The sequence below is a fragment of the Prosopis cineraria genome, unplaced genomic scaffold (assembly GCF_029017545.1).
Source record: "Prosopis cineraria cultivar Desert tree isolate PC_DT_omini unplaced genomic scaffold, ASM2901754v1 PC13, whole genome shotgun sequence".
In the NCBI taxonomy this organism is placed as follows: domain Eukaryota; kingdom Viridiplantae; phylum Streptophyta; class Magnoliopsida; order Fabales; family Fabaceae; genus Prosopis; species Prosopis cineraria.
This window is the reverse complement of record NW_026555344.1, coordinates 34,076,715-34,148,803: the sequence shown is the minus strand read 5'-3', so window position 1 is coordinate 34,148,803 and position 72,089 is coordinate 34,076,715. Positions and strand designations below refer to the sequence as shown.

Genomic DNA, 72,089 nt, shown 5'->3' with positions numbered 1-72,089 from the left:
TCACTTGTGAATTTTTATATTTGTCCATATATAAGTATACTACTTAGAAAATAAAGAAAAAATACTACTAAAATTACTGTCATAGGTAAGGACTATTGTTAATCTTATTTATAAAAACCAAGATCTCAATTGTTATGAGTTGGGATTACTATTAATCTCATTCCTAAGTGTGAATCCTAGTTTTCTCAATTGAGATTAACAATTATGTCAACCCATAATAGTAATTTTAATAGTGTTGTTTCTTAATTTTAAACTCATCTTTTAATTCCAAGTAAGGATCATAGTTCATTATTGAAATTTCAATAATTCAAAGCCTTAATTATAATTAATGATCATATGGGGTCCTTAATTATCATTTTTCCATTTGAATTTCCTTGCTTTTGCGATTTTGTCAAATCATTAGCCGTATATATGATCACATAATATAATTTGGGATTATTTGAATGGAGCACAAGTTACCTCTTTTAATTTTATAGGATTATTCACGAGTTTTAACATTTGAACATGAAATTAATGCATTATATATTAATTAAGTTTTGTATGTTTGTATTTACTAGTATATATATTTAAGATCCTCCACATTTAGTTCTAAATTGGTTTTCTTTGTTGATGCATTCGAAGTGACATGTATGAAATTAAATGCATGCAAAAAAAAAAAAGAAATTAATTGCATATGGTGCCACGTGTTATTTTTATGTCTATTATCTTTTTCCCTCTCTCTCTCTATAATTCTCAATCACTACTTTGTAGTTAAAGCCCAACACTATTTTGAAATGCCTCGTGTTGTCATTGTGTAATTCTTTAACTTTTTATTATTTAGTTTACTATATCTTTCTATTTTATTTTTTTATTATTTGTGATTGATTTTGACAATTTTCTCTTTCTGTATTTCGTTTCTTTTTTATATAATTTTTTTAAGTTCACATATCCTCAATGCCTTCAAGTCCTTGATGATGATGCCCTTTACTTTAGTAATTAGGCGATGTCCAATGAAATTTCAAAACAATGTGTGGGACTTAATATATTCCCTGATATGATGATATATATGGTCTTGTATTAGCCTTTCTGTTAAACAACTTTTACTAGCTAGCTTCATTCATGCCTTGATTCATACACGTTCTTTCTTTTGCCTGAATATGGAACCCAACACAATTATTTAACTCAATATAGCAATAGGCCAATACGCTATCTTAATATATATAGAAGCTTCATGGAGCTTGTGTTATACAAAGTCTATGAAAAACCATGAAATTATAAAAAGAATAAAAGATATTATAAACTAATTCCCTTGTCCAAATTGATCAACCTAGCTACACTATAAAGGAGAATTGGTAAAAAGAATAAAAGAAATGCGGATCTTATCTATGAGTTACTCATTCCAAACAGCTAATTTAAAAAATATAAAGAAATTTAAAGTTTTTCGACAACTTAGTTTAATTAAGGAGGGACAATAGTGGAAATAAAAAGTAACTGCTACACTTTTTTCTATATTTAGGACCAAATTGTATTTTAACACTTTACCTTATAATTAAGATCGAGGAGAGTAATTCTTGGCCCTATTTCTTCTAGGTGCATTTTTTTCTTATATCTATGTGTGTATTTTCAAATATTTTCTTTGCACATTATTCTCTTGCAAATACTTAAATAAAAAAAAAGTAATCTTTTTATCTTCTTTGGAATTACATTTTGATATTTTAAAACTTAAAACAACTAACCCCGACCAATTACAATTAACTGTACCATTGCTTTAAACATCAGCTTTTATTATCAAGTTTGGCAGCCATCAAAGATTATTGAAGTGTTTATATAAAACAGCTTATCTTACATTGTAGGCGATGTGGGACCAACTGGTTCTACATTCATCTCTATCTCATTATCTTTGATGCATAAAACAATGCATATATAAGAAGCTACACTTTATACAAGTCAAGAATAATATGATTCATCTTATATTCTATGTCAACATGATCTACAACCTAATTATATATACATGTTTTGCCCAAAAATATATATATATATATATATACATACAAGTTCAAGAATAATAAGTTGATCTAAGTTTCTAATGACGTTGTATTTATTTATATGTATGCTGTAATTTAATTATTGTGTGGTTTGAGGCCCTGCTGGAAAATTCTCGAAGTCGATAGCATTCTCTTCGCTTCGCTTCTCTTCTCTTCTCCCTAGTTACAAGGACAAACAAAGTCGAACTTCATTGGTTGAAATGTACATTTAATTTTTTAACCTTACATATTATTTTATTTTAATCTCTTAATTTTATAAAGTACCTTTTTAGTCTGTTAACCCTAATACTATTAGTTTAATCCTAATAAATTTTTACATTAAACTTTTAAATATTAACAAATTATTTTTAAATGTTTACATATTAAGTTTAATTTTTTTAACATAATAATAATTGACACAAAAAATAATCATTTAAAATTAATGATATTAGGATTAAAGAATTATAAGTATACTTTAACTAACTTTGTTTTGTTGATCGACTTGATTGATGACTTCAAAAGTGGCGGATGAGGAGCTGACCGACGGTAGAGCCGAACTTGATGGAAGAGAAGCTGAGCAAACGGGGAGAACCTCGTGGGGAGAAGGTAAGCAATGATGCCGGCAAAGATGGGGGAAGGGAGAGAGAGAGGGGAAGTCCAAAGAAGACATCGGACTAAGGGTACTTACATGCATATATAAAAATCTTAATTAATTTTAACATTTGAACATGAAATTAATGCCTTAATTAAGATTTGTATGTATATTTATTAGTAATTTAGTACTACACCTTCATTTTAAATTACAAGATGTTTTTGGAAAAGACTTGACGTCCTAAAATATAAGATACTTTAATAAAAATAAGGTTTCATTAATGATAATTTTTTATTACTCTTTTCATATATTTTCTCTCTTTAATATTCCTTTACCAATGAAATATTAAATGGAGGGCATATTTTTATAAGTTTATATTTTTATCTTAAAAAATTAAGGCTGTAAAATATATTTAATAAGTTTTATTAATATGTGTGATTTTATCTAAAAATATGTTATAATTTAAAATAAAGTAAGAACTTGTTTGGATTTCAGTTGGATATGAATGATTATAAAAATAATTGATTAATATGATTGATTTTAATTATAATTGATTTTGTTATAACGCAACGTGTGGATACTATTTTTCTGAAATTGATTTTAACAAAATTGAATATGTTTGAATAATTTAGTCATAATTAATTTTAACTATGCATTGCTTTTCAAAATTAAATTATTGATAAATTTGTATATAATACTATTAAATTTGTTAAATTTTATTTAATACAAAAATGAATTATTGACAAATTATTTATTATTAATATTGTAAAATGAGAATCAGAAGCAAGTATGGATGGCTTAACAAAAAATTGATTTTCACCTATTTAATCGATTATCTCATATATATGCTGTTTGGCTAGTTTCTTTTAAAAATCGATTACCTCACAAAAAATTGATTCTGGAGACAAACCAAACGGGCAGTAAGTACATAGGTATACAATCTTCCACATTTACTTGCAAATTGGCACTCGAAGAGAAAATGACAAGTACGAAATTAAGTTTACAATTTGGAAAAAACAAAAAAAAAAGAAATTAAGTGCATGTGGTGCCACATGTTATTTTTATTTATTTCTCCATAATTACCTTGTAGTTCAAACCTAGCACTATTTTTCTGATTTTAAATAAAAAGAAAGAGGTATTTTGAAATACCTCGCATAGTCTTTTAATTTGTGTTTGGCAATTGATTTGTTTTGTATTCTTTAATTTTTTATTTTTAATTTCCATTGTTATTGTCATTCTTTTAATTTGTGTTTTGGACAAATTTCTCTTAGTTTTCTTCTATTATTTTAATTCTGAATTTTTTTTATTCCACATGTCCTTAACATCTTTAAGTCCTTGATGATGATGCCCTTTAATAATGGGGCAATTTGTTGCGAAACTTCAAAACTTTATATACATTAATTTAGATTAGTTCCTAAACGATGTGGAACTTAGTATCCCATCATACATATCTCCTTATAACTTTTCTCTTTGAGATCTTCTGCCAGCTTCTTTCATATATTAATTCATATACATATTCTCTTTTCTTTTGCCAGAATTTCGAACCCATCAATAAATTATTTAACCCTATTCCAATGGGGATACACAATCTTAACATATGGAAGTATAAATTCATAGAGTGTTAAACAAAGTCTATGAAAAACCATAAAATTGGAAAACAAAAAAAAAAGATGTTAATTATACACTGACTATTCGCTTGTCCAAATCGATCAACCTACACTATATAGGAGAATCGGCAAAAAGAATAAAAGAAATGCGGAGCCTTTCCATGAGCACTTCTATTCTAAGCAACTAATTTAAGCAATATAAAGAAATTTAGAGTTTTTCAACAACTTGATTTAATTAAGGAGGGACAATATTGAAAATAAAAATTAACTACAACATTTTTTTCTATATTTAGAATATATCAAATTGAGTTTTAAAACTTTATCCTATAATTAGGATCAGACAGTGTAGTTTAAATGAAAAGAAAAAGGTATTTTGAAATACCTCATGCTATTTCTTATTATGATATTTTTAAACTCAAAGTAAATAACCCCAACTAACTAATTAACGGTGCCTTTACTTGAAACGCACACTTTTATTATCAAGTTTGGCAAGCTTCTAATCTAATTGAACTGTTTATATAAAGCAGCTTGTATTATATTATAGGCGATGTGGGACTTGCTGGTTCTTTTTTTTTTTTTTTAAATAAAAGACTTGCTAGTTCTATTTTCATTGAATTTCCCTCTATCTCATTACTCATTTTCTTTATAGCACAGAACAATACATGATATAAGAAGCTACATTTTATACAAGTCAAGAATAATATGATCCATCTTATATTCTATGTGTAAAACATCAAGGCATGTGAAAAAGTTCTAGGGCCTAAGATAAAATTATTTTGAGAGGCCTAGTGCATTCAAATTTTTTATTTCACATTTTTACCATTCTAAATATCATAACAAATTTTAGAAAAAAATCATAATTTCATATAAAAAGTAATATAAACAGTAAAAGTGTAACACATACACCTGAAATGGCTGCGCCTTAAATCTATGATTAGTGTTTTTTGTTTTAATTTCAATTAGATAGCAAGCTGAAAATTCCAATGAGCAGAAATTATTTGACAAATGAGTGACAATGCAACAAGTTTGAACAGTAGAGTAATATTTGCTTTTAAAAAGAAAATAATGATAGCATTAATTATTTTGAAAGGGAGGGAGACATGATAATTGTTAGATGCCAACAAAGTGGTCCCATCCATCCTATATATTGTGGCAGTATGCTAATGTTACCTCTCTAAATGACTAATTGATTTTGGGAAATGTGAATGATAGATACAGTGAAATGCAGAATAATGAATGAATTCTTAATGAAAAGATGTAATTAATAATAATACTTAACAGGTAAAAATAATGATCAAAATTATATAGAATATGAGCAAATTTTTTGAGGCCTAAGGCAATTGCCTCATTTGCCTAACAATAGACACGGCTTTGTAAACCATGATCCACAATCTAATTATGTATACAAGTCAAGAATAATATGATCTACACTTTATAATAACGTTTATGTATGTTGTGGTTTTAGGACCCTCCCGTGATTTGGTTCATACGCGAATAATAAGTGAGATTAACAACAGATGCTCAACAATATGGGATTGAATCTTAAACACATCATATAGAAATTAATTAAGACAATGAATAAGTAAACATATTCCTTAAATGCATCTACTCCTATAAATTCAGGTATTTATGGCTTAATTGTTTTTTTTAGAAAGCCAACTGAGAATCCATAGATCATTCAATCACATAATGTAGCATAAGATCTCTATTACCAGCATAGCATTGTAGGTCATTTATGCTAAAGAGTCTACAATTGCTATGGCATCCCCATGAACAAATTTTGCAGGCTTTAAAGAATCCTTGAACAATATGTAAGTATATATATATATATGCATATATGCAGAAAATCAGCACAAGAACACAGATAGTGGATTAAAATCCCGTTATATAACACTTATAAGTTATAAGGCATGACACTAATCATTAATGATAATTAATCAGCCCCTTACTAATAATGCCATGTTGGATATTTTATAAAATTTAATGGTATTTCAAAAGGAATTATTATTTGATTAATAACATTAATCACCATTTAAATCTATTTATTTGTTATTATTTTCCAAAGTTGTTTTTTTAATGGTATTAAGGTGTCATTAAGCAGTGTTTTAATTGTCCAATGTTCATGAGTTCTTTGCCTATAAAAGGCAATGTAGACCACATAGTTGGATATACCGTCATGATGAGCTTTCAGGTTCCCTCCTCCCCTTCTTGTTTTCTTCTAAGTTATTCTGTGATTTCCTCTATTCTATGGCCTTACTTTTTACAGGAAGGATTCGTTCAATCTTGAAAAGCTGCTATATTTAACCGTATATGGTGGAATAGCTTTCAAAGATGACAATATCATCAGGCACGACTCAAATCATATGCTTCCATTGATTATCCAACATGCCAACCTTCAAAAGCCCATTCCCAGTAAAGATGAAGAAGTTCATTCTTCAGATTTTGTGAGATAATTAAAAAATTATAAATTTAAGAATGGACCTACAGGAAATACAAATACGAAGCTAATTAATAAGAAATTTATCACGTGAAGCGCTTTGAAATTGCAGAATTGGCATTAAAAATGAGTTCAGGTGAGTTTGGGAATTTCTTTTATTCTGATTTTGAATTCCCTTTTAAGACAGTGGAAGTAAAGAACAAATCTTAATGTGAATTTCTCAAGTAGTATCATCGTGAATATTGTGAGGTAAGAACCCGATTGATGTCCTCAATATATATGGTGGGGATGTGCTGTTATTCTAAAATTAACAGAATGACAAAAAAAAATTCTAACTGGAGAAATAAAAGAGTGGAAGGTGTAGGAGGAAATGGAATGGGAGTTCTATGGTATCAAGAATAGCTTAGGGAAGTACTAAAAATGAATGGGAAATGACTGAGAGAAAGGAATTTCCCACTTTATCCTATTTCTTCTTCTATTTTTCATACAATCACCTACACATAAAATAATAAAATAAATAGAAAATATCTTTTAGGGAATTAAAAATAATAATAAATATTCACCCAAGAAATAATATTCAATAAAATATGAAAAAATATGCAATAAATTCCAAAAAATCTCTAAAAATATTTCTCTTTAAAAAATATTTAGAAATTGCATAATATTTATGTTTAATAAATTAGAATATCAGTATCTCTAAAATTTGAGTTAAATTTAGAATTTAGAATTCGAATTTGAATGATTAACTCTATAAATAGAGTTAGGGTTCTCCGGTTAGCATTCCCTCCTCCTTTTTCCCTCTTTCCTTTTTCTCTCCCCTCTTTCTCCTTTCTATTTTCTCTCTTCTAGATATACATATGTCAGAAGAAGGAAAAAGGTGATTGTCTGAGAAGGCAGGGACAGGAGGAGGATGCATTCATGGTATTACAATTACTGTTACATTCGCGCTGCTCTGGAAAGCCAGCATTGATATTATTTTTGTATTTTTTTTAATTTAAATAAGAAGTCATCCCTTATATAAGTTTGTAATGGGGTTACGAAATTATTATTATTTTATTATTAAGAAACCTGCTTATCCATTCACCACCCTAACGCCCCTACTTGGGTCATAAGCTAGCGTCTCCTAGCTCGGCGATCTCTCTCAATCTCTTGTGCTTTATAAACCCTAACTTGCCTCTCATTCCTTGACGTGTGGAAATTTCAGAATTACCCATGTCTTTAATACAGTGACAACATGATGATCTTCCTGTATTGATGATATTCATCTATGCTCATGCTTCGAGGAAGCAGGCATTAAATTTGAGAAAGCACGTCATGAAGTTGAATCTGCGACTCAGTTTTCGTGCTACAAATGATGATGAAAACCAAAGCCAAGCACATTATAGAGTGTATAGATAAAGATCATCGAGTTCAATTTGTTTAGTTGTTTTTGCTCTGTATTGTGGTTTTGTACTGCTTTGGGAATAAAGTTTACGTACTTGCGAAGTTCTGAGATTTCGGGTTCATGATCAAATCATATCTAATATAATTATTAGGAAATATCGTTTGTCAAATTCAATAATTTGTAATTGATATAACAGCATAGTATTTTGCAATCTTAATGGTTCCAATGCCAGAGATAACGCCCTAGTTCTTCCTAGTTTCTTGTCATTAACTTAATTTATAAAATAATTTGTTCGATTATTTTTTTTTTTTAAACATCCGCTTGAGGTGGCTCCCATGATAATTTGACACCATGAGATAATTGAAATGATAATATGGTCTGTCATGGATATTGGTTGGAAAAGGAGGATATTATACCTTAATCAAATATACGCGTAGTTGGAGGATGATTAATGGGGAATATCACTAAGATTTTTTTTTTTGGCTAGAAATCACCTCACTAGTACAAAATATGAAATTTACGGGATACTTTTTACATCGATCGGAAGGCAAACGGTGTGAAAAATATAAGCGATAACATTTTTGTAATTATGTTGAAGTTTTGGACATTTTTTACACCGGGTGGGTACTTTTTACATCGGTTGGAAGGCAAACGGTGTAAAAAATATAGGTGGTGACATTTTTATAATTATATTAAAGTTTTGGACACTTTTTACATCAAGTGGACCACGACCCAGTGTAAAAAGATAACTTTTTACACCAGGTGCATGGCCACCTGGTGTAAAAAGCTACTCGGTGTAAAAAGTCTTATTTTTACACCGGGTATTTACACCGGGTGCATGGCCACCCGATGTAAAAAAATATTTTTAAATTCCCCTCCTTCTTCTTCCTCCATTCATTTTCTCCTTCTTCAGGTGCTTCCTCCCTCTCGTCGCCCTCCCCCTCTTCCCTTTCCCTGTCGCCGCCCCACTCCCCCTCCCTTTTCGACCCAGTCGTTGCCCCCTCCCCGTCGTCTCCCCCTCCCTGTCACCCACCCCTTTCCCCTCGTCTCCCCCTTCCTCACCGCCTCCCCTCGTCTAATCATCAACTTTAGTAAACTAATATAATTGCATTGTTGTAAGTACCTTCATCATTTGTGCATTACATCGGGCAAAAGTGATAAGTTTGGATTCCTTTGCCCTCATCACATGACAGAGAAAGGTAATATTTCAGAGTTAAGGGCGGCGTACCTCCAACAGAGAATATGTGAAGTCAAAAAAGACGTTTTTATGGCTTCATATGTGCACTCATAAGGATCAATTTATAATTAATAGTTTTTTTCAATATGGTTTTACTTTAACTTGTATCATATTTAGCAGGGACCATTGGCAGTTATTTATTCTTTTAATGAAGAGCAACACTGTCGTCTTTTTATGCTCCCTCCATTACAAACTTGGGAAAGAAATGAAAAGGATGATAGACTTGTAAGAATATTTTTACTAAATTATTTAATTTAATTTTTTTGAATATTTTTACTAACTTAGTGATCTTGATCATAGGGCAATGAGAACATATCAAAATGTAGTCTTACAAAAGCATGGACATGAGCTCAAGGATCCACATGGATTGAGCCAAAGGTGATACTATACTTTATTAATATGGTCAATTATTAAGATTTCTTACTAATTTTTTATGATTTGTTCTTATACAAAGTCATAGACAATCGGTGAGGACGAACTTGTGCGGTCTATATGTCATGAGACACATGCTCAATATTATCACATTAGGCATGACCGAATTTACAAAAGAGGTAAATGTATTTTTAAAATTTTTATTTTATTATGTTATTTGAGATGGATTAATACACCTATTTTATAAATTAAATTTTAGATGTTCAACAATTTGGATGCATTTCTTGAAGCTAAAATTGAAGACATCCGCATACGTTGGGCAACCTATTTTGTGGAGAACTTGTGAGGTTTTTTGTTACTTTTAGACATGTTTTAATTTTGATAGTTGACAAAATTTAGACAATTATTAATTTTTTTAATAGTTAAATAGTTTTGTATAATTGATAAATACTTGATAAACAATTGTAAATAAAATGAGATATCTGATTTGGCAGTTTTTATGCACAGGAATGGCAATTTTGACAATTTAGACAAATTGCTATTTTTTTAATAGTTAAATAGCTTTGTATAGTTGATAAATACTTGATAAACAATTGTAAATAAATTGAGCTGTCTGATTTGGCAATTTTTATGCATAGGAATGGGTAAAATTGATAAAATAAATATAGTATAAAAAAATTAAATACTTTTTACACGAATTATTACCATAACCGCTATAGAATATAACATTTTTTACATCGGTTATGGTAACAACCAGTGTTAAAAGTCTATTTTTAACACCGATTGGCATCCCAATTGATGTTAAAAGTTAAAGTAAATTTTTTTTATTTTCTTATATATAATTTTCAACATCGGCTTTATAACTGATGTAAAAATATTAGTTTTTACATCGGGTTTATAACCAATGTAAAAAGAGGGACCTTCTATACCTCCTGGAACAACATCGCCTGTTTAGCTGCTGTAAAAAATCATTTTTAACCACTGTAAAAAGTCATTATTGTACTAGTGCCTAGATTATCTAAACAATTAAATAATTAAAAGATATTAAAATGTAATGTAAACGTATAGGATATAGTGTCCACTCAAATCAGATTTGAATGAATATAAGTGATATTAGAGATTAAAGGTTATTTGAGTTTAAACTTATTCATAATAAAATAAATAAATCTTAATAAGTTAATTAATATGCCATTAAATATTAACGATTAAATGATCGCATGACGCATGAAACACTAATTAATTAATGACTCTTCGTAAAAAAATACATATTAAATAGTAATGTCATAGAGGTTCACATTGTTTTCGTCTCTTAAAAAAGAGTCATCCATCTCCAACTCTTGTAAATCTTTGTACTTTTTTATTTTTAGACATAATTATCATACAGTTTAAAATGTTAGGTAACTGTAATAATTATGTCTGAAAATAAAAAAGTGGATTAAAATGTCCTGTGTTAATCAATATAAGCATACATTAATTATTTTTTGTTAATGAAAAATTATGAAGAATGATTTAGAAAACGCGTAATTATTTTATCCAAGCCCAGGCTAAGAGGAATTTTACCGTGATTACAGGTGGTTTTTATATTCATATAACCATTCTGTTATTCTCCCCAGGCCAGCAAAAGCCCTCGCAAAAGAAAAATACACCAAATTACAACCAACATAAACAGTGTGGGGAAAAATTCCAAATTCAAACAGAAATGTTAAAAGTTTTAGACTCTCATTTCTGTAGCAACTCTCAATCCAGGCATGTTTCTATAAAGATCTCAAACCGTATGAAAAGTTAAATGCTCGAAAAGGTGGGGTAGTTCTAGGTGAAGAACAAAAAGGGACGCGAAGAACTGACCTTGCCATGAAAGTTCGTCACTTTATCATCGGAAAGGAGTAGTGAGATGTTGCACTATGCAAATGTTTGAGTCATAGCAAGTAATATAGAGTGACTAAAGTATCATTCCCATAAAAATTTGTATTAAAAATATGATCAAGTAAAAATTATGCAAATTCAATTAATAAGTTGAACAAAATACAATTAGTTGGACAAGTTGATTTTACAAATTATATTAAAAAAATGACACCAAAATCCCCCAAATTATATAAATGATAATCTGATCCCTCGAAATGCTATAATTCTACTAAAGTTTTTAAGGACTTCTATGTCAATAAATTTTAAATTAAAAATATCATTTTACCGTTATTAACAAGTTATGATTTTTTGTTCAATTCTTTCAATTCTTTAAATGAAAGTTATTATTTCTTAAACAAAAGTTGTGATTTGGGTTTGTTATTTTGAAAACTTGTGTTTTAATAACAAAAGTTACACTTGACAAGTTGCATTATGATTTCTTGTTTAACTCTTACAATTTATAAAATAAAAGTTATTATTCCTTAAGCAAAAGTTGTGATCGAGGCTTATTTTTTAATAATAAAAATTACACTTTACAAGTTGTAATATTAATATCTTATAATTTAACTCTTGCAATTTATAAAATAAAAGTTGTTCTTCCTTAAGAAAAAGTTGTTATTGGTGTTTGTTATTTTCAATAAAGATAAATTAGTATTTTCACTTTAAAATTTATTGACATAAAAGTTCTTAAAAACTTTAATTGAATTATGGCATTTTGAGGGATCGGATTGTCATTTATATAATTCAGAACGATTTTACTATCATTTTCCCTACATTAAAACTAGAAAATAAAGAAAAACAAAATGATTCTTAGACTTCAAGCTTTCATCTCATAATACTAAAATTATATCCTCTCATATATGTTTTTAATAAAAATAAGTGCTAACCTAGGGTTCTAAAAATAAGGGAGAATGGTATTAAGAGACCTAAAAATAGACTTTATTGCAATTTAGGCCTAAATAAATCTAATATTGCTGTGATTCCCAATTACCCAAAAAATATTACTTGGGAATGCTTCCATATACATAATTATAGTTGCTTATGTACACTAAAGAAGTATAATGTAACTACTTCTAATGTTGGGTTAGGATTCTTGCATGTTTTGGGACTGTGTCCGGCCTTCCCATATCTTGAACAATGATAAATCTTCTTATCTTGGAAGACTCTATCCTCCTTATTCATACCCTATCGGGAAGACGGCTAGTTAAAGACGGTTGCAAGAAAAGAAAGTTTGTGATATATTCTCACCTAAAAGTTCATGTGATTTCAATTTATCATTATGCTAGATTCAACAAAATATTGAAATTAGGCAAATAATATATAACACAATATTCACTATGCACAAAATAAGGTTCATTTATTCTCAATTAAAAGTCCATATGATTCTACTTTATCAGTAGGCTAGGCTTAACAAAATGTACAAGTAAGCAAATAATGCACAACACAATATCTACTATGCACAACATAAGGTTCATATATTCTCAACTAAAAGTCCATATGATTCCACTTTATCAGTAGGCTAGGCTTAACAAAATGCACAAATAAAAAAATAATGCATAACATAATATCCACTATGCACAATACGAGGCACATTTATTCTCAACTAAAAGTCTATAAGATTCTACTTTATCAGTAGGTTAGACTTGACAAAATGCACAAGTAAGCAAACAATGCACAACACAATCTTCATATATTATAAACTAAAAGTCCATGCATGTTCCATTTATCAGTTAGTTAGGCTTAACAAAAAGTTTCTTAAGTTTATGAAGAACAAAAGGTCTGTATATAACATGAAAATATCCATTTGCTAACAACACAATATTCATATATTTATAACACAAGATTCTTCGATATGATACACATAAATATCCGCACAAGTTAATTGCAAAGTTTGCACAATGTAAACTCCATAAATAACAACATAAATTTCATAAATAACATTTACACCAGAACATGTATATCAGTTGCAGAAAAATATGTATTAGAAACAACAAAAAGTCTATAAATAACAACTTATTTTCATTAAATGAACGTGAACATGTACATTATAATTAGATAAAATTGATATGGCTCAAACTCTCTCTATATCCTTTTTGACAAAATAAAACTGATAATGGCAGATGCAGTAGCTTGATCCATTCTTTTCACATTATGGTGAATCATTCTAAGAAGCTGGTTGGTGTGAGAGGAATATAATCAAACAAGTGCCTGATTGTCTTCTCCATACCCATCTAGATAAAAGTGGATCACCCACTCATACGTGTTGAACGAAAAACTTCAAATGAGAGAAAGAAGGAAGGAGGAAGAAGAAGAGAGGGAATAGAGAAGTATGATGGGGAGGAAAATGAATTTTGTTATTGCATTAGCGTTAAAAGAGGAAGAGAGAGAAGGAAGAAGGAGGAAGAAGAAGAAATTATCATTTAGCAGCTAGTTATGGGAGAGACAAATTGATCATTTCACTAGAAAACATAATTGCAAATGAGGCTTTTAGACCCTTAGAATAATTTCAGATTCTGTTAGACCTTATCTGCAAAATTCTTGCTTTTTAGAGCCCTAAGTGCTATTCTCCCTAAAAATAATTAGACAAGCTTTCTTAAGTCATGAAAAAGTATTCAATTAAGCTAATGCCCAATCTCTTGTTATAATTAATAAAACTCAATTTTAAACCCCAATCCTAATATGGTTATGCAAGGTTCTTAAGTGTATCTCTACTTTACTTAAAAAACCATCCATTCAACATGTAAATTTCAAGTTCATGCATTATTTTATCCAACTCTTACTTTCAAGCTAGCCCCTTCAAGCATCACTCAAATGAACAAAGTAACTAGATAGTGACCAATCACTTAGAAGCATTAAGAAAAGAGTAAAATAAATGCTTATATATCATCAATAAAAAAAACAGAGAGGAGGAAATTAGTATTAATCCATACAAGAATTCAAAATAATCCTAGATCAAAGAGTTTAGCCACTCATAATTATCAAGAAGCTACAAATACACAAAATATTCATAGCCATATCATATTACAAGAAGAAAAATGGAGAATAAATGAAGGAACCAAAGAAATGGAATTTCAAATGTCTTCGAAGCTTAAACTCTTAGACCCAACACATTCAAAACCAAAAGCCTAGCATAACCAAGCTCCAAATGTGTCTCAAAGTTTAAAAAATGCATTTTGGGTTGAGCAAATACCATATATACATTAAACCCTAATTTTTTTAGCTAATCAAAATTTTTCATTTTGCTGTCAATGTTGAAAGTCACAAATAAGTTCGTGACTTTCTTTTGTTTTGTACACTTCTCCTAATTAGCATAACTAATCATCTTTTCACTTAATTTTTTTCATTTAAAAACCTTCTAAAAGCATCATCAAGAGTCTAAATATGCATCCAATGAAACCTTAAACCAAAATATCAATAAACTAGTTTGAAAATATCAATATAGAGCCATAATTTGAATTTCTGAAACAATATGAACAATTTACTTACTTGAATATTCAAAATATATAAAATGGCACCAAAATATATTGAAATCTAAGGAAAATATGCTCAAATAACATGAAATTTTAGAGGTTAACATCGCCGGGAGATGTTGTTCCTTCGTCGTCTTCCCTCTTTCTCACATTAGTCCCGATCTAGATTGTGTTCGCTAGAAACTTGATGGTTTTTGTGACTTATTTTCAACAACAAAATGAACTTGAAAGCTTAAGTCAACAAGAATTAGCAAAATCGCCAAACTTTTAAAGGCATAGATTTGAGAGCCAATAAACCCTAATCTCTCTATTCTCTCCAACTTTTTAGGAAGGGAGATTTTATTAGGGGTAATTAAGTCTTTTTATGTTTAAACAGATTGCTAGTGAAGGACCTCATTTTACAAAATTTTTTAGTAGGGGTAATAATTTGGATTAAGCTTGACGGGCCAACTTAAAAAAATTTAGTGTCAAGCTTGGAAGTTTAAAAAATTTTCTTTATTTTAGGCTTATTCAAGTTGTCTGAATAAATCTGGACTAAGCCCGAATGCAAATGGGCTTAGCTTGAATACCCCAATTCTTTGTCTATTATTAATAAAATAATATAAAAATTAAAATTACATAAAAAAATAAAAAATAAAAAATATTTAACAGTTTCAATTTTTAAGCCAGCTCAAATAAACCCAAAAACCTAAGAGATCAGGACAAGGCTTGGCTATACAAGCATTTTCTATATGGTGAGATACTTTAAACCCAAGTCAAATGAGACAGGCCTACCTAAATTATTGGCTCTATTTTTAGGGACTTTAGGGCAATTAAATTTGTGGTCAAGTATTGTATAACAATTTTCCCTTAATTTTATAGAACTATTCACAAGTTAGTTTAACTTAACTCAAATAAGGAATACTTATTATTGTAACAACTATTATGATATTCATATACAAAGATTTTAATTAGTTTTAACGTTTGAAGATGAAATTATTGCCTCAATTAAGATGTCTGTTTGTATTTACTAGTATATAGGTTAACAATCCTCCACATTTTGTTGCAAATTGGTTTTCTTTGTTCATGCACTACTCAAACAGAAAATGACATGTATGAAATCAAGTGCATGTGTTGGGGGAAAAAACAAAAACAAAAGAAATGCACATAGTTCGTGTTATTTTTGTCTAATACCTTTTTTATGTTTATTTGCTCATAATTACTTTGTAGTTAAAACCTAACACTATTTTAGTATATTAAATAAAAAAGAGAGGCATTTTGAAATACCTCATAGTCTTTCGCGTTTTTTATTTACAATTTTTATTTATTTGTCCTTCTTAATTTTTTTGTATTAGCAATTAGCAATTTTAATTTGTTTCGTAATTCTTTAATTTTAACTGCTATTATTCTTTGTACAATTTTCATGGTTTCTACTTGGTTTTAGGTTCAACATTCTGTTTCAGAATTTCGTTTTGCTTCTTCTTTTCCTTCTTTCTACCTTTTTTCAATTCCACATGTCCTCAATGCCATCGAGTTCTTATTGGTGATGCCCCTTTTTCATGTGGGCGGAGATGGAGAAAATTTAAAACTTTATATACATTAATTTGCATTAGGTCTAGACGAGGTGGGACTTCTTATAGCTTTTCTCTTTTAAGATCTTTTATTAGCTAGCTTCATTCATGGATTAATCCATACACGTAATTTCTTTTGCCTGAATTACGAACCCATCACAAAAATTATTTAACTCGATATCCCAATGGGCCAATACACTAGCTATCTTAATATACAGAAGTTTTATAGAAAGTCTATGAAAAACCATAAAATTAGAAGAAGAAAATATATTAGACATTAATTCCCTTATCCAAATCGATCAAACTACACTATATATAAAGGAGAGATCAGTAAAAAGAATATAGGGACTTTTGTATATGTTACCCATGTTATATGAACAAATCAAGCAAATAGCCTAGCTATGAGTACTTCTCTTCTAAGCAGCTACGACATGATTATAAGATCAGAGACATTAAACTTTGAGAAAGACGTGCGTCATGAAGTTGAATATATCTGTGACTTTTTTCAATATATGCATACTCGCCATGCAAGTTCTTTGTTTAGTTGTCTTTGCACTCTGTACTGTAGGTTTGTGCTAGGAATAAAAGTGTGCGTACCTGCCAACTTCTTTAATTTATTAATTATTGTTTGGTTTGCCCTCCCCTTTTCATATACGAAAGTTTGGAGAAGAGAAACATCAAATTAAAATTGTAAGAATTTATAGGTCAAAGTATTTTTTTTTTTTTTTAATCCTATAATGTTGTACAAGGTTTCAATTTGCTCCTTTAATTTTATAAAATATTTTTTAGTCTCCCTAACCCTAACATCGTTCATTTTAAATAATTATTTTTATACCAATTATTATCATTTTAAAAAATAAACTTGATATGCTAATATTTAAGAATATTTTATTATGATAAGACTAACAATGTTAGAATTAAATCACTTTATAAAATTAAATAATTAAAATAAAATATTGTGTAAAATTAAAAATTAAAGATATATTTTAGCTGAATTTATTAGAGTAGAAGAATATATTTTTGTTGTATTACGACAAAAATACCCATATGTTATTTTCTTAATCCAAAAATGCCCTTCCCATTTAAAAAAAAAAAATCCTATGCATTGTTCTTTACTTCCCCCCTCCCCACTCTATTATGTCTCACATCTGTCATGCTGGTTCCAAGCTTGTTCTCTTTCTTGCTCTCCAACCATGTTTTTAAAAAAAAAAAAAAATTGGTTCCATTGTGCAATTATTTTATACTTGTATATTAGTGACTGTACGTGTAATGGTTTGTCTTTCTATTTTGCAAGGTTATATATATACATATATATATATATATGATGACTTCTTACTTAGAAAATTAAACATGATCTGGTTGGAACTATCCCATGAGTTTTTCTAAGCAACTAATTCACATATTAATTTGCTTCCCTATACTACATTAATTAGAGATGATGTGGGACTTATACTAACTATATACTCCATATGATCCAAACATATTCCAAGTGATTTTTTTAGAAGAAACTCGTTGGAAACAATCTGCATCTTAGAGAAGGGGAACAAGTTATTCTTCCACTAAGGAGTTCTTTAATTATTTTAGTCCCTCTTTTTTAATTGCACACTAGCACTCTCTTATATATGAAAAGCAATCATGTTCAAGACATTGTTGGAACTAAAGTTGGCACCTCTCTCAATGAGGATTCAAACATTAGTTCACCATGTTGTGAGAAACTAGCTCCTTCTGCTAAATTCAACTTTTGTTGCTCTTTAAATTCCTCTCTTTTTCACTCTCATGAGCTAACCTTAACTTTGCAAGATTAGCAAGATGCTCAACAGGGGATTGGATCTTAAAAACATTTGATAGAAATTAAAACGATGGATAGGTAAACATATTCCTTTGAGACTAAATAAAAAGATGCTAATTAATCCTCGAAAACAAAATGTCATCGGAACTTTTTTAATGCATCTACTCCTAATTAAATTCAGATATTATCTATGGCTTCTTTTTTATTAGGAAAATATAATCATTGATCCCTATAGTTCTATCAAATTCTGCTTTTAGTTCTTATAATTTTTTTTTAGTGTTCTTAGTTTTTATAGGGACTGAAACAATTGAAAATACTAAAAATATAGGGACTTAATTAAGTAACAAACGTCACTCAATTTTACTGAAACTATAAAGACTAAAAACACTTGAAAAAAACTATAGGGATTGAAAGCAAAACTCAATAAAACTATAAGAACCAATAATTATGTTTTCTCTTTTTTATTATGGTTTACAGTCTCATTATCGCATCTCATGAAGCCAGTGAGCATAGTCCCTAATCTATTGCAAGATTAATTAATAAGCACGACTTCTGAGGAGTTAAAGGAAGTATACTTCCCCTTCCTGTTATCTTGTAAAGAGTTTATACAACTTTCAATAATACTAGCAACCGGTTTTTAAATGTTTGGTATAAATGTCGTCCATGAAATCTGGTATTTGTATTTATAATATGGAAGGCAAGATATTCTTTTCAAAATGAAAAAGAGAAACCCTAGATCTAGGTATAATTTGGAAGATGTTGCAGTAGAGAAGAACAAAAATGAGAAGCCTATATGGTGTAAGTTGAAGGGAGGTGACGATATCTTTGTATATAATATTTTGTCAAATTTATTTTGGTTAAAAAGTGTTAATATGAAATATACAGTCAAATTATAAATACAAGGCAAGCCCAAGAACAAAAGCAAATGACGATCGTGATTGATCATTAATATCAGAGCTTCCATTACTTCAAGGGATTAAGCCCCACTTCTCCAAAGAACAAAAGCACGATATAAACATTCAAGAGCAGCGTGCTACATTGTAACCTTGGCGAGGGATAACTAACATTTGTTAATTGTTTTAATTATCTACGCTGCCTTTCCAGAGCAGCGTGTTTGTCTTGCAGGTATGAGGTATTTAAAAGTGCCTCTTTTTACTGACTTTTTCTCATTTAAAAAAGGAAGTGTTTTTTATTATTTAATGTGTGTGTGTGTGTGTCTGTATATGTACATTCATTTTTTAAGAGGGTTTTTTATATTCAATCCTGTTGGTCCAAAAATTACTAAATTAAATTATCACAACAAATATAGTCACATACGCATAAGTCTGATAGCACATGTAAAATAATTTACATCTGTAGATGGTAAAATAACTGGTCTAAAAAGATTATGTTAACCTGTTAAAATAGAAGCTAGTCTCGAAAGTGAATTATTTTACACTTCTACCTCGTAGGGCTAAGCAATTGGCAAGACATGCTAGCCAAGAGGTTGCTTGTATCCCGTCCATTTTGGGCATGTCCCAGCCTGTGTAAAAAATGGGTTGGGCTCACCTGTTTAAGCTTTCACTTTTGCATATCTTTTCCTTTATGTTTTAGTTGTTCATCATTAGGGTCCCGGGGATTTGAATTTCCTTTCTTTTGGAATTTTGTTTCAGAATTGCATGTAGCTTTTCCAGAATTCAAATAGCTTTATAAGGTTGAAGCAAACAAAGAAAAGAACAATTAGACCAGACCATTTAGGGCATGTTCTTTTTTCTGTTTTTAAAAAACTATTTTTTATTTTTAAAAAAATTAAAATTCATTTGAATAGATGTTTTTTATTTAGTTATTTCAAAAATATTTTCATTTTTATTTTTAAAAACAAAAAAATAGAAATAACTTTAAATTGTTTTCATTTTATTTTTCCTGTTTTTAAAAATGCACTATATTTTATTATTAAAAATTAATAATTACTTTGATCAATTTCTATTATTGATTACCATCATTAATTGTCTATAACCATCACAATCTCTATTTTCTTAATTTTAAAACTGTTTTTTTAATTGCATAACCTAACATATTTTGATTTTATTTTGTCTTAAAAAGCAATTTTGAAAACTGTATTTCAAAATAATTTTTAAAAACAAAAAATAAGAACAGAAACCAAACAAAGCTGTTATATTCTTGGAGAAGATCAATAGAGGAGGAGGAAGGATATATCATACATACACAAAGGGGGGGGGGGCAGTGTGGCGGCATCTTCTTCTTTATCATTGCCTTCCGAATCTGAATTCGTAGTGACATTCTTCAACTTCAACTCAGTCAACAACCGCAGCTGCATCACCCCTGAAGAAGAAGAGAAACCAACTATATAGGAACACCAAGCAAGGAGTGAAGGACTCAGTCGACGAGGAGTGAAGTAGAAGAAGAGCAGCGTCAGAACCTTCAATTCAATCTTCATATCAGATTGCTGGTGAGGGAGGCATAACTGTAAAATTTGCTGTGAAAAGATAAAATTATTCCTAATATATATATTCTTATGTTCCAATTCATAAAACTCTTTCTAACGTATTTCATCGGAATAAAAAAAATTTTTAGAACTCATTAACTCTGTTTAGAAATTTAATAATTTCTTAACTTTAACTTATTAAATATATACTTTAATAACTTATTTTCTCTTTCAAATATTCAATGGATGTCAAATTAGGAAATTTGTTATGAAAATTTAATGAAATAATTTATAAATAAGACAAAAAAAAATTCTCTTTCTATCTTATAAGTAGGATTAGAAGGAGTGCTCTTTAATAACAAATCCCCATTTAGAGAAAATAGATCTCATTTATATTTTAACAACAATCAATTTTTTCTTTAACAATTCTAGAAAATTAATTTAGTGGTAGAAAAAATAAATGTTATGATTTGTTAAATAAAACCTCATTCAAGAAAAACAATCAATTCCCATATCACAACAAATACAAACACATATGAGAGACGGTTTTGTCTTTTTAAAATAAATTTTACTCAAGTTAAGTTTTCTTGGTCCAGCACATCAAAATCAGAATTATTTGTTCTTGTAGAGTAATAAAGATTCTTCAGTAGCTCTTGATTGTGATTTTCTCTTACTTCTTTACTTTCAGTTTCATGTCACGTGGTCATGCTCTACCGTGTTTAATAATGCATATGATTGATCATCAATATGTGTGTGCTTGTATTACTAAGAGAAGCTCTCCATCGACAAGAACAAAGGAAAATTAGGGTTTTTCCAAAATTACCAAACTATTAGGGGATGCTATCGTAACCTAAGCGAGCATTACTAACATTTGATTAACTAATAATAATAATGCATGCGTTGCCTTCCCAGAGTAGCGATCATGCTCTCAGATCAGTATCACATAAAATATTTGTTTGTCTTGCATGTATGAGGTAATTTAAAATACCTCTTTCTACTGACGTTTTTCTTTAACTGATGAGAGATTACTCCTTTTTGACCAACAAAATTCCCATAAAACGAAGCGAGAGAGTTTACAAGCAGAATAAAGCAACAGCAACAGAAAGTCAAAAGCCAAAAAGGCAAAGACTTGAAAAGACAAAACGAACAAAATGAAAAAAGACAGCAAATCAACCAATTCCTTCTCTGTCTCGATTCATCACAGGTTACTGAAATGAAGTCTAGGAATGATCAGAATCCTTGAGTATAAGACTGATGAGAAGGGGTGGTGGATAGAAAACCTATCCATTTGCATCCACTTCCTTTAAAGAGGAGGCTGCCAACCAGTCGGTAGCAAAATTGCTATCTCGTTTAATAAACGAGAAGGAGAGAAAAGACAAGGACTCTGAGATAGCCAATAAATCTTCCAGCAATCCATGACAAGGCCAAGGACAATATGATGTGTCTCTATGAACCAGGGCTCGAAAGAGATCAAGACAATCCATCTCAATGACAACTTTACCTTCATTGAAGTCCAAGGCTAATTGTACTACTTTTTTACAAGCCAAAAGTTCAGTTAAAAAGCTAGAATCAGCCTCAACAACCTCACACCAACCTTTAAGAAACATTCCAGAATAGTTACGAACAATAATACCAATGGTTGCCTTGTTAGTAGCTTGAGAGAAGGCTCCATCGCAGTTAATTTTGATTGTACCATGCGTTGGGGATTTCCAAACAGAATGCAAAACTTCAGAAGATGAAGCAATAAAAGGCACTGAGTGATTTATTCTCCAAAATTCATCCACAGCTGCAGCTGTTGAACAAGAACTTGGGTGGGATTTAGAGCTGCTATAGTAAAGACTGATGCGAGCGTAGTCTTCCATATATTCCAACATAAGCAAGCTATATAAGCTTTATCATAATCATCAAGTGGGTTGCCATCCGCAATGAAAATTTGCACCAGTTTACAAAGGAAGATATGCGCAAGGGGTCAATTATTATAGTAAGAGGAGATTCATACCAAATTTTCCCGGACCAATCACACAGCAATAACATGTGTTCTATGGATTCTGGATCAGATTTACAAAGCGAGCAGAGAGGGTCAGCAACACATTTTGTGAGAAAAGAGCCTCCCTTGTTGCCAATGCACTATTCAACGTTCTCCAGATAAAGTGTTTAACTTTTGTGTGGATTTTCATATTCCACACATATTTCCAAATGATCTTCGGGAATTCAGTTAAGGAGCTAGGATTTCTCAGAGCCACAAGATGTTGACGGTCATATTCCAATCTGTACCCAATTTTAGAAGTGTATTTTCCATTTTTCGCTCCAGTTTAAAAACCCTATCAGAAGAGGGATACATAGGCAGTCGAAATTTCTTAATCTGATTAATGGATTCAGTTGTAGTAGTAGACAAATGGGTTGTAGATTCCAAGTCCCATTAGAAATCAAATCCTGCACTTTTAGACCATATATTATCAATGACAGCATTTTCACAAAGAACAGCCTTAAAATTAGGTAGTCCTGGTATCCAGGGATCAATCCAAACCCCAATGCTCAGCCCATGTCCTACTTTATAACAAGCATCCTTTAACATTAAGTCTCAACCTTGCAAAATGCTGCTTCAGGCCCATAAAGCACGTGGCCCCTGTTTATCTAGAAGAAAGGGACTAGTGGGAACATACACAGCTTTAAGGACTTGCACCCCATAGTTGATTAGGATTCTGCAATACTCTCCAAGCTGTTTGGGCTAAAAGCGCATAATTGAAATTCATAAAATCGCGAAAGTCAAGACCCCTTCCTTTTTCGGGGTGTATAGCTTACTCCAAGCTTTTTGATGAATAGAGTTCGTAGAATCAGATTATCCCCAAAAAAAGTTAGCTACAAGGCTATTTACTTAGTACAAGTCCTTTGAGGAAATTTGAAGCAGGTCATGGGATAAATAGGGATGGCATTAATTACATACTTAATCATTATTTCTCGTCTAGCAAAGGAAAGGAACTTGCTCTTCCAATTGTGAACTTTATGGCCCACTTATCCTGGACATAGACTAATGCAGCAACTTTTGAACGCCCTTACAAAACAGGTAGACCCAAATAAGAACCTGAATTATCCACAGCACTCACATGAAGAAATGCGTAAACCTCATCCTTAACTACTTGCGGTGTATTAAAGGAGAAAAATAGAGATGACTTGTCATAGTTAATATGCTGACCTGAAGCGTTGCAATAGGATTGAAGGAGCTCTTTTATGATGCTGCAGTTCTTCCTATCAGCATGTAGGAATGAGATTGTATCATCAGCAAACAGGCAATGAATCAACATTGGACAATCAATAGTGATTTTGATTCTTGTAATGTCTCCGTTTGCAACATGGTTAATTAGGATAAGAGATAGCACTTAGTAGCAATAATGAAAAGATATGGGGATAGTGGTCTCCTTGTCTCACCCCTCTTTCAGGCTGTATACGAGCAATATTTTACCCAAAACCTGGATATTAAAGCAGGGACACATAACAATTTCACGATCCATTAATCCAAATTTCACAAAAGCCCAACTTTGTTAGGACAACCTTAATGAAGCCCCATTCCAATCTGTCAAAAGCTTTATTATATCCATTTTAAAGTCAAAAAACAATCATTCCCAGTTCTGTGTAATTTCAAAAAATGGAAAACCTCATGAATTAAGATTATATTATCATGTATAAGACGTCCTGGGATAAAGGCTCTTTCACTTGGAGACACATAATCACCCAACATATTCTTAAATCAATTAGCTAAGACTTTTGAGAGGGGCTTTGAAGGCAAAATTACATAAGACTTATTGGCCTAAATTGGCTAATCATTTCAGGCCTTTCAATCTTATGTATAAGAATTAGATTCGTTTCATTCAAGGAACCGGGATCTTCATCTTTAAAGAGGATATTGCCTTTGGGAGGTTTGTTTCTCTAATCTCACATTAAAAAAAACAAACAATATGACGGGGCTATGTAATTTCTAGTTCTCCGTCATATAAACTTACCTCATCCATACCTCATCTTTGATGAGAGATTACTCTCAGTTTGTGTTTTTTTGTACTTGTTCAAAAATAAATCAATTTACGGGTTATGTCTGGACAATCTAGTCCATTGCCTTCTTTAAAAAAAATTAGCATATTGACTTTCAATTTCAATGACCCCTTGCCCCAGTTCCTCACTATCACCTTTAACCTTCCTAATCATTCTCGCCCCTACTGTGTGAATACAAGTGGAAGATTCTAGAGAGCAGTGGTTAGAAAGGGCTGAGCGGCATACAAGTGGAGCTTTACTCAGCATCAATAAGCATCGCCAATTGGATTGAATGGAGAGGCAATGAAAGGATCCAAGTATGCAAGAGTGCAAGATTGGATAACGGAGAGAAAGTGAACTCGCCTGGTGGTGGTGATCAACCAGGGCCCAGAAGAGAAGACACGGAGGTGAGTGTGGTTGTGTAGGGTTCTTAGTTTTAGCTATACAACAGATTTGAGGCATGGGGGAGGTTTGATTACTAAAGTCAAGGTTTAGCACTTATCTTGTTTTGGTACAAGCTATTGAATTTTAAATGATTAGGAATGTGACTAGCCATGTGATTGAAAAAAAGGTATGAGTTTTACATAGTGTTTGGTATTGGCATGCGATTAAAAGAAGGGTCAATGGCAAAAATATGCATACATATTTTTTTCCAATGAAACCCATTATTCTTAAGTAAAGGCAGTGTAAGAGTGCCCATAATGTTGATAAAAATAGGTGTAATTTAACTAACATCCATTAACGTTAGCCATTAAAAAAAGTTAACATAAATGCAAAATACTCATTAACTTTTTATCCAGGAGTTTCTGATATCTTTAAATCAATAATGATACATGAGTATCATGAACTTTATAAAAGACGCAATATAGTCAAATTGACCTTACAAGATCCTCACCATTTTTTTCAAATAAAAAAGGATTACAAACCACAAGGTTTACACTAAACGGGATCAAAGAAGGACTTCCCTCTCATTATCTACCATTTTAGTACAATAGTAGGAGTTGATCGAAATAATCCACAAACCTAAGTAGTCCTGGGCTTTACTAGCAAGCAAATGATCAGCACAATATTAAAATTAGGTTTCTCTAAAGAATCTTCAAAAGACCTTCTAGTCTTTACAAAGAAGCAATTTAACCTTATCAATCAAATCTTTATATAGATGCTCATGAGTTACTAGTCCTTTGTTGGATGAGATTTAGAGCTTAGCACAATCAGTGAATATCCTCACCCTGCGATAACCTCGATCTCTCCCAGCAAAGATTTGGCCATATAAGATTCCAGTATCCCATTCATCTTCTACTTCACTCCATAAATCCTTCCTCCTCCCTATCTCATGTTCTTGCTTTGATGACCTCAATGATCTTGTCCTCTTCACTAACGCCACAATTGTTGTCACCCATTCCATTTCCACCTCTAGCTTAGGGCACCAAAGATCCTAAATACAAAATGCTTTCCTCTTCCTCACCATTTCCTCTTCCTAATCACCTCCTGCTTTACATCTCTGTAGATTCTCAACATTTGACACTCTAATTGGTTTGTGCTGAATTCATTGAAGAATAGTGCAATTTTTGAGTAAACAACACAAATCTAGAACTTTATGGAGGGAGGGTAGCCGAAGAATGAGAAGGAGCTAAAAGAGATAGGTTTTATGGCAAGGAGACTAAAGGAAAGGTGTCACTATAGGTGGAAGACATCACTAGTATGGAGGAGGAAGAAGTAATGAAGATAGGGATGGGTTGAAGTGCAATTTGATCTAAAAATTTCAATTCTAGAATTGATTTTTTATATTAGAGGATGATGGTATTGGATAATCCAGCCTAGCCCATGTAGGTTAATTGATATTGAGATTAGAATGCTAATCACCATATACCAACTTAAAAAGTTGGTATTACCCAATCTCAACCCTCCAATCCTACAGACCAAACAAGGCCATGGTTAGTAGCTTATTAAGGATTTTCTTAGAGAGGTTTGTAGGAAGGAGGGAGAGGAATAAATAAATAATTTAACCATCCAATCGTCTTCCATCCTAACAATAAGAAGAGGTCTCGTTGGTTTAAGAATCGCCTTCTCAAATTATTATAAAAACTCTCTTTAAACTTCATTGCTCTAGCCATGAAGTTCTTTAATTCTTTTTTGACCTTCTCCATCCTAATCTCTATATTAGCAAAACAAGGTACAGCCTTGTTTGTTTTCTTTTACTTCTTCTAGATTACAATATAAGATATTTTCTAAAAGCCCTACTTAAAATATAAGGCATTGAGTTGTTTTTATAATTGTTTTTTCAATTATACTTCTATTTCATTTAATATTCTTTTTGGAAAAATATGTATTGGAATCATCATTAAGACACTTATATAAAGTATTTAATGACATATAATTGGAAAGATATACAATTTCTTAAAAGATTAAGATTCCATCTAATTTTTAAGAATTTTGAAACAATACCAATACCTTATATTATGGTCTAGAAAGAATACAAACTAAAACTCTTGACTTATATGGAGTCATATACATTGAGTGTAAAATTGAATGGGCTAGACCAAGTTGAATCATAAATTAGTGACTTAATAGCTTTGCCAACATGGTCCTAAAAGTAAGCTGTGGCTTTTTTCTAACTCGAATAGCCCAGTTCCAATATGTCAACCTAGTAGTATTATTGGGTGGCTGTGTTATATTTTATTATTATTTCTCTTTCAATAGGGTCATGTAGGATTAATTGGCATCACTTGATGAATCATTTAGTTTGGTCATTAAACTAAAAATTTTTTTTAAAATAATTAATATCATTTAAATATATTTTTATAAAATTAATATTAGAACAAAAGTAATTAAAAAAATGATTACTATTGCCAATATTTATATAATATTGATTAAAACAATTTTAAATTTGGAAAGAGATTAAAAAAATTAATGATAAGAAACTAAAAAGATAAAAAAAACAAATTCATAATAATTAAACCAAAAATTATACAACAACATATTATGGGACATTTTATATCTACTAATAATAATATAATAATAAAATATAATAATTTACTACAACTACATGTTAGAGATAAAATAAAATAAATAGCTGACTCAATGATCTTATCGTCTATGGTGAAGCTAAACACATATGAACAACTCATATAATGTAAGTGAAATGAAAGTTGCAAATTCAGAGTGATATTATATTATTAATAAAAGTTATAAATTTTACCTATATCAATATTATTTTTTAAGTGACAGTAATTTATTTTCTCTACATAAAATGCTCTTGTTGGGGCTTGGCATGATAGAATTTGACTCTTGCCTGGTTTATTCCGAGATGCCCAAATGGCTAGGGCTGGGCTGGGCTGGCTGGATGGGGTGGGGTGTCCGGGCTGAGGCAATGTGAATAGTCCTCCAGCTCTAGCATAAAAACGGCGTCGTTTTGCTCACTAAACAAAGAAAAAAAAACTAATCGAACGGCCGAATCCTATCCTGCTCTCCGACGGCGAAGCTTTTCTTCTTCCTCCTTCTGCTCTCCTCGGCTCTGACGGCTAACTCTCTTCTTCCTCCAGCTCTCTGACGGCGTAGCTCGCGGACTCGTGCTACTGCGGCGCGTCTACTCTCTCCTCAACGGCTTCGTGAAGCTTCAAGCTCGCCGTCACTCTCCCTCTGTTAGGTAACTTTGGTTCATATCTCTCCCTCTGCCTCATTTTTTTTTTTAAAATTTTTCTTGGTTGTCTTTTATATTAGTTTGTGATGACGATGGAGTTAAGCGTGAGTTTGATGATCGAATATTTGTTCTGAGAGCTTTCAATCTCAGCAAACACACGCTGCAACTTTCAATTTGAACATGTGGGTTTTTTATTTAAATATTACTTTTTTTAACTAGCCAAATATAAATAATTTTGTATATTTTAGTTAATTTACATTATTTTATCCGTGATCACTTTGAACCCGAGTTGATCGGGCTTGTACAACTGACCTGAAGCCAGTGCCGCCATTGGTTCAAGGATCCGGTCTTTAATACCTTATTCATATATTATTTAGTTCTTTCATCGTTGTCTCTAGATTTCTCTAATCTTTTGAAAATCGAGGTAGGGCTTTCTGTTTTTGTTTGATTTAGAAGAGGGAAAAATAGACATGACAAAGTAGCCGATGGTTTTATGAGGAAAGGGGTAGTTTGATGTCATATTATAGTTTGTAAACCTATATGAAGTCCAATTTTTGTCATTCAGTGGTACTTGATTGCTTATGGTTTGTATGTTGAGTGTACTTAAATGATTATTACTGAGGATTTTTCTGATACAAATTTTGGACTTCAGTGGTACTTGATTGCTTATGGTTTGAGTAGGTATTTTTAACTTGGGTCCTTCTGAGGTCGGTTTGGCAAGATTGTAAAATTAGGATGAGCTTGTGTTGTGTTAATTGGGCACTCGTTTCATTTCAAATAGCATCTGACTTTCTATACATTTGTTGGTGCTTCAGTTGGACATTAGTTTTCGTGCATGATTCTTCTATCTATAATGGCCTACATATTTCCTTGTTGATCTTTTATGTTATAAGTGAATTTGTTATAATTTTTCCCAATTATATATTCTGTGTTATCTTTATGCAGGTTTAAAGGTTTCAATTGGGTGAATATGTCTGGTGAAGAGGAAGAAAATGCTGCAGAGCTTAAAATTGGTGATGGTAATCATGTTTTCTCTTGCTGTCACTTTCCAGTTTCAGCAACTTCTAACTTAACAGATTGCTTCATCAAGCTGCTTTGACTAAAGTAGAGTTTCGGCATGCCCTTGTAGTTATCTAGACATTCGTTGTTTGACACAGTGTGTTATAACTGAGAATATGATCTTCACCTACTTGCCATAGAGCTAGTTTGGGATGTTACATACTAAAGTTGAGTTGTCCATCTCCAGCTGAGTCAGTTCAAACCTGAAAGCTTTTGTATTTATTGCTCATTTTTCAATTCCTTGGAAATTTAATCATTCTACATCATAATCATAACCAAAGTTGAAGATTCTTTCTTTTTTTTTTTCTCCTGATTAAAAAATAGAAAAACCAAAGATAAACCTTTCTATCTTTTGTATTCGATTTGAGAAATTGTTCTCTATATCCCTTGGAGTGGAAATTTCTCAAATGGATGAAATCTGTCTTTCCTGGCATGCCTTATTTGGATAATGACATTGGATTTACATATCTTTGATCTATGGTGTGTTTGATCATGATCTATTGTGTGTTTGATCATGAGATTGGATTTACACGTCTCTGATGCTTGGTTTTATAACAGATGGCCTCTGTCTATTCAAATTTTGTGTTGTTAAAAGCATGTCCAAAATGCTAGGCAAAGCAAGGTTTGTTTTTAATGCATCAGATTCACATGCCAAGGAAGGAAGGAAAGAAGCCAAACAGTGAAACTAGATACATAAAAATGGAAAATTAGATTATGCAATGGGCTAGAGTGTGACAGTAAAGTCAAAGATGCTGGGCTCAGTGTCTAATGTGCTGAAGCAAGGTGCTGAGTAGGTCCAGCAGATTCATCCCCTCTCACATCATGAAAGGTGTTGCCTTTGATGAGGCACCACAAGGTGAGTGCCTTTTCACTCACCTTGGGTGCGTTACTTGTGAAATAATCAGCTTATAAGCCCAGGCCGGAGAACTCTAAAACTTGACCCGAAAAGTCCATCCCATCCTTTTATGGTTTATAGAGTTGGGTAAAATTCTTTAAGGGTTTTATGAAAAACAACAAGAACAAGTAGTCCTATCTTATTAGGTGAGGTCAGCTACATGGATTGCATTACATCATTGTGTTCTATCATTGATTAAGGTTTTAAGAATGTTGTTAACTAAAAGGTTTTGATCAACAATTTTTATAAGTGTCCTTTTTGGCCTTCCTCTTCCCTTTTTACAGGGCTCAAAATTATCTGTTCCACTTTCTTCTTTACCTGGTTTTATAAAATAACACCTAAAAAAAAAAATTGGGGACTGCTATTTGTTTACAGAAGCTAGTCTAGAACAGAAAGCGCTGTGCAGAGGAATCAAGAAAGATGTTCAAGAGTTGAAGGATACATTGATATGGATCCAATAACGAAAGAGAGGAAAGCAATGAGGTTTATGGATCTGAATCTGATGGTTTTAATTCAGATGACTAATTTGATAGACTATTAGACTTTTTTTTTCATGTCTTTAAATAATTTTTTTTTTAATGTAACTGGTGAATTTTGTCTATTTTTATTTTGTTAATGGGCCATGATTGTCATGGCTACTTCATTTATCTTTTTCTTTTTCTTTTTTTCAATTCCACATCTTTTCTTATTTTGGTACTTTGATTTAGTGAAGTTTGTGCTTTCGTGCTGCCTCTCCTCTAAGTTGTCTTAGAGGTTGAGCATCTTAAAGGGAGAAATGACGTTGTGGGTGACTTTCTGAAACCTTGGGGAAATTTTGACATTTAGGTATTACACAAAAAAACACATACAATATTACACAATGCACGTAGCTAAACAAACATCTAATAAGACAAATACATGCACCCACAACATACTTGATCACACACATGCACATCATCAGCAATCAAACATGTATGTAGATGCATGCCTGCATGAACACAGGTATATACATGGTGAGAGTAGAGATCCATTGACAATATCATTAATCGAAAATTAATCTTACACTATTAAAAAACTTTCTATCAGAAGAGTTTCTCACATTTTATTATCAATATTAATATAAAACATGAATATATCGCAAACACAATATTCATAAGCCATGAATTGTGCAACTTACTTCTTGGAGTCTGCATGGGTTGCACTAGTTCAAAAGTTCCTAAGATTGAGATCACGCTCATAAAATTTTATATCAATCAAGAGATGTTCTGAACCCCATCTAATTAGCTTAAAGTTTTACAAATGTAGGAACTATTGGCTAAACAATTTCTTGATATATTGCCCCCTCCCCTAAAATTAGGCATGCAATCAAATGTCTGATTGTTGTTTTAATGTTTCATTTGGGTGTGTCCTTTCACCTTCCGCGGCATTTAAAAATTGCTGAAATTCTTAATTTGTTTTTTAAAAGCTATATGATAGATAATTAATATATATCTTCGATTGAATGAAGTTGTTTCACAGCAGGATATCTTTATTATTGTGTCACATTTCATATTTGTCAGAGTTTTTGAAGGCAAAGTGCTTGATGAACTGTGAAGTTGCATTAATTCTTGAGCACAAGTATGAGCAGCTTCAGCAGACTTCTGAAGATCCTATGAATCAAGTTTCTCAGTGAGTATACCTACACCAAGTTTACTGTGTTTCATGAAAGGTCAGGAATAAGCTTCTTAAGGGAGCTATTCATTTTAGATCTCAGGGAAAGGCCATATATAGCTTGGCTTGCATCCAATTCCCCCAAGATATTTTCTTAACCACTGATGGAACTAAATGATCCATTGGAAAAGGGCATCTAAGTCACCCTTGAACTTTAATCATGTTAATGCTACATATCATGTCTTCTGACTTGTGTATCTGTAGCATGCCAATTGCCAATAGTAACAATTGACATCAAGAAAGATTGAGTTGCTGGTAGAAAGCTTTTTGGCACATTATATGGTAAACTGTTTTTCTCCTTTTCTCAGGGTATTTGAGAAATCATTGCAGTATGTGAAGCGCTTCAGCCGCTATAAAAATCCTGATGCTGTTAGACAAGTACGAGAGTATCCTTGAAAACTATGTTGAATCTGACTTACAGTTCTGTTCTGTCTGATACACGCACCTTTGATCAAATTATATTAGTGTCTATATCATTATTTGTTTTCACCATCCTTTTTTTTTTTTTTTTTTTGCATTCATATCCTGTCTGACTATCCTGTCATCTGGCTTGAATCTAAAATCTCCATCTTCAAATAATGTTGTCATTTGTCATATCAACAATTAACGACCAAGAAAATGTCCAGTATTTTTACCTTGAGTTCAATGATTATCGCATTCTTGTCTGTATCAGTTAGAGAATTTTAAATCTATGCTAGTCATTTGTTCATATGAAGTTAATAATGAAAATCTTGAAATTTCATATAAACATCTCAGTTGTGATCTTAACTGATATACAGAATTCTAAGTAGATATCAGTTGGCTGAGTTTGAGGTAATGAACCCTTTCCCTTCATAGGATTTGTTCAGAAAGAAAATTCTCATATTAAAATAAGGGAAATTTTAAATGTTTTGATTTAATGCAGCTGTGTGTCCTTGGAAATCTTTGCCCTGAAACAGTTGAGGAAGCTATTGCAATGGTGCCTTCCATTAAGGTAATTACCTTTTGCTTCCCCACCATCTTCCTGCTTCTACTTTCCTTAGAGCTCTTGTTGCTTTAATAATATGGTTCTTGAATCGTTTACAGGTGGCCTCCAGAGCCCTAGTAATATATTTTTGCTTTAATCAACCTGATTTGAAGTTGTTTCTACTTGAAATAGAATAAGCAAATAATATTTTATCCAGTCCATCATCTGATTGTGTAAAATGAAATATGCTGTCTCTGGAATTACTCATTAGTAGACTTATTTGCAGATTTTGCTAGAAGTGTAACTGCTAAATCTAAGTTTGTTGCTTACTACTTCATTCTTTTTACCTCCAGACAGAGAGGACGGTCTCAGGATGATGATGCGATTGAGAAAATGTTGAATGACCTGTCGCTTATCAAGAAATTTGAATAGATACCAGTCCAATTATCCCCAGAAGTTATAAACATTCTGTGTTGTGTAAGATTTTATGTATAATATGGTGAACCCCGGACTACGAACGAGGATGTTTTTGTAGTATTTATACCTATCTTGTGACTTCAACAAACATTTATGTATACTATGGTGAGGAATTCAAGGCTATCTTCCACTAAGACACAAATGATCGTCATTGGATTTAAGCTGCTACACAGGACAAAGTGCTGCTACATCTCATAACTCTGCATATCAGCTCTGTCACTGTCAGCATAGGGCTTATAGCAGAGAATGTAATATCTGGCTGAAGATTTATAAACATTGAGGAAGCACTTACTGCTACTGCTTCATCTCTTTCAATGATGTAGAACAGCAACTCTTTTTAGAAACGTTCATTGCATACTGATTGTCGTTCATTTCAACTCCAAAGATTTGGTTGTTAACAGAGCACAATGGTGATGTTTAATTTATGAACAGACCCTACCTAGTCAAATAAGGTTATTTGTTGTTGTTGTTGTTGTTGTTGTTGTTCATTGCATAGTGATCCTTCAATATTTATCCTTTCATGTTTCAGAGCTTCCTTACATTTTTGTTTTTTTTGAATGGGAATGGAATATCGCTGAACAAATATGTACAACATACAAGAGCAAAGAGGAAACAGATTAAGCAGCATGGTCGCTAGCGTTAACTAGCTTGCGCGTTTTAACGATGAGGAGTTTCATGTTCATCCATGAAGATTTGCCTATTCCTGTTTGTCCGGAGTTTCAAACAGAGGGTGCCGCATCCAAGTCTCCAATGCGTAGCCGTGAGCCATGAATTTAGGTTCTAGATAATCCACTCCTTGAAGGGTATGGTAAAGAATGTTGGTGATTCTACATGGGGCAGGACCAAATTCCAACAGGCGCAAGCGGTGGGGCAATGTCGGAGTATGTGGTTAATGTGATAGAAAATATGGCAAATGTTATTCTAGAAAAAAAATTGTTTTTACATTATTTAGTATTTTGTAAGTTTCCTTCTAAGAAAGGAAACCTGACTTGTTTTTATTTTTTTTTTTTTACTCTTTATATATTTTAAATCGCAAGTTGAGCTTTTCTTATAGGAAAAAAACCTCAAGCTTATATTTATTTTATGAATGAATGAATTGCTGAATTTTGTAATGTTTCTCAGCTCTGCGTCTCTCTCTCCTTCTACTCCCCCTATCTATTAGTTCTGCGTTCCATAAAACTGTTCTTGACGCAAGGTGAGAAAAATTAACTTGAGATGTTCCAAGTGTTCTTCTTTTGACTTGCTAAAAACTAGTATGTCATCAAAGTATACCATCAAAAACTTTCTCAAATATAAGCGAAGGAGGTGAGTCATTACTCTCATGAATGTACTTGGGGCATTTGATAACCCAAAAGACATGACAAGCCATTCAAACAACCCATCTTACGTTTTAAAAAGCAGTGTTCCACTCATCTCTAGGTCTAATCCTGATCTAATGATAATCACTTCTGAGGTCAATCTTTAAAACCAACTAGATCCAGACACTAAATCAAACATGTCCATCCAGACACTGCTTGTCTACACACATTCTCCATGAGCCGTCTTTCTTGGGGTTAAAAGAGCAAGTACTGCACAAGGACTTATACTATGTTAGATATAACCCTTTTTCCAACAATCCACTGACTTGTCGGTTAAGCTCTACTCTATCTTTAGGGTTCATCTTGTAGTGCGGTAGATTGGAGAGTTGTGAACCTGGAATGAAATCAATTGCATGTTTGATCTCTCTCATTGGTGGTAATTCAGATGGAAGCTCGTCGGGAGTGATATCCCGAAATTGTTGTAAGAGCTGTTGCACTTCCTCTAGCATTTCTGAAGTAGTAAGCAATTCGTTGCGAGATCTTGGATAACAAAAATAAACATGATCGTACTCTCTCTACTTCTTGTACAAATTGTTTTTCTGTCAGAAGATGCAAATTGTGGGTTTTGGGTTTGTGGCCCTTTGATTTACTTGAGACTTTTGCCTTCGTTGTCAGGCTTAGCAGGACGTAACAGGATCGTCTTGCCTCCATGCTTAAATGTATAGGTATTCTCACAACCATGATTGATAACATTGTAGTCATAAAGCCACGGTCGACGACCAAGTAAAATATGAGCAACATCCATTGGAAGAACATCACAATAATCTCTTCTTTATAGTCACCTAAGTGAAGAGGAACGCAACATTGTTGGGTGACTAGTAAAGAAGTTTTGTCGACCCATGCAACACGAAAGTGTTTAGGTGAGGTTCTGTCTTGAGATTGAGTCGGGCTACTCCTTAACTAGAAATAACGTTTCTAAAACTCCCTCCATCAATCACAAATTTGCAAGCTTTATCTCCACACTTCACAAAAGTATGGAAAATACTTGTTCGCTTTCATGAATCACTAGGTAGAGGGACAGATAGAATGCATCGCATAACTCCAACTCGACGTGTCTCACACCCATATTCATCAATGATGATGTCCTCATCGACATCTGAAGGACACTCACTGGATCTACGACAACGTCAGCATTTGCATTGTCTTCCTCACCTTCATATTGTGAGTCAATAACTAGAGTACGCTGTGGGCATTTCGATGCAATATGACCCTTTGAGTGACAACGAAAACACTTGACAAAGGAATTGTTATGGCGGGAAGCAGGAACTATAGCCTCACTAGGCTGCTTAAAAGTATTACCCCTTAACCCAATTGCTTGAGTAGGTGTAAAAAACGAGCTAGGCCTAGATGTAAGTGCTCCTGTTGGTCGTACAGATAGACTGTAAGTTCGTGCTTGTCTAAACTGATTGCTCTGCATATCAATACGCTTTGCAGATGAGTACTGTGACAGAGACTCTACTTTCAAAGTCTTATGATAAGCTTCTTCAAGAGACTCTAGAAAGTTTAACTTGAGCTCTTTTTGTATATATGGCTTGAGAACATTAACAAACTTGGTAATGGTGCGCCATTCCTCTTCATCCACGTCACATCTAATCATAAGGTCATCAAATTGAGAAATATACTCGGAAGCTGTGGAGATTTGCCTCAAATTAAGGTATTTGTCATATAGTTGACTCTTATAATGAGTCGGTACATATTTTTCTTTCAGCTTGGCCTTCATTTCATCCCACGTCTCAATCAGTAGATAACCTTGTCGCTCAATATTCCTTTGGACATTTTGCCAGTATTTCCTAACAGATCCCACGAGCTTCATCTTCGTAAATCAAACTCGCTGAATATCTCTCATGCCATACCATTCAAATAATCTTCCATGTTGGCTAACCAATCAGGAATGCACTAGGATTCAATCGTCCATCAAACTCAGGAGCTTCAACTTTAACCTTTTTGGTGATGTCATCAATATGTGTCCTTCTAAGGCCTTCTCTACTATTCCTATGGACTAACTGATATGGTCTATGATGTTGTTCTTCAGGCCCTTGCCCATCCCAAGTATCATCTATGTCATTAGAATGATGATTGGTAAACTCATGAGGAAATATTCTACTATGTCTTTCACCCATAGCTCTAGGGGAATGACCAATCCTAAGGGAATTACCTCTAAGTTGATTGCGGACTGAAAATTGTTCATTTTTAAGACTTGACTCTCCTCTAATGATAGGTCTTTCAAGTATCCCTTCAGTTGTTTTCCCTGTATCTTGTCTGTATGTCAACTGAATTGCACCCATTATCTCTTCAAATTTATTGTCCATGAATTCTTTAATTTCATCTAGCCGCTGGTCCACATATGCTCTTTGAGTCCTTTCAGATTCCTCAAGATGATTTTAGGTGATTTGGGAGTTATTAGCCATGGCAGATTTTAAGGCAGTAAGTTTTCTTGGTCTAATAAAGCTTGCTTATCATATAAATCACGAATGGTCATACAATGACAAAGATGGTATGGTAAAGTGCAAGTTTGGAGTGGATTTAATAACCTAAGGAAGAAAGGCCCCCAAGTTGCCCTCACCTAAATAGGTGAAGTCCCTTTTTAACAACACTAACCCTTTGAGAATTCAAAAAATTCCACAAGGATCGTATGCTAAATAGGTAACAACTCGAGTGAAGTCTTCACAGAAATCTTCGAAGGTTCAAAAACCTTTCAGGAAAACCGTTGGAAACTTCAACTAACCTAGGGTAATTTTTAGACACGGGTATAGGGCAGGATTGTGTGTGAGGTAGGTGTCTTAAGTTATATGAACACTGCTATTAAAAGTCACAAATTAACAACATAGTGATCAATGTAAATTTTCCTTTATATATATATATATATATATTTTTCAAAATATTAAAACACGATTAAAAAAAATAAAAATAAAATAAAAATTGCAATGCTCAAAGAAACCAAAGTACCACACAACAAAGATTTCAGAACTAGCTATAAATGAAAAACCTCCCTTTAAGAATCAAATAAGTCAGTTAAATGAGAGGGTCGTCGGCCTTACTAACATTGTTTTAGGAGCCCAAAACAAAAAGTTTTACCCCCAAATAAGTTTTAGATGATGACTTGCGCCCCTCAGCTCCTTCAGAGTGGAAGAAATTCTGCAAAAACACACAGAAAACACTGAAAATCACGTTCTGGCGGTGGACTATACAGACGGCACATGCGACAACATGTGAAGACCACGCGCAAAAGCTCCACCGGCGCGTGACAGCGCGTGTGGCTTTGGGCAGAGGTGGTTTTTTTAGTTTTGACCGGATTTTCCCTTCTGAGCACGATGGTAGCGTCCGTTTTTGGATCTGACGTCGAGAAATGTGATTCTAGGTGCTAGTAGCGTGAACAGGTTCCCTGAGAGTTTTCCTTCGATCTCCGGCCGCAAAAAACAGCCTAAGAACGTTCAGAGCCTTGCTTTGATACCAAGTTGATGTAAAACACACACTCACATTAATTTGAATAGAATAGGATAAGGGAGAAGAAACAGAATCAGAGAGTGAGCGGTGAAGGGGGAGCAAAAACAGAGGGGAGAGATGACAAAAAACAAAGAAAGCAGGGGAAGAGGAGTGGAACGCAGAACTGATAGATAGGGGGAGTAGAAGGAGAGAGATGCAGAGCTGAGAAACATTCACAAATTCAGCAATTCATTCATTCAAAATCTAAGAACTCCCTTACATGTGCTGCATGGTGACTTTCTATAGAAGCCACAATTAAGGTTTCCTTCTTATGAAGGAAACATAAAATGAAATAAAATATAAGCTTGAGGTTTCCTTACCTAAAAGAAAAGCTCAACTTGCAGATTTAAAATATATAAAGAGTAAAAAAAACAAAAGCAGGTCAAGTTTCCTTCCTTAGAAGGAAACTTACAAAATACTAAATAATGCAAAAACAATTATTTCTTTCTAGAATAACATTTGCCATATTTTCTATCACAATGTCTTTGGTGTCAACATTACAAGCAGAGCAGGAAGTATCTTTAGAAATTCTACCGCATTGTCTCAACATGATGAGCAGTCGGTTCTTCATCATTAACCAAAGAAAAGTTTAAATACATTGCAATCCAAGCCACTTCCAGATCCATTTCTAAAAAAACTTAGGTTCATTCCAGGTAAGCTCTTGTATGGTCGCAAATACACAAGCGATAGAGAATTCTCTATTCAGGTTGAGATTCCAATATCAGGTGTTAGGGTTGGTGCTGGTTGGTGGCAGAGCAATTGATGTGAGCTTGAGGTTGATATTTGATGGAAGGAGGCTTTGGAATAGTGACCATTTCCATTGACCAAATTCATTAATGTAGTCCTTAACAAGCTGTTGGAGGATAACATCAGGAATGTCGGCATATGTGAGGAACTTAAGAGGCCCCATATCACCAATCCAGTTGTCTTGCTAGAATTGGATTTTATTACCATTTCCCAGGCACCAGGTAGGTGCAATTTAGAATCAGGCCATACTTTAGCTATTCCATGCCAGAAATGAGAAGCAGATTGAGTGCGAAAGATGTACTGAGTACCTTTTGGCCAATTGTAATTAGAACGGAGTATGTACCCAAAATTTGTCCGGTCGATGAACCATATTGAATACACTCCAAATGAAGTTTCTGATGATTTTTTCAATTGTTTTGCAACAAGATGTTGGTAGAAGGGAAGTTTGCATTGCATAATAAGTGAGGGCACTAAGAGTGGCTTTTGCAAGAGTTATGTGTCCAGCAAGAGATAAAGTGTTGGCTTTCCAATAAGTGAGTTTCTGTTGGACTTTCTCGATGAGGTACCTGTATGTGTCTTTAGTTACTTTATGGTGGAGCAAGGGTACCCCTAGGTATTTACCAAGACAATCAGTTGATTTGAATTTAAGCAAATTGCATACCTGGCTTTGCTCTCTTATGGTTACATTTTTGGAGAAGTGTATCCTTGTTTTGCTTTGACTAACCAATTAACTAGAGGCACGACAAAATTCTACTGGCACATTTTACATCAGGAGTATCAGCTCCGTGGAGACCTCTCCAAAAAGAATCAAGTCATCGGTAACGAAGAGGTGAGATAATGGTGACCCTTTTCTCCTAATCATGATAGTGGCCCAGTTACTCTGTTAAACTTCTTTGATTTTTTTTAATTAAGAAAAGAAGGCAGGGCCCAAATGCAGAAAAATTAAGGGAATTTAGAGGAGTTTAATCTCATTGCACTAGATCCCTCAGAAATGGGGGAGCCGAGTCAAAGAGAGCTGAATTAGAAATGCCCAAACTTTGCCAGAGAGTCAGCTACCATGTTTTGTTCATGAGGAGCAAAGTTAACACTAACACTCTAGCTATAATTGAGTAGGTATTGGATCTCCAAGAAAACAAGGCTTCTACTATAATGGTGTTCAGAATAGTCATTAATTAAGTCCCTCAAATTTTTAGAGTCAGATTCAATAATGATTTTCTTGTAGCCCATGTCCTAAGTCAAATGAAGGCTCTTATAAACAGCCCGTTCTTCAACTTCAAAAGGGCTGCATTAACTAATAGATGTAGAGAAACTGACTATCCAAGTACCATCACTATCTCTGAGCACTCCTCTGCAACTAAGCTTGTCTGAATTAACAGTTATTGCACTATCAACATTAAATTTAAACCACGCTTGTGGAGGATGGTTCCATTTATCAGTTGAAGTATCAGCTTCATGAACATGAGATAGAGAACTCCTACTCATCATAAATGATTTCTACGTTTGAAGAATGTTTGCAGTAGGATCATTTGGTTTTTGGAAATCCTGTTGAAATAGTAAACAATTTCTCCATTTCCAAAGTTTCTAAATTGCAACATTCCAAATTGGGTTCTAATTAGAAGAAGCTCCGGTAATGAAGCCTTAAGATTGTAAGCAATCCAATCTTTCAAATTCAAGTCAAAGAAAGTAACTTGGTGATTAAGAGGTAATAACTTGCACCATATTTGCTGAGCATAAATGCAGTCCCTAACAACATGCAAAATATCCTCATCCGCTACCTCACACCAAGAACACATAGATGAGCACTCAGCCCATGAAGAGCACCACTTATTTGTAGGGAGTTTGTTGTGATAAGCTAGCCAAATGAATAGATGAATTCTCTCAGCCCCTTTCCATTTCCAAATTAATTTAGAGTTAGGATCAAATAAATTTGTAGGTGATTTTTCAATCATGTAATAGGCAATTTTCAAAGTGAAAGACCCATTACAGGTACCATTTCAAAGCATAATATTACCATCAACATTATGGGAAGGGGGAAAGTAGAGATAAGTTTAGAGAGAACCTCATTAGAAACAATGAAAGATAGATATGTAAAATCCCAGGTGCTAAAGCGTGTCCAATCTATTACCTTGGACTTTAATTCCTTCATTGAAAGTTGCCTAATCATCAAATCCTTGCTTTTTTGATCGGAAACAGCCACTGGTCCTCAAAGAAATAGATAGATTCTCCATCCATGAGTTGCCATCTAGTTCTTTCTTCAACTAAATCTTTATGCTGATAAATAAACTTCCATAGAGAAGAATCCCATTTAGTAGAATTCAACAACTTCTCCTCAAATTTGAGCACATATTTTTTCTATAGTAGATCAATCTAAAGGCCTTTATTACCAAAAACAAGATTTCAAGCAAGCCTTGTTCCACAAGCTTCATTAATGGAGGATAGTTTTTTGTACCCAAGGCCTAAGCTTTAGGAAGTGTCACTATATTCCAACTGATCAGGTGAAATCCCTTTGAATGAGAATTGCCCCAAATGAAATTTCTTTGTATTTTCTCTATCTCATTACAAATAGCAACAGGTACTTTAGTTATTTGTATAGGGTACAGAGGGATTGCACTTAGCACAAATTTACTCAGGCTAATTTGGCTTTCACTCTTTCAATAATATATCAAAACTTATTTCTTGGCCGTCTGTCATCTGAGAGAGAGAAGCCTAGATATCTGCCTATCTTTGCAAAGATTTTCATGCCTGCTATTCTTTTAATCCTACCTTTCATATCAGCATTGACATTTTTGGAAAAGTAAAGTGAAGATTTTGAAAAGTTCACTTTTTCTCCAGAGGCAGAGCAGAAATCCATAAGACATTTCATCATAATTAAGGCTTGTTTCTTCGTAGCCTCACTAAAGAGGAGTAAATCATCTGCAAACATCAAGTGGGAAATCAAAGGACCTTGTTTGGTAATGTGAATGGGTTGCCAATGGCCAGAATCAACCACATTATTAATAAGATGGGAGAGTCTATCCATACACAAAACAAACAAAAAGGGTGAAATTGGGTTTCCATGCTAAAGACCTCTTTGAAGGGTAAAGAAATTAGATTGATTCCCATTCCACAAAACATTAAAAGAGATAGTAGTAATGCAGTTCATGACTGAAGAGATAAAGTCAGAACTCATACTAGTTTCAAGTAGCACTTGTTGAAGAAAATCCCACCTTTTGCAATCATATGCCCTTTCAACATCAATTTTCATCACGAATAGGCCTGTTTTTCTCTTGTGTTTCTTCATAATGTGCAAAATTTCCTATCTAATAATAACATCATCCTAGATTTGATAGCTTGAAACAAAACTAGTTTGAAAATTGCTTGAGCTAATATTTCCATACAGAGCACAAATATATAAGGGAATAGGGAATCACCTTGGCAAATCCCTCCTGAAGAGGGAAAGCATTGGGAAGGTGTGCATTAGCATTGTGTTCAATCATCTTTTGAAAATGGCCTCTCTTTTTTTGGATAGAGCTAGGGATTAGGACTGGTCTTTTAAAAGTCTTGAGGCCAAAAAGTTTGAAAATGCATTAGAGTCATGTTTTTCGAAGCCCGGCATTGGGTCTAATGGTCTTCCTGCGGGCCTCAGCTCTTACTATATATATATATATATATATATATATGTATTAATTTAAATAACTAATACATGCATTTACAATTAATAAAATATTACAAATAAGATTAAGTCTAGAAAAATATATTAAAGAAAATCCACAACAAATATGCAACGCAGAGACATTTAAGCATCATCAGCAAAGATATTAAACCTGAAGAGCCTAAACATCCAAGTATCAACATCATTATCATCATTGGTGTTGTTTTTTCACTAGAAATTTACAAAAAAACAAAATTAATAGGATCTAAAAGAGCTGACCTTTTGTCCCATAGGGTTAATCCTTTGAAACCTGAAATTAAATTATAATCCCTAAAGTAGTTGCCCCATCCTCGTTAATTTTGAGTTTAAACAGGCTTGACTTGTTTTTTGGATTCTACTTTTAGCCTTGGCCTTTTTTTTTTTTCCCCCAATTGTGCTATTCCTCTTATATTAAACAATACATAAATCTAATAAAATTAACATAAGGAACGAATATGACAAATGACATAATTTGATTTGTTTTTTTTTTTGGCCAAAAATTTGATTAGTTGAAAAATGAAAATTAAAATAAAATATCGGCACAAAGTTAAGAAATATAAATGATATTTAAATTAGTTTCAGTCAAATTTGAACAAATGATTTTTTTTTTTACATTGATTTCTGTTTTAGCCAATAGCTTCAGTTGAAAAGAAAAAAAAAAAGAAAAACTCAATTATCAAATTTAGAGGATGAAATTATTTTTTTAAAAAAAAAGAGTGTTATTTTTGTTATCATAAGTATCATCAATTAATATATTATTATACAAGATATTGAAAACTATGGTGAATCATTATAATTATAAATAATTAATAATAATGTTTATTTTTCATATTCTTGCAAGAGGAAATACAGATGTAGAGTGACGAATAATTTTCTTGTTTCTATTTAAATCATTTGCATTGAAATAATATCACATCAACATATTATTTTGTACTATAAAAATGATTTTATAAGAAACTATTTGGTCATTATTCTTTTCAAGCTAGATTGAATATTCTCATTAATCCACAGGAAATTTATTGTATTATTGTATTTCAATAAAATTAGGTTTTCATCCAATTTCACTGGAGATATCTTATCAAGAAGACTAGTTTCTCAATATGATGAATGAGAGCCATCCACGTTGCCCTATGGAACAAGAATCTTCATAGAATGTTTATATAAAATTTTTGAGTGCTTGAATGAACTAATAAGTATAGTTTTAAGTTTGAATTTGTCCATTCTTTAAAAGGATTTGTCAATGCTCAGTTTGAATTGGTATTGTTTTTTTTTTTTTTTTTTGCCAACAATTTTATTAAATCACCTCAATTTAACGTCAAGCAGGCTTAGAATATCGATTACGCAAACAATAAAAAAAATATTTTCAAAATTTTCTGATAGCCATTTTCCTAAGCACATTTTCTGAGAATGGCCTGCTCCATGTGCTCATAAATTTTAATTAATATTATTGTCTATTCACCCAAAAAAATAAAATTAGGTTAAATTTAAGTAGTACATTGTTAATATTATTATACTTAAATTTACAATCTTTTTATAATTTAGTTTCATTATTTTTTTAAATTTCGTACCTTTTTTAGTTTTTAATGATTTGACATTGTTTTATTAGAGAAGGTATGACAAAGATAAAAAATCATATAAAATACTAATTATTATTAAATTAAAGAAAAAGTTAAAATAAAATTATAGGTGACGGGTGCCAAACGAGTTAATTAACAAAAATGTTCCGCCATGGCGGATGCTGCTGAGCTGCAGGTTAAGTGTCTCTTCGATCTTTTCCTCCGCTTCCGCAAACCTTCTTTTTCATCCAATTCATTCCGATCACAAATTCGCCTCTTTCACGTTGGAAAGAGATGAGTCTCCGCTCTATCTCCACCCACGTATAGGTACTCTCTCTCTTTTCGGTTCCCTTTTTAATCCTCTCCTTAATCCTGTGCTTCTATAACACTCTGAAGAAAATAGTGCTATTTAGTGGTCAACTAGTCCTGGATTTTACTATTACTTTTTACGAAGTTCGTGGGTTTTAATCATTCTGCTCAAAGAATGTTTCTTTTTTCCGGGTATAGATTTGAAGTGTTCTTTACCTGAGAGTTGAAATTAGTGAGTATGGCATCAAAACGGGAACGGGAGATTAATATTGCGTCGAAGGAGGAAGAAGAGCTTAACCTTGTGTCTGATTCTAAAAGGCAAAGATTGGTTGAGGAGTCTTCTCCCTCTCCTCCTCCTGTTTCCATTGCAAATCCTCTCTCAGGGTTGGCCAACAATTATGCTGATGTTGACGAAGACGAATATTATGACAGAAATAGTGTTCGTGAGAAGCTAAATGGTGACTCCAAGCGAAATGGGCGCGGATATGATGAAGATGCTGAGGATGAGGATGAGGAGGATTCATCTGAACAATTGAGTGTAAGGCACAACCGCCAGGTTGAGGTTCGGAGGGACTGCCCTTATCTTGATACTGTCAATAGACAGGTATTTAACTCATCTGTTGCATGGTGGGCAATGAACTTTGCTGGTTTGTGTTTGAGCCATGTACCATATATGGACTTAAATATTTGTTTTCGGTTCTTTCGGTTCTTCAGTATTGTTGGAAGATGGCTGTAACTATATTCATTGCTTGTAACATGGAGGTTCTAGTTCATTTTCCTCTCTGCTGAATTTTTTATTATTCACTCCTCGTGATTCTTTGCAGGTTTTGGATTTTGACTTTGAGAAGTTCTGTTCTGTGTCTCTTTCGAATTTAAATGTGTATGCATGTTTAGTTTGTGGGAAATATTACCAAGGAAGGGGGAAGAAGTCTCACGCCTATACTCATAGCCTAGAAGCAGGACACCATGTTTATATCAATCTTCGAACTGAGAAAGTTTATTGCCTTCCTGATGGATATGAAATTAATGATCCATCCTTAGATGACATTCGGCATGTTCTCAACCCAAGGTTAGTCTAATTTCTTTATTTTTTTATTTTGTAGCACTTGCTGCAGACAAATTTTTTTTTGGAACTTATCTCTCAAATCAACAAGTAATGGCTAGTGTTTTGAACAGCAATTATATTAGCAGATTTATTGTTGTCACAATTTTGACCTTTTGGCCCCTCCATTTGTAAATTTTTTTTTTGTCATGCGCACAAACCTTTCAATCTTCTGGTAACATTCTTGCTGCTTGATGCCCATTGGTTTTTCACTATTAGCTATGATGATTGAACCTTCATTTATTTGCTCCTATCATAAATAAATTGGAAACATTTAGAGCATTTTCTCTAACTTAGTTTATCACTTTTTGGTTATTGTTAGGATACCTGCTGGCTTCCTATTATTGTTGCGTTCTTGTAAATTTTCTTATGTATGCATGTAAACCTTTTGATCTTCTGGTAACATTCTTGTTGCTTGATGCTTATTGGTTAATCACTATTAAGTATGATGATTAAACCTTTATTTATTTCCTCCTATTCATGATTAAATTGAAAACATTTAAAACATTAACTTTAACCTAGTTTTATGGTTATTGTTAGGATACCTGCTGGCTTCCTGTTATTGTTGCATTTTTTATGTATGAAATGCTTGGACACTTTTGAGTTATTTTCTATTGTTCTCTATCTTTAGGTTCACTAGAGAACAAGTTGAACAACTTGACAAAAATAAGCAATGGTCTAGAGCACTTGATGGCTCTGATTACCTTCCCGGAATGGTATTTTCTTCATCTTTCTTATAAAAAAACTGGAATTTCATAATTTCTGTCTGGTTATTAAATGCTAGTTGCTTATATTTTGGCATTGATTAAATTTTTTAGGTGGGACTTAATAACATTAAGGAGACTGATTTTGTGAATGTGACAATTCAATCCTTGATGAGAGTGACTCCTTTGAGGAATTTTTTCCTTATCCCAGAAAACTATCAGCACAGCAAATCTCAACTTGTTCATCGATTTGGTGAACTCACCAGGAAGATCTGGCATCCACGGAACTTTAAAGGACAGGTTTGCTTCTGTTGTATTTGTAGTCATTGTAAAACTCATTCTGATATTTTAGCAGCTAACTTTTAAATGCTTGTGTCTGCAGGTTAGCCCGCATGAGTTCTTGCAGGCAGTGATGAAAGCCAGTAAAAAAAGATTTCGGATAGGTGCACAATCTGATCCAGTTGAGTTTATGTCCTGGCTTCTTAATACACTGCATGCAGATCTCAGAACCTCAAAGAAGAATAGTAGCATAATATACAAGTGTTTCCAGGTTCTTCTCTGATCCACTCTACTTGTTTATTTTTTACTGATATATTTTTTCTAGCTGTGACTGACTTGTGCTTGCAGGGTGAATTGGAGGTTGTAAAAGAAATTCCTAACAAACAAATCACTGACAAGAAAGAAAACAATGAGGAACAAAACCCCAACGACAAACTTTCAGATGGTGGAGCTGAGCGGGATGCTTTTGTCACAGAAACTTCCAAGATGCCATTTTTAATGCTAGGGTTGGACTTGCCACCACCTCCTCTATTCAAGGATGTGATGGAGAAAAATATAATACCGCAGGTGCTACCTCTATGATGTAGTTCTGTTACCTTGCCTCTGAAATTATGTAGTTTCTATTACTTACATTGATGATGCAGCTTCTGAGTGTCAATTTTGGATCTTGATAATTAGGTTGTGATATTGATATCTGACATTCATATAACATCACTACTTTCTGTTAAAATTAAGGGTGTGAATGTCAATATGAATATTTTGCGCCTTGATTGGTATGCTTGATCACATTGAGTGCCACTATGTGAAAAGCCAAAATGATAAGCTTGCGACGTGTTCTTGATGGAAGATTCTTACGAAGTTATGCCTTGTCTATTCTGTCTTCCCCTAATCTTGCCAGTTAACTTGATATTTAAAATTTGGCTGTGATGCATGCTAAATGATTAACAAGTGCACGTTTTTTATCACTGATCATGCATATGCAAAGTGACGCAGAACTATCTACTATTTCATCTCCATGTTGTGAAATTTCTTATACATGTGTTTATAAATCATCATCATTATCTTCCTACTTTGACAACCGAGCCATAGTTTTCGAATATGCATGATTCAAACATGGGATCCTTATTGTAAGTTTGCATCATAGAATATAGGCCTAGTGCTGTGGTCTAAATACTAGGGAAGTTTATGGATGTGACCAACCTTCAATCAGCATACAGACCCTGTCCTGGTCTATTTCCACTCAGATTGATTCTCATCAATGGCATGAAGTGTCAAAAAGGCATGCAAAATGCTATAGGCTTTGGTCTTTCCCCCCCCCCCCCCTTCTCTCTAACATATCTAATATGTTGTTTCTAGATCTGAAGAGAACATGAGGGCTGATATGGGTTTGGCTTATGTATTCAAGTTTCTTTTTCTGCCCCCCTCTCCTCTTTTCTACTAATTAGGTCTTGTTTCCAGGTTCCACTCTTCAACATATTAAAGAAGTTTGATGGGGATACTGTCACAGAGGTAGTCCGTCCTCATATAGCTAGAATGCGATATCGTGTAACCAGACTGCCGCCATACATTATTCTACACATGCGTCGATTTACAAAGAATAACTTTTTTGTGGAAAAGAATCCTACGTTGGGTGAGAATTTGTGTACATTGAAAGCAGTTATTAGTAATTTGTATCTGTGTACAGCATGCTTATTTCAAAGCTCAACATATGTTCACTCATTATTTCAGTTAATTTTCCTGTGAAGAACCTGGAATTAAAGGATTACATTCCCTTGACAACACCAAAGGAAAACGAGAAATTGAGATCTAAGTATGATCTAATAGCCAATGTTGTTCATGATGGCAAACCTGGTGAAGGATTCTACAGAGTATTCGTTCAGCGCAAATCAGAAGAACTATGGTAAGTTCTTGTCCATGACAAAGTGAAAGCAATCTAAATGGCTTTATAATATGAGCTTTTCTTATTTGGATTTGGTGCACAACGTCATTTGTATACTATCCAATAAAAACGTGCCATGTTAAATAATTGTAACTATAAATTGATTTTGTCATTGATTATGGTAGAGAGAGAAAATGGAAGAAATTATAGAGGCACTCTTCCAAAAATGAAGTCATTAAAAATAATGACATATAAGATTTTATTTAATTAAACTGATGCAATTTCATTGGCTAGAGTATAGGCGTCGACTCACAATAAAAAATTGTTTAGGTATGAGATGCAGGATTTGCACGTCTCAGAAACTCTTCCTCAAATGGTTGCACTCTCAGAGGCTTATATGCAGATATATGAGCAGCAGCAGTAACATTGATATATATATATATATATATATGGTCATTGCCTGGCCACTTGGTTCAGGGTTTTGAAGGTCCTTTGTTAGAATTCCATTCAGAAGATTAAATATCCTAATCCCAGTTTCTGCTTGTTGAAGATGTTTGGACATGAATAGGAACTTCAGCATTAAACTTGTAATTTGAATGCAGTGTTGTTGACTCCTTTATGTTGTAAAATCTGTTGCTTAGCTCCTGCTTTTGTAAACTTAGAATTGCACTTGAGCTGATAGTGTGCCTGGGTTACCAGGGAGACTAGTTAAATCCATTATAATTTTTTTAGTGGAACATTAATCTGCTCCATGTGGTTTAAATTGTGTAACATAACAAGGTGACATTCAAATTTTTGCAAAAATAAATGCATAAATGTTACAACAATCAACATTTTAATTATATCCTTAATATTACAATTGTTTCAAGGTTATTGTTTGGATCGAACTTACATGTGATAGTAACTATTTTTTAAAAAGTTGTAAAATCTTTTCTTTTGTTAAATATAACGTTGGTTAGGTTTGATGCACAGTAAAAAGCTATAGTAACATTGAAATGTTATTATCTTGATGGCGGTGGTTTTTTTTTGTTTAATTATTATTATATATCTGTTTAAAATTTAAAAATGTAAAAATATTTTAAAATTGATTTTTGTCGGCAAGGTTGTACTATTTATTTTAGTTTTTATATTGCATAGATGAATGTGCACATATTTTACATATTTTGTTGTTAAAACTTTTTCATTTCATCTACTCTTTGAAAGATTTTCGGGGGATAAAAATTGTTCACTTCTTAGCATACAATTTCTCTCAAATTCAAATTCTCTCCTTGTTCTCCCAATCATCTTCTAAATAATATAATTTCAATAAAAATATTTTTCCATGATAAATAATATTGAAATTATTTCCAACTGACTACAAAAATGAGCATAAATGATATACAGGTTTAGAATTTTCTTATAATTTTTTAGTTAAAATCCAGGAAAAAGCCATATGTTGAATGGGAATGAAACAACTCGCAAATTTTGCCGCAAATGGAGACAAATTTTTTTTTTTTTCCGAGGGGCATATTAATTTTAAGTCATAACACTATCAAATTTACATGTAAGTTAAGCAGATCAAGGACAGTTTGATTTGATTTCTATAAATGATGATTGGGTGCTATGCCTGAATTAAATTAGAATTTGGACGGTGTCCGAAATTTTATTTTCAATTAGATAACTTGGAGAAACAACAATTTACTCTACAAACAAATTTGGAGAAATTACAAGTTTTTTTTCCTTTTTTGAAAATGAAAGAAAATGTTAGAAGGCAAATAGGCAAATTCACCTTCATGCTGTAAAAAAAATTATTTACCACAACACCACAATTTTAACAATATTTACTTGGATGCTACAAATTAAAATTCGATCCAATTAACACCAAATTCCAAAAAAATTTGTCAGAGACGTACATAAGACTTCTATTTAATTTTTTAAAAAATTAAATATCTATCACATTCTCTCCTCAACCAAAATTTTTTTTGGTCAGACATGAAGCCAAGTACTATTTAATTTTTTAAAAAAAAATCATATATTTGTATCATCTTTTCTCTAAGTTTTAATTAATTATCTGGGCAAACTTTAAATCATGCAATCCTTATTCTAACATCATTAATTTTATTAAAGACTAAATAATTAATTGAAATACCTAAAAACTCAAACTATATTAGACCTGAGACTTTATATCATCAAGAAATCAAAAATCACAGAGAGTGTGTGATAAAAAAATTTTATTTAAAACATTTATATAACTTGAAAAAGCTTGAAATCATGCTCAAAGTATCTTATTATGAAGTCTCATTTTTAAAATTTTGCTCGCTCTATCTCAGTTTTCATTGTAGATCACGTGAGAGGAAGAAAGAAAAAAAGAAAGAGGAAGTGATGCACGGCATTGCTTGCAAAAGGAGAAATGGGATTAGAAATAATGAGATAAGTTAGTGAGCCTCATGTTTTGGTATGCATTCTCTCTTTCTTCTTTGTTTTTTTTTTTTAATCTTCTTCCTTCTTTTCTTGTCAATAGTTAATAATCTATAAAATCCCCCCCACACACACACTAATCCTTATAGTGCTTTTTTAACATCTTAAAAATTAAACTATGCTAGTGTATTTTGCTAAACACAATTTCTTTAATATTTATATGATTATAAAATTTTTTTATTTAAAAGAGTAAAAACAAAGATGTTACAATGACTTAGTGTCATTCATGATATCCCAATTGATATTTAAGGATCTACAATAATTTAATATCACTCATAACATAACTTAAAATATATTAGCAATTTTATTATTTTTATGCATGATAACTTAATATCACTCATAGCATCTCGTTTGATGATTTTAGAGAGTCATGGTGATTTAATCGGTTAATCCAAACATCTAATATTGTATTAAATATTAACATTTCAATTTCAATTGATTTGGAATTTCAATTGATTATTTAATTTTTAATGGAGCTAATGATTTTGGAATAAGGATTGCATGATTTAGATGCCCAAATAATTGATTAGAGCTTGGTTGAAGAGAGAGAGGATGAGACAGATATTTGATTTTTTTTAAACTAAATAGAAAGTTTCTATGTCTAACAAAAAAAAATTGATTGAAGAGATAGAGAGGATGAGACAGATATTTAATTTTTTTCCTTAATAGAAGCCAAGTTTTATGTACGTCTCTGACAAAAAAAAAAAAAAAGACCAAATTCTAATTTGTAGCATCTAGATAAATAATCAAATATTATTGAAAGTGTAGTGTTGTGATAAATAATTTTTTTTTTTTAGCATGAAGGTCAATTTGCCACACAAATAATATACTAACATATATCATTTTGATCCATAGAAAAACACTTGTACCGGTTCAGTTCATAAGACATTTTTTTAAGTATGATGAATATGAGACATTTTAGGTTTTAAAGATATAATTAATAAAGTTTTTCAAAAGATACTCTTAATTAAATGTGTAATTTTAAAAATAATTAACCAATTGAAAACCGCAATTTAATTACAAGTATTTTATAATATGAACGAAGAAAGTATCTACATTATAATGACAACGTTAAATAATTATTTCACCAACAATTCTATTTAAACTTAATAATAAGCATGTCCCTTGATTTTCAAAAATAAGATGCTTTTCCCTTTTAGCTACATGAAAGTTATTGCCTCCCTGAAATTAATTATCAGAGATGTCTGCACGCTGCTTTTCTTGTTTCCATAAAATTAATATTAATACTAGAACTTAAAACTAGTCGCACTATTTATAAATATATATATATATATATATATATATATAATGTCTCAAATTTCATGTAATACAACAACATCAACAACAAACTTTATCCTGCTAAATAAAATTTAAACTTTGTGAACTACATGAAACAAATATTCAATTAAATTTTCAATTCAAGAGATAAAATATATATCTTTCCTGATAATTTCTAATGAATCAGAAAACGAAAGCACAAATTCCAATCCTAGCATAATGTGCGTGATTAAATATCCATGTCTTTAGAGGAAAGCACAAATTTCCATAGAAAAATGATATTTAGGACGTTCTGAAAACTTATGACCAAAAAAAAAAAGGATGTCCTAAAATGTAAAAACATAAATTACAATTAAGGATTTTTTTTTTTAGCAAAAAAAAAAATTCCAGCTAAGAATGATGGTCCTTTTTAAAATTTCAAAATTTCAGAATCCTTAAACGTAAATAATATTAAAAGGGTCTTTAAATCTCATTCTCCAAATTTCTATCCTAGCATAATGGTGACGTATACAGACCAACAACTTGAAAGATTCCCCTCATCAGAACTATTTTTCTCGTAAAAAATATGATTGACTGTACAGATGATAAAAAATATGCAGACAAATTGGAAGTTTCAAGTTACAACAACAGCTCAGTGATCCACTAATCTTTACTTGAACCAAAATCTCGATTTTTGCTACGAACTAATCGTGATTGTCTTTGGATTGCAACAACTGTTCTTGGACCCTAGCAACTAGCTGAGAAGCTTCCCCATCCAAGTTCAGGGGACGCCTCTGCAAACTCTGGAAACATTAAGATTTACCCAAGGTTGATAATCCACCAACATGATATTTATAACTTATATATTTCATAAAAGGGAATGATAATCCACCAACATGATTGATTATATACAAAATAAACATCAAAAGGAAGGATAGTTATTACCTCAGACGTCCACAAGGAATCATATGGTTTGCGAGGAATTATATGGATATGAGTCTGAAATTTCACATGTTCAGTAATAGAATTAGCCATGTTGAACATTCTAGTCTGAAAAAGAATTGAATTTGCATACGAATTGTAAATGTCTGATTCTTGAATAAATCATCTCACATGAAATATAACTTGCCCTGCAGCTCTCCCATTGTTAACCAGCATGTTGAATGAATCTGCAGAATTCCAAACATCCATGAAATTTGAAGTGGAATGATATGGTCAACTTCATAGACTCACAGTCATAGGCCAGCTTCTTAATCTTGCAAAAATTATTTCTTAACTCATTTCTTTCAAGTTTCAGGAAAATGTCAATACATAATATATCTGATCATGAGATGAGCCTCATCAATTCCATTTTTCTATAGCAGGACAGCTAGTTAAGATTGGAAATTATTTCATTGTCCTAGTATCAATATGTAGTATTCCAAATCCAAGACAAAAAGGGATAATATTGTATTTGGACATGGCCTGTCAAATATAGGCCCGCTAGAAATGGAAAAACTAAATAAAGTCCACGACAGAAGAAAAAGAAATTTAAGCGCATACCACAGCCAGTAGCTTTTTTTATGGCAATGCCAAGGAATGGCACTTTTGAACACATTGCAGCTACAACCTGAAACACAAGTCAATTTGGTAACTAAGATGGAATACTTTTTTATGCACCAAACGTTTAAATTAAATTTACAGATCCTTTTCTAGCACTTTACCCAGGATCTGACTCTGGACTCTACAAACTTGAAGAAAATGCAACAGTTATAGGAGAACAGTTATTAAAACTTGGACAAAAAATATAACCACGAATTTTTATAAATTCTAAACAAGGAATTGGTCGATTTTAGCCATGTTGTTATATTAATTTGAATAAAAACTGAAGTTTGCAATTCTACAAGGCTCACAAGATTTTCAGAACCTAGCTCCAGGTCACCAAAGATTTTTTTTTTTTTTTTGCCACAAGAATTGGCACTATATTTCAACAACAAAATGTCAACAAAACACAAAATTATGAAAGAATGGATTGGATTTTGTCTGGTTACTAGCCTTACTTCTGAAATTTTTCCCCTATGATCTCATTTCTCAACGTGTAGCACTAAGAAAATATTTATTATCACCGTAAAAGCATATACAAACCATTGATAAAAGCAGTCAGCAAATATATTAGAACTTCAGTCTTATTAGACTTATTGATATTACTTACTGATGGAGGAGTAGCATCTAATGAAGGAAAATGAGATTTGGGGATTATGAGAGAGTGCCTGTAAAAAAGATAGAATATGAGAAGTTGATATTCAAACAATGCCAAGTGGAACAGTCAATAAATAAATAAATAAATATTTTTAAAATTTTAAAGACCTGCAGGCATAATTGTTTATTGTCTATTTGTTACCATGTCATGTTTCAGCATCTAATAAAGTGATTCCATTTCAACAAGGCCTGAACAATTTTGCTCTCTCACTGTCACACCAAAATGCACTCACTTACTTCCATCAGATTGTTTCCTTCTGTATAACCTAAACTGGTCCCCTATACCTTATCTTTTCTTGGTCATTCTTATGATTTACTGAATCAGACTGATCTACCAAGCATCTCCGTAAGAAAGTTATAAATTTCCCCAGTATAGATGGTGATGGTCAAAATGTTCATGAAATGTCTGTCATCCCATGCTCAGTTTAGAACATGTTTTACTTCCCTTATATCTCCCATTGTACCTTACCTTCACTTGTTTGTGAGGCACCAAACAAGCCCCCCCCCCCCCATCTTAAGAGATTCAATGTTGGGTCACACAGCTTAAAGGTCTCAGTTACGTTTTATATTTAACTATTAAAAACTACTTTAAAGGATTTTTTTTTTTTATCCCAAAACAGAAGTTCTGAAAATCCTTGGCAGTTGCCAAATTCCAGATGCTTGACCATGTCAATTGAAAATAAGGATATTTTTTTTTTAAAATTCTCCCTCAACCACAAAATTTTACTTCACTTTTCTTTCTATCATGCTGTCACCGGGCTTCTATTGATAAGAAATATCTGATCTATGAGTGCAGTTGGGTGAAGTCAGGCAGATGAACAGTTTTTTTTTTTTGGGGGGGGGGTGTCTAGGCATCTTATCAACTTCCAATATTACTAATGATATTCAGTATCACAATACAGGGAACAGCAATTATGTGCATCTTCATTCCTCCTTGCATGTCCAAATGCGCTTGTGCATAAACTTTTGACATAAAACAAAACAAGAGGACAAGACTATGCGTCACAATATGTCTATTAATACTTGCTATTAAGATATACAATACCTTACCCATGACTCAGCGGATTCACGTCCAATATACATATGCAAAAGTCATCTTCATACAGCTGTCAATTTCAATAAACATTAGGAAAAGATAATCAAAGAAGGAGAAAATTTGTAGAATGTCCAAAACTATCAATACAGACAGCAAAGTTTATTTTTAGCATGGAAGAAGTTCACAGAGCATTGTCCACAATGTTATTTCTACATCTCAACATTTCAAGTGTTCATAATGCAATTGGAAACTTGTAAATTTAATCTCCAAAATCATTGTAAGATGCAGGCAACAAAGAACCCATGAGCTTCCAAGCCAAGAGCCTTAATACTTCTTTAGAGCAGATATTAAATCTTGGCCACTTAAGAGTAAGACATGAAATGAATGTTATACCAATAGCGTTTGTAAGAACCTTACAGTCTCTGATTTTTTAAGCAGGTCATGTGATCACTTTCTCAAAGACATAATATTATCCCCTTTATAATATTTAAGCAACTATGCGGGTCTGCATTCCAGTTTGCCATATCAATGACTGTTTGCCTATTCTTGAGAGAGAGTGAGACTGTTTCGTGTATCCTAAGAAGTTGGGTACTTGACCAGCACTTAAAGCAGCAGCAGAACGGCCCAAACAGGTGGCAAAAAAATAACCACAACCCTCATAAGATTCTTGCACAATATGTATATGAAAAATTTGAAATTTTATTCATTGCCAGAGAATCCAGTAGGTTCTACAAGTCTCTTTCCAATCAGTTTCACCATTTCTTCACTCGATGCAATTTAATGCTAAATTAGAGCAACTACAATACCAGATTGCCCACAAGATATGAAAATTAGCATAGTTCCACAATTTCCTCAGCTACCAAACGACTAATCACGTATTGGCACGTATTTACCAAAACAAGACCCGCAAGACCGATAAGAATAAGAAGGCGGAAGAAAAAAAAACAAAACAAAATTCCGACCTTGAAAGCGGGTGATTCGCCACGGATTATCTTACAAAAAATGCAATCATCCTGCAACTTCTCTTTCTGCGTATCACGCAAAGAGGAAGAAGAAGTACAAGGCGAACCCGAAACCCGCAAACGCTGAAACGAACTATGATCGGGACTCGACCCAATGGGGCGAAGATGAGAACACAAAACGGCAAGTCTCCTTGCCTCCATGGAAGGCTTGAAGAGAATTGTTCCACTGGAGAGGGTGAAGGAGTATGCTTCGCAATGTGTGCTCTAGGAACGGTTTGGATTTTGAATTTGAAAACCAGGCACACAAGCTTCGATCTTTCTTTCTTTGATTCTATTGATGATGGTCAGTTACATCTTACGAGTTGGAGGTTAGGATAGTTTACGGCTTATCTATATAGCACATACAGGTGGGTGGAGATGACGTAACCGAAAGCTTGGGCGATCATTGACTCTCGTAATCCAAAAGAATTCGCTCCACATATGAAGATTCAAGACCGCGCTCTTCGCATTGATGGGACAATGACAGTGTCAGGAAACAAGAACAGATTCAAAGCTCAGTTCAGGATAGAAATAAATGTAGTAAAGCAGTAGCACTTCTTCTTCTCCTAGGTAGGTATCATAAAAAATATTTTTAAAAGACTTTTTTAATTTTTATTAATTTTAATTCTAAAATTTTTATTAATTATTGATTTGATGTTTAAAAAAGAGAGAAAATGTTAAAATCTATTAATCTAAATAAAATGTTGATGACAATAAAATAATATAGATTAATCAAAAATATAATTATTTAAGTAAAAAATATTGAAATTTCAAAAAATAAATAAATAAAATACAGCATAATGGGTAATATTAATAAAAATTAAATTCAACATAAGGTTTGACATTATTCATTTTATTTTTAATTTTTTTTCATGTTCCATTCTAATTTTATACTTTTATAATTTTAACAACTAACATAAGTGGTAATAAAATTTATAGACACATTAGTAAACATTAAGTCCTTGTGATTATAAAAATATAGGAACTAACATCTATATATATATATATATATAAAATCAGGAACCCTAAGCACAAGTGTTAGCATATTATGAAGCCAAATTAGCTCCATATTTTTCTACTGTGAAGACAAGTGTACGCGGGTTAAATAATTTTTCAATGATAAATTAGTATTCATTGTTTGAAAATATAATGCATGCATTTAATGTGTGTGCATGTAGTGAATTAATTTTGTGATTTGGTTCTTTAATTTATGGAAAGTATAATTATGGAATAAATTTGTGAGGAAATTGAATTCTTGAATCTATTTTATTTTGATTAATAATTTTAGGATTTAATATCAATTAATAAAACAATCATAATTTAATCACAATGATTTTCAAGATTGGAAACAATCATAATTTAATCACATTGATTTAATATCAACTAATAAAACAATCATAATAAACAACTTTTTGGAGATTTCTCACGGTGATTTTGACCATTTTAGGTAGTTTAGGTAATTGGAAACTTTTTAGGTAGTTTATGGTAATTGAAAATTTTTTAATTGATTCAAGTAAATTAAATGATAAACGTGTATATTATGTAGTTTATGTTTTAGGTAGTTTATGATAATTGCCAATTTATTTGTAGCTATTTCCTTATATGTATATTATGTGGCTATTATAAGTTTTTTTCCTCACAAAAATCTATGTCATTATTACCATAAGATTCAAATTATCGTATTATTGTGCACATCTAATTTGAATAGCTACAGCAAGTCTATATAAATAGTAGATACACCATTAGTCTTTGTCTAATTTTTCAAGCACTGTGCACGTTAAATATATTCCAAACATATTGTGGTTTGTCATTATTTGCCACTCAATTCATCATGGGTTCCTACATTGATGTTCAATTGCTTTTGAAGCTAGAGCAATGTCACTACTCCTAATATATCAAGCTATATGTTGTGAGGATGTATGAGGTTTTGTGTAAGGTTAGATCAACTACGACGATTGAAAACTTTAACTTCATTGTATGTGATAGAAAGGTATAATTTTTAATTTTAGCCCCAATAGTAATTTCTATTTATGTCTTATGCATTGCCACTAAATATTCTTCATTTTTGATTATTTATTATTTATCTAACCCTGCATCACATTTATTAGGGCAACATGCTACAAGTCAAAGTCAAAATTCCATGGGTTATACTAAGGTTTTCCCACACCTTACATGAAAAGCTTACTTATTCTTTTAGAAATCTTTTTATATGATGTGCGTTCAACTCCATTTCAATTGGGTCCCAACTTTACTACCAAGAAGACACTACGTTTAAGCTGTGCAGTGAGGACATTCCTTCACCACCATTAATCTTTAAACCTCTATTGGATGTTGCTATTATACCAATAGTTCAAGCTACACTCACAAGTACTAATTTCATATTTATATTTTTATATTTGATATATAAAATCTGTTATTTATGTTAATATAATATCTAATTATAAATTTTTATGTCTAGATGTTTTTGGACTTGTATCAAGAGTGGCGATTATCACCATATCAAATATTGTGGCTATAATATTAATGAGTTTATATTTACAATAATCAATGACCGGTGAGTTGTGCCTTTTAATTTGCTTAGTGTTTATATTCAATATTTGCATATGTTTTTATTATTATGATTAATGTGATAGGTTACTAAATCTGTTTTTTATTCAATATTTTTTATTTATGTGCTGTTAAAGAGATATTTTTCACAATATATATAATATGGCAAGATAGTTGATTGACAAAATAAATTGAAATAATTGATATGTTTAATTAATGAAATAATATATTTTTTGGAATGATTATTTAATAATTATATATGTAGTGTGTTTCAAATAATTATATTGGTAAAGTAAAATCTTGGTTGTCTAACTTTATATTTATAAATGGCATTTATTTGTTTTTTTTTTTACATAATATTTATATAGACATGTAGATGACTGGCAAAACAACTTAACGAGATGATCATCCTTCACTTATAAAATAATATATTTTTTTGGTTTTATTATTTACAAACATTACGAAGTGGATTCCAATTCATTAGTTTGGGAAATTTTATTCACGATCATGTAATTTATATTTTTTTAATTTATCTATTTGAATATTCTCTATATAATATATATATATATATATATATATATATATAAAAGATAGGCCAAAAGATGAGTTTTTAAATATTACTTGTAATAACTCCTTTATTGTGTTAAGTCGATTATTTTTTATTTTATTTTGGTTAATATTAAGATTAATGTGATATGTTACTAAATCTGTTTTTATTTTATTTACAAGTAGGAATTTATTCAATTGCATCCTTCTTGAGTCAGCTGCATGGTGGGCATATAATGAGTACAAGTCCTTCAAAGATAAGAGTTGTGTCATTGCTATTTTGCAATTTGTCCTTCTTGACAAGACCAAAAGTGATTTTTTGTGTCCCTTCTATTAGTTTAATTACCCTTCAATAAATTTAACTGATCACATATTAGATAAAATTACTTTTCAGGCATAATTGTTTTTAGGAGTTACTACAATGCAATTCATGTGTTATGAAATTTTGACCACCCTGACATAGACTACTTTAAGTATGCTTGTCTTTGTAAATGTATACTTGAAGATAATCCTAATCATAGTGCATCATCTGGCCATTGTCGTGTTAATCACAACTAATTTATTTATTTACTAGATGTTTTTAGATATCATTTCATGACATTTTGATAGAATATTTTGTTTAATATTTCGTTCATATCAACTTTTTTTACTATTTTATGTGATTAATATATTAATCAAAAAAATTTTTTAGGCCTATCGAGTCTTGGCTTTTGTTGTTTGGTATTTTAATCTTCTATGAATTCATTGACAAAATTTGTAAACATTTCACGCAACCTTGACTAAATAAGGTATGCATCTTGAGTAAATAATATTGTAGAAGCCACACTAACTACAAAGTCATGACATGTCAATCTTAAATAATTGCTGGCACCTTGACTAAATAATCATAGAAGTTCAATTTTAAAGTTTAAGATAATATATTTAATAATAATAGATATTTTTTAAAATAAGAATTTTGTGGGGTGGGTGCTAGAATGTTAGAACCATAAATGCCAAATTTTATGACATTAGGATAATATATTTTATGAATAACAAATGTCCAAAATAAATGTCAATCAATTATGTATTTAGTAAACTTCCAAATTAATATACCAAAGCTAGACTTAATGTCATTAATTTAACACTATTTGATTAGGTCATTAATTTAAAGTTTTCAATTATTGCATCAAAATATATTAACAAACTTAAAGGTAATTAACATTAATTAACACTAAGGGTCAACTTCTTTTTATAGTGTGGCACGAATTTGGATATTTATAATTTGGTGATTGATTATAAATGCCCTTGATTTCAGTTGATACACATATCAAATAAATTCAATTGCCACCATGTGTTATAGTTACATAATATGAACTACCCGGATTCATTTGTTACATGATATGAACTACTAAAAAAAAGAAATACACCATGTATTAATAAGTGTTGAAATTGGCGTATACCACTAATTAAAATGAATCAATCTCTGATGATAGATTATGTACATGGTAAATTACTTTTTATTATGTCATTACTGAATCTTTATTTGAAAAGTACTCAGATTTTTTTCACAAAAAGTACCCAGTATTTTGTTGTTGTTGACAAATCCAAAATTATGTTTCAATTTCATAAGGGTTGAATTCATAACTAAATTTGGGATTTTAAGTGGGAGAAGTTACTAGGATCTAGATCCACATGATAGCAATTGACAATGATTGATATGATCATTAATTTAATTCTTTGAATAATCACATTAAATGTGGACCGTTGATTCATGCAATTAGTAATCAAAATGAAGTGCCCAGAATTTATGTGTGTGAAATTATACTAAACAATGCATACCATTTCAAAATAGATGTCAATGAAGTAATGATTTTTATATATTTCTAAATTTGAAGCTAAAAAATTGAAAAAAAAAAAAAAGAGTATCGAAAATCTTAAAAATGAGTGCTAAAAATATCATAGTTCAGGTTTCAAACATTTATTTAAATATTATTTCCATCAACAATTATATAAGTGTGTGTATAAATAAATATACATATATGTTTATCAAGAGGAAGATTGTGCATAATTGTTATTTCCATACGTTGGTATGCCCCTTGACTAAATAATCGTTCGTGATGTCTTGTTTTGTTATTCCCCTTTTTGGTTGCATTCTCCATGGCTGAAGTTCAATCTTAAAAGCCTCAATAATACGGTAACTTAGAATTTAGATAAAGATGTTAGCCTCTCTGCAATTTAGAATGTTAATAAAAAATAAGACATGCACATTGACTAAATAATATTCACCCGAAATCTAAATAAATATGCACATATGGGAATATAAGGCTTAGTATGGCTATTAGATATGAAAAAAACAAAGGAAACGGACCCAACAGGCAGAATTTGGTACTTATTCGAGGATTTATGTTTTAAAAATAATAATGATTAAGTTGACAATTAACCTAACAATACATCATAGTTTAATTAGTTTTGATATTATATTGTCATAAAAAACTAATTAAAATGTATTGTAATATCATTATATTTGGATGCACATTATTTTCAAATTAATAATTTATTATAATATATTTATCTGTTAAGTTTGACAGATTATTCTCTAAGCTTTTTGGAGATTTATATAAGGATATTGATTAAGAATATAGTGTGCATTGCATTATAAAGATTCCTAATAATTGTGTACACATATTTAATAACTAATAAATAGGGAAAAAACCTTCCTTCAACCTTTAAAAAAAAAAACTTAAACTCGGACTCTTAAATAGAAAACCCTTTCGTAATAATCACTTTTTGCTGCATTGGTGTAATTTATTTCCAAAAAGTTCCAATTAATTTAAAATAAATTCACCTCCTCATTATGTGTGGAATTATTTGGGTGTTAATTATATATTTATATATGAATATGTTATTTGAATTGATTGGTCAAAGATTTGATTGACAATAAACAATTTGCAATAGATTGTAAGGTTGACAAAAATCTCATTAATTTAAAAATTGGATTGGAAGCACGATATCAATTAAAATTAGTTAGGTGATTAATATATTTATGCAAGAAAATTTTGCATGTATATAAAATCCATGTATATATAATTTGAATTAATTGTCCAACATTTAAATTTTAAACTAACTGTCACATCTTTATGGTTTGATTTCTTAAGGATCTTTGAATTTTAAAATGATAAAAAATAGTTTGACTTTAAATAATTGCAACTAAATTAGGAATCATAAACTGCAGCAATTTATGTGATTAACTCATGAAATAGTATATATTTTTTAATTTTATTGTTTATAAATTATAGGTATGCACATTATTTTCTTCATGATACTAATTTCTTATAATATATTAGACTGTTAAATATAAAATTTTGCCTACCATGTCATCTGTTTAAGCCCAGTACTTCAATGATCCCATCATACTTCTAAACTAAATTACCTTGCTCATTTTCATTGACTAAAGCATGCATTCATGTGGGTTTACTTTTTAATTCCATTTCTCTTTTATGACTTTCACATTTCATCTATTGAGCATTAACCATGCTACAATGTGTTGCAAGTAATGGCTCCGTGATTCGATTCTATTCGCTCTATCAACTCACTCCAAAGTGACTAGAGGATTAAGGTTCGTGTAATTTGCATATGGACTATGCTAGGGTACAATCTATCAGGAGAGATTTAATCACTAGAAATGATTTTTTAAGATGTAGATGTAAAACGGTGTTATCTTTATTGGATAACTTTTATTTTTTTAAGGTTTTCTTAAATTACATTTTCATGTTTAAATCTAACAATTTCAAGGTGATCTTATCCATGCTGTCGTGAAGAGGGCTTTTCTCTCAAAGTTCATGCAACAATTGAGGGAAGGTAGGGTATACGTTGTCTCACAATTTAGTGTGGGCCAAAACACTGGATTGTATAGGACGATAGATCACACTTATAGGATATACTTTCAATTGTCTACCGGCATCCAAGTACATGATGATGATTGTTTCATATATTTGTATGGGTTTTTGTTCACCTCTTTCAATAACATCACAAATCATAAGGCCGACGACAAGTACCTAATAGGTGGTCTCCTTACACCTTTATTTTAATATACTCTTATTTCAATAAATTATGTGGTTTTGATATAAGCATTCACTTTTTTGCTTATAGCCATCATTGGAAAGATATCTGACTTGGGTGAAATCCAAGAGCTTGAGAAGGATGGAAAGCAACAAAAGAGGATTGACATTGAGCTCAAGAATCCAAAGTATGTTTATTATTGTGCATATAGTGAACTATGTAATGATGATAAATACTCACATATTGTCTATTATTTGTTTTATGTTCATTATTTTCTCTAGTGAAAATCAACTTAGTTACACCTTATAGGGATCATTTGCTGATGAGATTGTGAGTTTTTTTGCTAACACTACAAACGTGGGCCTAACCATTGTCATCTTGCAATGGTGCAAAATAAAGGAATATAATGGTTAGCTTTATTATAAAAAGTGACTGCATGTACCCACTCCCCTCTTGCCCATTCGGGTTTTATGTTATTCTTACCATAACAAAATTTAAGCATTTTGATGACATGTTTTAGTTGCCTGAAAAATTTCCAATTCCATGTATTCTACTAGCCTTTTGATACACCCGACTGTGCCAGAAGTTACATCCTTTCTATCTTGGTTGGTACTCAAACATTTAGATTTTTTTTATGATTTAGTTTAATTTATATGTAAGAAGACAATTATATTTTTTTAATTGTGCTTTTATTTATGTTCTATTAAGGAGGTATTTTCCTACATATATATAATATGGCAAGATAGTTGATTGACAAAATAAATTGAAATGATTGATGTGTCTAATTAATGAAATAATATATTTTTTGAAATGATCATTCAGTAATTATATATAGTGTGTCCCAATTAATTAGGTTAGCAAAAATAAAATCTTGATTGTGTAACACTTAATTGTGTGCACGTATTTATTAGTTGTAAACCACACGAACGTAATTGATTGTGTAAGACTTATTCCTTCTGATTCTATTTATAAGGCAAAGAGAGAAAACTTTTTTTGCTCATATTTATAAGTTACATCATTAAATTTTCATCACAATTTTTTTTTTTACCCTCCATTGAATATTGAAGAGAGACTTATTAAATTTCAAGACAGAGTTAACGAGTTTTAATGTTTTTCTTGATACTAGTAAAACATGTTAAAAGTGACTTATAAATAATACCGAAGGAGTAATTGTCAAAATAAAATCTTGATAGTTATATTTTTTTTATTTGTGATTTTATTTATGTGTTGTTAAGGAGATATTTTCCACAATATATATAATATGACAAATTAGTTGATTGACAAAATAAATTGAAAGAATTGATGTGTTTCATTAGTGAAATAATTTTTTTGGAATGATTATTTAATAATTATATTATGCAGTGTATTCTAAATAATTACGTTGGCAAAGTAAAATCTTGATTGTCTAACTTTATATTTTTAAATGGAATTTATTTTATTTTTTTACATAATATTTATATGGGCATATAGATGACTAGCAAAACAACTAAACGCAATGGACATGGTTCACTTATAAAATGGTATTTTTTTTTTTGGTTTTATTATTTATAAACATTACGAAGTGGATTCCAATTCATTAGTTTGGGGAATTTTATTCACAATCATGTAATTTTATTTTTTTTTAAATTTATCTATTTGAATATTCTCTGTATAATATTTATAAGACAGGCCAAAAGATGAGTTTTTAAATATTACTTGTAATAACTCCTTTATTGTGTTAAGCTGATTACTTTTTTTTTTTAATTCAGGTTTTATTGTTTAAGATTTAGTTTCAATGATATGACTATATCTCATCAACCAACAAGCATAGTGGGCATACCACCACCATCACACAATGATGATATTCTTGGTATTCAAACTTGCGAGCTTGTAGATGAGCTGCGCGACTGCTCAGTGGTATGAGTATTCTATATTTGGTATTGAATATTGTTTATAATATACATAACACATGCATGAATACCATAGGACATTATCTATTTGACTGTCGCTACTGTAATAAAATTTGAGACTGAGTGTTGATAGTATTAAAACTCTTGCAAGAAGTGCATGAAAAAAGTTGTGCCTGACAGTGCTATTTTTTCTTTTTTTTCTTTTAGAAGTGTGAGGCAATTGCGAAGAGTGTTGTTCTAAAGTACATAAACCTATTTACTTTGTTGTTACCTTGAATAATTAAATACATGTGTTTACTTATTATATGTACTTATTATATGTAAGTTTACTTTCTAATTAGTAAGCATTTGGTTTATCACTATAAGTACAAGGTGGAGTTTAATGTTATTGATGAGACTAGCTCGAGAAACTTCATTGTATTTGATTGTGAATTCACTAGGGTATTGCAATGTACTACACCTGAGCTAAGGGATGCAACTTATCAGGTATGAGTATTGTTACATGATCATTTACATTTTTAGCACATGATTTTTTGTTTCTAAAAAAACACTCTACCTTAGCTTCTCCAATTACTTTTTCTACTTGAAATGATTTTATTGTGTTTGTCAAAGGTTATTGGTGATGATAACCAAGCCCCTCAAGCTATTTGACCAGCTCTTAGGGAGAAAGTACCTTTTCAAGCTTCGTGTTGCTGATAGCACATATGTTAGATCTGTGTTTGTACGTAGTCCTCCGCATGACTGATGATGAGGACATAATCAAGGCCTTCAAGGATGAGTCTCACTAGCCTCCGATGACACCAAAAGAAGGTTATGCTGACAATGAAGGCACTAATGTAAGTTTCTCATAGTTTACCTGTTATGCCATCTTTATTTGATTGTGCCATCACCCAATTGTGATTATTATGTTTGTGTGGCAGGGCACCATTTCATCTATTTTGGACTTAAAGGTTGGTTTATTTGATGCAATTACACCGTTGTTGAAGGAGATCAGTCCACAAACATGAAGAAGTGAATCAAGATTGAGAAGTGATTTTCCACTAAGTTTTTAAATTCAATATCAATGTCTGGTCTCTCAAACCATACGCTGATACTTAAAGTTGGAGCTTCTATTATGCTCTTAAGAAATATTGATAGATATCTTGGTTTTTGTAATGGCAAGCATCTAATTGTCACCCAGGTAGAAAAACATATTTTGGAAGAACAAGTAATTTCAAGATCAAATATTGGGACAAAGGTCTATATTCCAAGGATTTATATGTTATCTTTTGACTCTTGGCTGCCATTCACTCTTTGTAGGAGACAATTTTCAATTATATTGTATTTTGCTATGACCATAAACAAGCCAAGGTCAGAGCTTACTTAGCGTTAGGCTATACTTACCAAAACCTATATTTACACATGGCCAGCTATATGTTGCTATATTTTGAGTGCGGAGTAGGAAAGGGTTGAAGATATTAATTCTTTATGCAAATGGTAAGCCCACAAATGTTACGTCAAACCTAGTCTACTGAGAAATTTTTAACAATCTAATTGATACATGACAACCGCCTATTCATTGAGATGCCATAATTTTTTTTTTTGGACTCTTTATTTGGTGTCGTAAATGGTTACATTCATATACAATATGTGTTAACAAATTACTTGAGATCAGATAGTCATTTAAAATTTACCTAACGCGTCATCACCATGATTTTTTTACTGTCATTCTTAAATATTAATCATTTACACATTAGTTACATTTTATTATTATTTTAAGCATATAACTACTCAATATGTAAATATTTTTTATCATCTAACCATTGTAAGAAGTTGTAAAAATAACACCCCGTGTTGCACGGGTGATTTACTAGTTGCAAATAAATAAAACTTAAAAGACTTGGAGTAACTAAAAAAAAAGTATGAAATTAATATCAAAACATGTTAAGAATATAGGTTCAATAGTTATATTTTCCCATGTTTTATTTTATATTTATATCATCATCATCATGAATATAAAATAAAAAATCAAGCCATCTCAAGAAATGTTTTAAAAATCAAATTGACGTCAAACTTAAAAAAGTCAACTGGTCACAGTTTTCATATTTCAATCGATATGATAATAATTTAATAAAAATAATACACATGTATTTATATATAGACTTACAACTCATAAATTAATATTTTTATATTTTGCTTGTTACTAAACAATAAGAATAAAAAAAACATCAAAAAATAAATCTTAAATATTAATAAAAAATTTTAAAAATTGAAGAAATAGAATATATTATGAATAGATAGATTTTTTAAATCTCTATTTATTGTTAAATCTTGATAAATATTACCATAATCACAATTTTAGCATTTATGATTCACGTCCACCGGAGCAAATTTTTTTATCTTTCCTTGCCTTTTGTCTTTTCTGGTTTTCAATGGTCGGCTTTGGAAGATGGGAAACTCTTTTCTCTATTCTCTCACTGTCAGTTTTGAAAATTCTCCAAGGTCAAACTATTCATCTTCTCAAGATAAAATTTCAAGTCCAAGGTGCATTCTTTCCTCTACATGTTCCACCAACTCTGTGGCCTATGTCTCGTCTCCATTATTCTATTCTTCTTTGTGGCTTGTGCATCGTCTCCATCAAGGCACCTTTTCATTTTCCTATTGTAATCGAAACTTCAAGGATAAAAGTTGTTTTCAAAGTGAAAAAAAAAAAAAATAGATCTAAAGCGTGTTGGTGTTCAAGGTTTGATTATCTTCTTTCTTCTTTTCTTCTTTCTTTTTCATCTACAAGAGCATTGAACTTAGGAATTTTTTTGACATCAAACTCATTTGACCCGCTAACAAATCATTCTGGATTCTAATCTAATTTTAGTACACTAAAACTTGCCAGATTTAAAGTAGTTCAATCTGATCCAACTACTTGAATAGTCCAATAAACTTAAACAAGCCGCTCTAATATTCAGGTGATGGTCAAACCAATCACCATTTGAATTGGTCTGGGTCTGATAACAGTGATCTTGAGCTTTATTTTTTCATAAGTCAGTGCCTTTTTTCGTTATATTTCATTAGTTAGTTCCTAAAAAAAACTTGATACACCCTCTATTTTAAATCATAATTTTTTAAAAAAAATTTGAGAATATTTTAAATTTATATGTATCACTTAAAAATTTAAAGTACTCCCTTAAAAAATGTAAGGCATTTTTTAAGGGTTGTATGTTTAAAAATGTAAGGCATTTTAGTCTTTTAAGGTATAATTATTACATTTTTTTAAAAATATCCCTATTAAATAAAGGGTTAAATGGCATAAATGCCTTGAAATTTTTTCTCCATGAATACCTGGAATTTTAAGCTTTTTTTTAAAGCATTTTTATCCCAAAAGTTTTAAAAGGAGGGAATTTTTGTCCTACCGTTAAATATGGGAAACATTGACCATTAATTAAAGTTTGATCAGGGTATTTTACAAATTTTTCCTCCTTTGTTTCTATGTTTTTAGATCTTCATTTTCATTCATTGGTAGAAAAAAAGTTAAAGAATTCACTAGAGAATGAAATCAAAGACTAAACACAGAAGGAATAAGAGAAAAATACAAAAATATTCTTGGTCAAAATTCAGTTTAATAGTTAACATTTGCAATTTTTAACAATGGAACAAAAATGCTCTTTTTTTGAAACTTCCAAGGTAAAAATGCTAAAAAAAAGTTTAAGATACCAAGCACACCTATATAAAAAGTTTCAGGGCATTTTTGTTCTTTATCCCTTAAATATATCATTTTAAATTTATTTTAAGATAAAACACCTATTATAGGGGTAATGATGAAAAATAAAATTAGTTTGAAAACAAGAAACTACTTTATTAGGAGATAAGATTCAATTAAAAATTTATTATATTTTTTAATAGAAAAAGTAACATTTCTTAATATTTTCTCAATTTTGCCAATATTTATTCTAATAACTTTAATATGTTCAACACATCAATTATAAAAAGTTTAGTGATTCAGTTAATATTTTAATATATTAATTATATTTTTTTAATCAATACTTAAAACTAGAAGATTTTTTTTTTGAATTAGAAGACTTATATTTTGAAACAGAGGCAGTATAACTTAAAATCATGTCTAATCTCTCTGATACATAGAAATCATAGATCACTCTTTAAGGGGAAAATTGATCTTTGATATAAAGTCATAAAGAGAATTATTATTTAATATTTTTTAAATTTATCTATATTACAAATTATTAAAAAAATAATTTAATTCCAATTTAGTGTCTTTTGTTTCTGCCGAGGGAGAATACAACATTTTCAGAAGAAAAAAAAATCATTTAATCTATATATAAACATATTGGGAAAATGACAAATATATCTCCTCAAAATGACAAAATGGTCATGCAAAATGGGATATTTATTTTGAAGTCCTTAAGAACTTATATGACATAATTTTTTTTTGGAAAAATTACATTGCTGACCTTGAGCAAAATACTAAAAAACATAGTTTTTAATGCCTAAACTAAACTAAAGTTGTTAATATCAAAGGTAAAGTTGTCAATACAAAAAACATATTTGTTATTGCATGATCAAATTGAAGTTATGACTAATTGTGTTGTTAATACTTAAATTAAAATTGTTAATCATTAAATTAAAATTGTTAATATAGAAAATGTACTTGTTATTATATAACTAAACATAACTATATTAAAGTTATGACTAACTATGTTATTATTTAACTGAAACTCTAAATCACTAAGCTAAAGTTGTTAGTATTAGAAACATACTTGTTATTTTATAACTAAACAAGTAATAACTATACTTATATTGATAACTTTACCTTCGATATCTGACGCTAAGTATAGGACTCCATGTTTTAGATCAGCCGCCTGAAGACTTACAAAATTTGTTGTAGGATGGCGCTCTTAGTATTAGGCATTTGAGGCTCAGTCGAGTTTTGTCCAAGTTGTTTATTTGCTTTTCCCTTTGTAACCAAAAAACAAAAACTTTACATTTGATATTAACAACTTTATTTTAGATATAAACAATTACACTTTCTATTATTTTGCGTAGGGTCATAAATGTAATCTTGCAAAAAAAAAAAAAGAGTTAAGGGTCATTTCAAGTGCCAAATGTAACATCTCAATTTAAATTTTAATAGTTAATTTTGATTAATAGAAATTTTAAAAAATATTTAGAGGTAAGCAAATTAGTAGAAAATAATTATTAAATCTAACTTAGGATATAATTCTAAATTAAAATTTTTAAAAAAAATTATTAATTAATTAATTAAAAATATTATTAAATTATTATTATTATTATAAAAAAAAAAAGAGAAAAAGGGAAGAAGAAGAAGAAGAATGAGTTTGCTTTTGGTGCCGCATGCTGCAATCATTATGTATATATAATAATAATAAAAAAAAGGGAGAGAGAGGAAAAAAGAAATAAAAAAAGATGTGGGGCCCACTGAATTTTTATAAAAACTCACCTGTTTTCTTCGTTTCTTCATTCATTCCTTCGTGCGCGAGCTGAGGCAGAGTGAGCGTGAGTCGCCGGTGCGGGAGATCTGAGTTTTTAAGGTAAGAGTTTTTAATAGGATATTTAGGGTGTGATTTTAAGCTTTTCAAGACTAAGTAAGTGTTCTAAAAAATTTTCTTAGTCATCCTTCCTCTTTGGTTTCTAATTTTGTGGTGGTAGAAAATTTAAGATCTGAAAGAGGGATGAATTTATGTTGAATAAATATGGTTTTTGAGGTTGTTAGTAGTATAATAAATATTCTAGAGTATAAATTTGCTGGTGATCTTTGAATTTGTGGCTCATGGATCAAATTCTAAACTAGATCTGAAAATATATGTTAATTTATTGAGGTTTAGATGATTATTTGGGATGAAAAATGAATTATTATGGCTATAGGATTATGATTCTAAGCTAGAGACTCAATTTTTAATTTTTGAGTATTTTAGGTACGAATTTATGAAATAAAAAGAAAATTTTGATAATAGAAATTAGTTTAGAAGTTAATTTTTAGATTATTAATGTTTATTGAGAATTAAAAGAGGAGTTAAAAATTTTACTTAATAGTATTAACTCTAGATTTGTATTAAGATTGAGATTAGAAATTATGTTATATTTTTAATTCTATTATTAGAATTATTTTATTAGTTTCAAAAAAATTAAAACTAATATTTATAAATAATGTTATTTGTAGATCGTATTATTGGTGAAGATTGTGGTGGGAGAGAAATTGTAAGGAATAATTTATTGAAAAAGCCACAAGGTAACCATACTTTTAATTTGTGATTAGTGTTACTTCATGTTAATTGGGTGATTATTGAGAAAATTATGAATTTTGTAATATTGTATAATTGTGCAATATTATTATGAATTTGTTTGATTATTGTGGGAGGTGTTGGGAGACTTGCTATTGTTGTTGTATTTATGTGCCACATGGCACGGCCCTATTGGAGCTCAATAGGTGGCTTATAAAGGCTCGGGCTAATCTACCTTTGGCTGGATAATTTAGCACCGAGTGAGG

General features: G+C 31.4%; 4 protein-coding genes across 4 annotated transcripts; 2 read left to right on the top strand and 2 right to left on the bottom strand.

Moving 5' to 3' along the window:
• Window positions 1-28,710: 28,710 nt before the first annotated feature.
• Window positions 28,711-33,452, top strand: LOC129290042 (DNA-directed RNA polymerase II subunit 4-like). The gene is made up of 8 exons (XM_054926759.1): window positions 28,711-28,855; window positions 29,377-29,450; window positions 31,924-32,032; window positions 32,383-32,460; window positions 32,854-32,887; window positions 32,979-33,047; window positions 33,140-33,192; window positions 33,374-33,452. The coding sequence occupies exons 2-8, from the start codon at window positions 29,402-29,404 to the stop codon at window positions 33,450-33,452; spliced, it is 471 nt and encodes a 156-aa protein (XP_054782734.1). The 5' UTR covers window positions 28,711-28,855; window positions 29,377-29,401.
• A 1,630-nt stretch (window positions 33,453-35,082) lies between these two features.
• On the bottom strand, window positions 35,083-35,600 carry LOC129290041 (uncharacterized). Its single transcript, XM_054926758.1, has 2 exons — window positions 35,446-35,600; window positions 35,083-35,335 (listed from the first exon to the last, which is right to left on the bottom strand). The coding sequence occupies exons 1-2, from the start codon at window positions 35,598-35,600 to the stop codon at window positions 35,083-35,085; spliced, it is 408 nt and encodes a 135-aa protein (XP_054782733.1).
• An 8,888-nt stretch (window positions 35,601-44,488) lies between these two features.
• LOC129290459 (uncharacterized) lies at window positions 44,489-49,323 on the top strand. Its single transcript, XM_054927232.1, has 10 exons — window positions 44,489-44,638; window positions 44,819-45,224; window positions 45,445-45,689; window positions 46,354-46,438; window positions 46,541-46,726; window positions 46,809-46,976; window positions 47,054-47,272; window positions 48,164-48,335; window positions 48,434-48,605; window positions 48,915-49,323. Exons 2-10 carry the CDS (start codon window positions 44,859-44,861, stop codon window positions 49,006-49,008), a joined length of 1,707 nt encoding a protein of 568 aa, XP_054783207.1. The 5' UTR covers window positions 44,489-44,638; window positions 44,819-44,858; the 3' UTR covers window positions 49,009-49,323.
• A 3,427-nt stretch (window positions 49,324-52,750) lies between these two features.
• On the bottom strand, window positions 52,751-57,092 carry LOC129291356 (adenylylsulfatase HINT3). The gene is made up of 7 exons (XM_054928649.1): window positions 56,535-57,092; window positions 55,587-55,642; window positions 54,490-54,547; window positions 53,841-53,907; window positions 53,412-53,467; window positions 53,244-53,297; window positions 52,751-53,101 (listed from the first exon to the last, which is right to left on the bottom strand). The coding sequence occupies exons 1-7, from the start codon at window positions 56,733-56,735 to the stop codon at window positions 53,003-53,005; spliced, it is 591 nt and encodes a 196-aa protein (XP_054784624.1). The 5' UTR covers window positions 56,736-57,092; the 3' UTR covers window positions 52,751-53,002.
• Between the last annotated feature and the right edge of the window lie 14,997 nt (window positions 57,093-72,089).

Excerpts from the sequence above, each read along its gene's own strand:
- LOC129290042 (XM_054926759.1), top strand. The coding sequence starts at position 29,402 with ATGTCTGGTGAAGAGGAAGAAAATGCTGCAGAGCTTAAAATTGGTGAT. Across the intron at positions 29,451-31,923 it reads AGAGCTTAAAATTGGTGATG|AGTTTTTGAAGGCAAAGTGC; the intron begins GTAATCATGTTT and ends CATATTTGTCAG. Across the intron at positions 32,461-32,853 it reads GCTGTTAGACAAGTACGAGA|AATTCTAAGTAGATATCAGT; the intron begins GTATCCTTGAAA and ends ACTGATATACAG.
- LOC129291356 (XM_054928649.1), bottom strand. The coding sequence starts at position 56,735 with ATGGAGGCAAGGAGACTTGCCGTTTTGTGTTCTCATCTTCGCCCCATT. Across the intron at positions 55,643-56,534 it reads GCGAATCACCCGCTTTCAAG|CTGTATGAAGATGACTTTTG; the intron begins GTCGGAATTTTG and ends TGAAATTGACAG. Across the intron at positions 53,468-53,840 it reads AAAAAAAGCTACTGGCTGTG|ATTCATTCAACATGCTGGTT; the intron begins GTATGCGCTTAA and ends GGAATTCTGCAG.
- LOC129290041 (XM_054926758.1), bottom strand. The coding sequence starts at position 35,600 with ATGGATGTTGCTCATATTTTACTTGGTCGTCGACCGTGGCTTTATGAC. Across the intron at positions 35,336-35,445 it reads AACGAAGGCAAAAGTCTCAA|ATCTCGCAACGAATTGCTTA; the intron begins GTAAATCAAAGG and ends TTGTTATCCAAG.
- LOC129290459 (XM_054927232.1), top strand. The coding sequence starts at position 44,859 with ATGGCATCAAAACGGGAACGGGAGATTAATATTGCGTCGAAGGAGGAA. Across the intron at positions 45,690-46,353 it reads CGGCATGTTCTCAACCCAAG|GTTCACTAGAGAACAAGTTG; the intron begins GTTAGTCTAATT and ends CTCTATCTTTAG. Across the intron at positions 46,727-46,808 it reads CACGGAACTTTAAAGGACAG|GTTAGCCCGCATGAGTTCTT; the intron begins GTTTGCTTCTGT and ends TTGTGTCTGCAG.